Here is a 71,323-nt window from a genome sequence, read left to right on the forward strand (position 1 = left end):
TGCCACAGCGATAGGCAGTGGACACACACGCATGTACGCGCACACACACACACAGACACACACTTCTGGATATTACCGCAGCAATTCATAGTCACTAATTACATACTGATACAGCAAACAGTAAAGACCGAATGTCTGAACGCTGATGAAAAGCCAATGTGGTGATGATTTTGTTGTATGTCTGTGTGTGTGTGTGTGTGTGTGTGTGTGTGTGTGTGTGTGTATGTGTGTGTGTGTGTGTATGTGAGCCCAGAGAAGCAATGGGTGTGTTCACTTCACAGCCACTGCAGCCAGCCAGAAGAGCACAACGGTGATGCGCAAAATGAACGATCTGTAACGATAACAATACGTTTACACCTGTAGACAGACCCCGCGTGCTTCCTGAGAGAAATCGATAAGGAAGACCATATTATTGTAGTTGTATAATTTACTGCGTACAAAATGCACCGCCACAGCCAATCAAATGAGCTTTATTTCGCACCACCAACAAACACCAACAAACTGCAACTCAGCACTCCATACATTAGTGCATCTTGGTAGAATTCAGCCAGTTGGTTTGTGCATGTGGATGGAAATAAACATCTCAGGTGTGAATACAGATCCTGATAGCTGGAGAGTCCCACGGTGTGTGTGTCTGTGTTGTAATGCAGTGTGTGTGTCTGTGTTGTAATGCAGTGTGCATTTTCCTTATTAGGCCATTTAACCCATGTGACCCTGTAATGCTGCAGGACGCAGTCTGTGGGGAGTGGAGACTGAATCTCATCACTCCCAATAGAAGCCATTTAGACGAAGTAGAATGAGTCGTTCTGTACCACCCAGAGACAGACGCTGTTTCTCCATCCATTTTTGAATGAAATCCATCTTTATCTGCCCGGCTATTCACAGCCACCCCAATCTCTGACTGCAGTCTCAGCTATTCAGAGAGTACATATCTCTCCATTTCAAACCGATGGAGAGAAACAGAGAGAGAGAGAGAGAGAGAGAGAGCTAGAGAGAGAAAGCTAGAGAGAGAGCTAGAGAGAGAGAGCTAGAGAGCTAGAGAGAGAGAGAGCTAGAGAGAGAGCTAGAGAGGGAGAGCTAGAGAGAGAGAGAGAGAGAGCTAGAGAGAGAGAGCTAGAGAGCTAGAGAGAGAGAGCGAGAGCTAGAGAGCTAGAGAGAGAGGGCTAGAGAGAGAGAGAGCTAGAGAGAGAGAGCTAGAGAGAGAGAGAGCTAGAGAGAGAGAGAGCTAGAGAGAGAGAGCGAGAGAGCTAGAGAGAGAGAGAGCTAGAGAGAGAGCTAGAGAGGGAGAGAGAGAGCTAGAGAGGGAGAGAGAGAGCTAGAGGGAGAGCTAGAGAGAGAGAGAGCTAGAGAGAGAGAGCGAGAGCTAGAGAGATAGAGAGAGAGAGCTAGAGAGAGAGAGCTAGAGAGAGAGCAAGAGAGAGAGAGAGCTAGAGAGAGAGAGCTAGAGGGAGAGCTAGAGAGAGAGCTAGAGAGAGAGAGCTAGAGAGCTAGAGAGAGAGAGCTAGAGAGAGAGAGCTAGAGAGAGTGCTAGAGAGGGAGAGAGAGAGAGCTAGAGGGAGAGCTAGAGAGGGAGAGAGAGAGCTAGAGGGAGAGAGCTAGAGGGAGAGAGCTAGAGAGAGAGAGCTAGAGAGAGAGAGCGAGAGAGAGAGAGAGAGAGCTAGAGAGAGAGAGAGAGAGTGCTAGAGAGAAAAAGAGCTAGAGAGAGAGAGAGAGAGGACTACACTGCAAAGTAAGTGATCAAGGAAGCAGGTGTGTGTTGGATTCCTACAGACAGTCAGTATCACAATGCAGTTTATTTACTGCCTATATAAGGAGGACAGATGCTTGCTTTAAAAGCTGATATGGAGCCAGATATGAGTTGTGCTTTCTTCTCCCCGCCAATGGCTGATGCCTGTGCAGTTCAGAGTAAGGTTTTTAACCAGCATTGATCTGATTAGGCTGCAGTCTTCCTTTGTTATCATCAGGGTCATAAATGTTTAAGGAGCATTAGGAAGCAGAAACAAGGCGGACGGAGGAGGGCTTAATGCTTAAATGACCATTACTGGATACCTCTCTCTCCATTTACAGATTAAAAGCTTTACTGGGTCTCCTGCTCTTCCATCTCTCTCCGTCTGAACACTCATCTGTCTGAGCAGACTCAGGAGGAAAAGTTTGTTGGGTTCCACAGGGAGGATGGAGGATAAGGTAGAGAGAGAGAGAGAGAGAGAGAGGAAGCGAGTGAGAGAGAGACCCTAGAAAAATAGGGAACAAGATTATTTTCAGGGTGGAAGATATTTTCCAGTTGAAGCCTATTTTTTGTCTGGGTCATTGGGTGAGATGAACTGTGTAATGCCAATGTGCACCACACACACACGCACACACGCACGCACACACGCACGCACGCACACATGCACACACGCTCGCACAAATGCAGGCACGCACTCATGCACACACGCACGGGCCATGTAATGCCAATGTGCACCACTCTAATCACAGGTCCTGTTTCTCACAGGTTAGAACCCCCCCCCACCCCCCCCACCCACCCCCCCCCCCACACACACACACACACACACACACACAACCAGCCCAGGGGAAGAGTGATCACGAAGGAGCAGAGAGCAGGAGACCCATTTGCTCTGATTGGACACAATGGGAGAGAAACCTGTCTGATTATTTAATGGGTCTGTGATTGGTGCTCCTCTGATTCACAGACATTGTGCGTTTGCGTGCGTGTCGTGTGTTGGTGTGTGTGTGTGTGCGTCAGTGTGCGTGTGTGTGCGACCACAGTGTTTGGTAGTCGCTAGTCGCTCTTTAATGATCTAATAGAGCACTGAAGCATGTAGAATTAAGGAGAATTCAGACGAAGCAGAAATACATCCCAATGATTTCATTAACCACACACTGACAACGGCCATTAAACCTGATGTAGTGTTTCAATTATCATCATCGTTGTCACTGCTTTGACACAACATCACCATGTCACACCTGGGACAGAGAACTGGTGCATGTGAAGGTAATCTATAGGCCGTCTTAATGTGTTCATGAAATGTAGTCGACTATTGATAAAAGTACATTGGCTAAGTGCATCCTCTCTGCAATTCAAATATATTTACCAGTTCAAGTGCTTTTTCTTCTCTTGCTCATGTACATGGTCTAGTCAGCACATTCCCAACAGTTCCAAGGCATTTCATTTACGGTCAACTGTACACACAAACAAGAAGCGAAAGCAAGGAAATCAGATCATATATTTATTATGTTCACCGATGTACACAGGGGTGGTGGCTGTCTCTCTGAACAGCAGATGGAGGAAAGCACAGAACACTACCAGATCAAGAGAACACTGGGCGGGGTGTGTACTGGAGGGGTCGGAACAGAACCGGTTCTGGGGGGTAGTGGGCCGAAGCTGGCCCTCTCCTGGCATGCTTAAAGGGAAGTGGGATGAGGGGAAGCTTAAAGGGAAGCTTAAAGGGAAGCGGGATGAACAGAATGTTCATGGCATCAGTGTTTTGACATCATGTTTTGTTTTGCATTCTTGAACTCCAGCAGAGCAGTTCTGTGATCCCGAACAGTCCTTCCTGTGACTGCCCATTGTCCGGAGCAACACACGGAAGATAGTGAGGGGGGGCAGTCTCAAGCCTGACGAGAGAGGAGATCGGTCCACTCGGCGTTGCAGCGTTCGGGAGAGTGAGCAAGAAGGAAGAAAGGGTTTCATCATCATATTGTTGCTGTGCAGAGTAGTCAGGCAGTACAGTTCTGCTTGCTCAAGAATGTGCGTCTCATTTGCAGTCCCAGCGTGCATCCTCTCCCTTTCTGAATACCCATCAGCCTATTCAGCCGACTACCTGCAGGAGGCACTGGGGGGGGGGCTCAAAATTACTGCTTCAACTCCGAAGGTGCTGGGATAGAAAAGGCTGAACATCTGAGCATTATTCAACACCATTTAGCAGGATTTGGTGCGACAGCGAACAGAGACAGAGATGCAGCATCACCATGGTTACGCAGAGTGACAAACAGACAGAGCTAAGTACAGGTGCAGCAGGAAAACATTGTAACCCTTGAGCATCCTCTGAGTCTTCCATATACTCCACAGCCATGTCCAACACACACACACACACACACACACACACACACACTAAGTCATCCTGATGGCCGATATACAGTCAATACAACATGACACTGTTTGCGGTAATTACTGCGCGTATGCATAAACAACAACGTACACATCTGGCATAGACATATTAATGAGTACGTAGTACAGCAGTTCTATAAATGAAAGATAGGTGATTATGAATGTGATAGCAGGGCAGGCAGGTAGACAGCACTGCACAGCTGGTTGTTCACACACAAAAACACAGCACACAGAAACATCCATTGAGCGTATGAAGTAATACAACCAATGAATGCGTGTCCCAGGTGTGGCGGCTATAGGAGCTGTTTAGGAAGGTTTGGGCTCAAAAGGTGCCTTTTCCTGCTTTCGTTTTCTTGTGTATTTGTTTAAATGAATCTAATGGAAAGCGTCCTCCACTGTGTGTCCGGCTGTAGCAGCAGAGCTGAGGCTGTGCTACAGTAGAGTGCTGATGCTTTAGGACCTACAGAGTGTGAAATAGATCAGTAAGGCCAAGCCAAGCTACAGCACTTATTCTGCTATAAGCCTGCAGGTCATATCAGTTCTCGCTCTCTCTCTTCCTCTCTTTTTCTCCCGCTTTGCTTTCCTCCCGTCTTCTCTCCCTGAACATGTTTCTCACAGAGTTGTGATCAGCGTGTGTCATTCTAGTTCCCTGTGTGCCGTTCTGTTGGTGCTGTTTTGTATCTCTCCCTGGCTGAGTCTCTCCACAGTGGGCGGTATAACTAAGCCAACAGTGGTGCCAACATCCAGGATTAAAATACTCAAGTCCAGGGGAATCAGACACCATTGAACTAATGTTTCACAGTGTGTGTGTGTGTTTATGATAGAGCTGTAATATGAGCGAACAAGAACAGTAAAATAATCCCTCCCCGTTCCACTACCCTTCTCGATGCCAGTTGATTTAACGCATGGCTTCTCGGCTTGTTTATTTCAGAGATATTGACGTAAATGATTGGTATCCTCTCCTCCTCCCCTTTCTCTCTCTCAGTCTGTCTGTTGGCAGTGGAGAGGTGTCAGCAGACGACAAACGGCCGCGACAACAATTAAAAAATAACAACAGGCCTCGTAAAGGCCCCACACTGGCCTGACAGGCGCATCAATCTCCCGCCTACTTTCCTCACTGCTATCAATTAACCCCAGCACGAGATCTGCGAGCGACTAGCTGACCTTGGCATTAATGATGCTCGTGTTCTATAGAATGGAAGGAAAAATCTTCAGGTGAGCGTGTTCCTCTTTTCTTTCGGGAAAGAATGACTGATTGACAGACACTTTGTGTAACTGTCTGTTGTTCACGTGCCGTTGGACAGTTGGTGTGTGTAAGCTTATAATTCAATTTTAGTGCCCGGGAGAGAGTGATGCAAGACACATACTGCAGACATACCACCAATCCAGCCCCTCCCATCCCTTCTCCCACCTCCTGCCCTTCCCTTCTCCCCCCTCCCATCCCTTCTCCCACCTCCTTCCCTTCTCCCCCCTTCTCTGTCCACCACCATCTCCAACCCCTCCGGATGGAAGTTAATTTTACGTCCCCCAGAAATAGGAAAGAACATGAGACAAAAAACATTAGTGTCAGCAAAAGATTTATAAGACAGAGGAAATGGAGGGCAAGCCATTCTCTATGGTATGTTTCCTCTCACGATAAACTCTCTCTCTATCCCCTCGTCTTCTTTGCTAGTGTCAACCCCAGACGGGCGCCTGCACCTGTTGAAAAGTTATTACATTTGGTTTGTACTTGCTTTATTACTCACATTTATGGAACGCCTTTTTTCCTCTCATTATGAATGCTTTATTTGTGTTAATGCCGCTGGTCATTCTCCCAGGCCTGTGCTAGGTCATAGGGACACAGATAGACTAATACATCATAAGCATCTGCTGGATCTAATGTTCTGCAGCCAGGTGTGTGTGTGTGTGTGTGTGTGTGTGTGTGTGTCTGACTGTGTGTGTGTGTGTCTGTGTGACTGTGTGTGTGTGTGTGTGTGTGTGACTGCTGACGGGGGTGAGTATGAGGCGGGAGACAAGATGATTCTGAAAAACCCTCTACTCTTTGCATAACGCTCACACACTGGCACAGACAGAACACACACACTCTGTCAAGCTACATGTTTAGAGATGCTACATATGCACATTACTTCCTTCATACCACTGACTAGTTTTTCATGACTTACTGAAAGCACTTCTCCATCACTGGAGATAGAGGTATGAATGGACAGAGTTAAGCTTGAATATACTGAAGCGCCATCGGACCCATAGTAACCTGTCACAAGTTTTCATCAAAAGAGGAAATTACATATAATATATCAAGTCACTCAGTTTAACCCCCCTCCGTCACTTTGGAGTTGGTTCATCCCAGTCTGTCATACAAGACAAGTCTCTGACAGTGGGAGGTGAAGCAAGACAAAGAAAACTGTACAAATTTCTCTCTCTCTCTCTCTCTCTCTGTCTCTGTGGGGGGCTCTTGTCTATGTGAAGGGGGTGCCCCCCCCCCCTCTTACCCCCAGCTCAGAGAGGCAGACAGTAGCAGAAGGAGCAGCAGCAGGGAGGGAGGGGGGCCGATGGAAAGACGGGGGGACACCTCCCCACCCCCAGAACCCAGGTTGGACACCGTGGCCTTCTCAGCATAGAGAGGGATCACGTCAAACTGACCCCCCTCCTCCTCCTCCTCCATATCCTCCTCTTCCTCACTCTGCTCCACCTGAGACAGAGAGAGAGATATTGTTAGAAGAGAGGAAGAGAGAAAGAAACAAGGAATGAGAAGAGAGGATGACATGAGGGATAAATGAGGAGAAGAGAGGATGACATGAGGGATGAGTGAGGAGAAGAGAGGATGGAAGGAGAGAGTGGGATAAAGTTAAGTAAAACAATGTATTGGTGGTTGAAAAAGAGAGAGAGAGAGACAGAGAGAGAGAGAGACAGAGAGAGAAAGAGAGAGCGCGAGAGAGCGAGAGAGAGAGGGAGAGAGGGAGAGAGGGAGAGCGAGAGGGAGAGAGGAAGAGAGAGAGAGAGAATGGAGAGAGAGATTACAATGTGGAACACGGAGAGGAGGAAAAGAGAGACAAGAGGGGAGAGAGAGTGAAGGAGGGAGGGAGGAATGAGGAATGAATGAGGAGAAGAGAGGATGACATGAGGGATGAGTGAGGAGAAGAGAGGATGACATGAGGGATGAGTGAGGAGAAGAGAGGATGACATGAGGGATGAATGAGGAGAAGGGATAAAGGTAAGCGGAACAATGTATTGGTGGTTGAAAAATAGAGAGAGACAGAGACACAGAGAGAGAGAGAGAGACAGAGAAAGAGAGAGACAGAGAAAGAGAGACAGAGACACACAGAGAGAGACAGAGACACAGAGAGAGACAGAGAGAGAGAGAGAGAGAGAGAGAGAGAGAGAGAGAGAGAGAGAGAGAGAGAGAGAGAGAGAGAGAGAGAGAGAGAGAGAGAGAGAGACAGAGAATGGAGAGAGGGGTTACAATGTGGAACACGGAGAGGAGGGAAAGAGAGAAAAGAGGGGAGAGAGTGAAGGAGGGAGGGAGGGAGGGAGTAGGAGGAAGGATTAGGGGGGAGAGTGAAGGAGGGGGGGATGGATAGACAGATGGGCATGCATAAATTAATACTGATGAAGTTTGATTGATGCACTTTCTCTTGCAAACACCTTCATCTAATCCTCTCAGAGAGAGCGAGAGTGAGCGACAGAAAAAGAGAGAAAAATATGTAGAGAGAGTGAGGAAGACAGAGGGGAGAAAGAGGAAAAGAGAGATGTAGAGAGGGAGGGAGAGAGAGCGAGCAAGTGGAACAGAGTTGTAGTGGGAGAGACAGAATTAAAGACGGAGATAGTGAGAAAGGGAGACAGCCAATGAGAGAGAGAGCGAGAAAGAGAGGGTACTGGAATCCCCCTGGTCTAGCTGGCGACGGAGATAATCTCTGGCTGTGTTGAGCATGTGGGAAGCAGTGGAGACACAAAGCGCTTCACTGTCATTCTGATCAATTGACCGAACCGGATTTAGCAGTCAGCCAACAGCAGTCACTCCTGTTGTCACTGGTCATTCCAGAAGCCTCTGGTCAGGACTCTAAATAAATACAAATCATTTGTAGCACTGGTGCTCCTAATTTTAAAAAGTTAGGAGCACCACATGAAATTCAGGAGCAACAGAAAAATAGATACCTCCATTGGGCCTATATGCACACTACTTACTTTTGAAACATCTCCCGAAGAATCTTTGCATATACTAGTAAAGTTACCAGGTTGATAGTATGGCTGCACGATAAGGGCAAAAAAATCAAATGACGATTTTTCAATTGGACTTGGCATGTACACTGAGTGTACAAACATCAGGAACACCTGCTCTTTTCATGACAGACTGACCAGGTGAATCCAGGTGAAAGCTATGATCCCTCATTGATGTCACTTGTTAAATCCACTTCAATCAGTGTAGATGAAGGGGGGGGAGACAGGTGAAAGAAGGATGTTTAAGCCTTGAGATAATTGAGACATGGACTGTGTGTGTGTGTGTCATTCAAAGGATGAACGGGCAAGACAAAATATTAAAGTGCCTTTGAATGGGGTATGGTAGTAGGTGCCAAGCGCATCGGTTTGAGTGTGTCAAGAACTGCAACGCTGCTGGGTTTTTCACACTCAACAGTTTCCCGTGTGTGTCAAGAATGGTCCACCACCCAAAGGACATCCAGCCAACTTGACACAACTGGCACTGCTTAGTTGCACTGTTGCTCCCAAAATAAAAACCCAGGTCAAACAGGAAAATATTTGGTCACACTTCAGAGCCCAGCCTGTGGTCACTTCACCTTTGGTCAATGGTCAGAGTGCTAGAGGTCTGTACTAGAGGTCTGTACTAGATGTCTGTGCTAGAGGTCTGTACTAGATCGACATATTCAGTACTTGATGGTTAGTGTTCAGGGAAAGGGAAATACCTAGTCAGTTGTACAACTGAACGTATTCAACTGAAATGTGTCTGCTGCATTTAGTAATGAGTAATGATAAGTAGTATTGAGTAATGTTAGGTAGTATTGGATAATATTGGGTAATGTTAAGTCATTTTTGGTAATGCTGAGTAATGTCAGTTAGTATTGGGTAAAGTTGAGAAACGTCAGTTAGTATTGGGGAATGTTGAGTAATGATAGGTAGTATTGGGGAATGTTGAGTAATGGTAGGTAGTATTGGGGAATGTTGAGTAATGATAGGTAGTATTGGGGAATGTTGAGTAATGATAGGTAGTATTGGGGAATGTTGAGTAATGATAGGTAGTATTGGGGAATGTTGAGTAATGATAGGTAGTATTGGGGAATGTTGAGTAATGATAGGTACTATTGGGTAATGTTGAGTAATGATAGGTACTATTGGGTAATGTTGAGTAATGTCAGTTAGTACTGGACAATGTTGAGTAATGATAGGTAGTATTGGGTAATGCTGAGTAATGATTGGTTGTATTGGGAAATGCTGAGTAATGTTAGGTAGTATTGGGTAATGTTGAGTAGTAGTCCTCACAGCGTTGTTGCTGAGCTCATCCTGGGCGTTGTTGCTGAGCTCATTCTGCTGGTCCAAGGGGGAGGGGCGAGAGGGCGGGGGAAAAGTGCTCTCCACTGGCCGAGGGGAGGAGCTACCCATGGTACCGATGGAGTTCTCTGTGAGACAGACAGATAGACACATTACATTACATAATGTGTGTGTGTATTCACATCCGTGCATGAGAGCGAGTGTGTGTCTGAGTGTTTAACTATTTGACAGATTGATGGATTGCAGTGTCATGCAGTAAATTGATTGTTTGCCTCATGCAAAGTGCATTGATTGATTGGTCTGACAATTGCTTGATTGACATACAGTCGAAGTCGGAAGTTTACATACACCTTAGCCAAATACATTTAAACTCAGTTTTTCACAATTGCTGACATTTAATCCTAGAAAAAATTCCCTGTTTTAGGTCAGTTAGGATCACCACTTTATTTTAAGAATGTGAAATGTCAGAATAATAGTAGAGAGAATGATTTATTTCAGCTTTTATTTTATTTCATCACATTTCCAGTGGGTCAGAAGTTGACATACACTCAATTAGTATTTGGTAGCATTGCCTTTAAATTGTTTAACTTGGGTCAAACGTTCCACAAGCTTCCCACAATACGTTGGGTGAATTTTGGCCCATTCCTCCTGACACAGCTGGTGTAACGGAGTCAGGTTTGTAGGCCTCCTTGCTCGCACGCTTTTTCAGTTCTGCCCACATATTTTTGATAGGATTGAGGTCAGGGCTTTGTGATGGCCACTCCAATACCTTGACTTTGTTGTCCTTAAGCCATTTTGCCACAACTCTGGAAGTATGCTTGGGGTCATTGTCCATTTGGAAGACCCATTTGCAACCAAGCTTTAACTTCCTGACTGATGTCTTGAGATGTTGCTTCAATATATCCACATAATTGTCTTTCCTCATGATGCCATCTATTTTGTGAAGTGCACCAGTCCCTCCTGCAGCAAAGCACCACCACAACATGATGCTGCCACCCCAGTGCTTCAAGGTTGGGAAGGTGTTCTTCGGCTTGCAAGTCTCCCCCTTTTTCCTCCAAACATAATCATGGTCATTATGGCCAAACAGTTCTATTTTTGTTTCATCAGCCTAGAGTACATTTCTCTAAAAAGTACGATCTTTTTCTCCATGTGCAGTTGCAAACCGTAGTCTGGCTTTTTTTATGATGGTTTTGGAGCGGTGATTTCATGTCTATATAAGACTCGTTTTACTGTGGATATAGATACTTTTGTACCTGTTTCCTCCAGCATCTTCACAAGGTCCTTTGCTGTTGTTCTGGGATTGATTTTAACTTTTCACACCAAAGTACGTTCATCTCTGAGCAGTATGACGGCTGCGTGGACCCATGGTGTTTATACTTGCGTACTATTGTTTGTACAGATGAACAAGGATGAACCAGACTTGTGGAGGTCTACAATTTTCTTTTCTGAGGTCTTGGCTGATTTCTATTGATTTTCCCATGATGTCAAGCAAAGAGACACAGTTTGACGGTTGGCCTTGAAATACATCCACAGGTACACCTCCAATTGACTCAAATTATGTCAATTTGCCTATCAGAAGCTCATAAAGCCATTAAATAATTTTCTGCAGTTTTCCAAGCTGTTTAAAGGCACAGTCAACTTATTGTATGTACAACTTCTGACCCACTGGAATTGTGATACAGTGAATTATAAGTGAAATAATCTGTCTGTAAACAATTGTTGGAAAAATGATTTGTGTCATGCACGAAGAAGATACCAAAACTATAGTGGTTGAAAAACTAGTTTTAATGACTCCAACCTAAGTGTATGTAAACTTCCGACCTCAACTGTACATACTCATATGGGTGACGAACAGACTAACCCAGACAGGCGTTGTTGGTGAACATGTGCTGAATCCTCAGGCAGTCCTGCCATTGGTTGCCACTGCCCTCGCAGTTGCACCACAAGTCCACATCCACAGTGCTGTTGCTGACGTAGTTGGGGGTCATGATGGTGCCTGGAGGAGGGGGTCAAAGGTTACCGAAGTCAACTCCTACTGCAAAAGTTCCTAAGGCTGGCCCACTGACACAGCCCTGACACGATCCGCTAACACACTCTGTCATCTTTATCACTCTCTATTTTCTTTTAGTCTCTCTCCTCCCTCATCTCACCCCTCTCCATACTTCATATTTAGCTGCATCCCCCTTTCTCCTCAAGCCTCGTGTAACCAGACTGACTTCTTTCACCGCTCCCTCTCTCACTCGCTCTCTTACCGATCAGTCCGGCGTAGGATTTGAGGCACACAGCTCCACTCTCTCTGATACAGCCAGAAGGGAAATTCCCAGAGGGCTGGCAGTTATGCTGGAAATCAGCCAGTCTGGACCTGAATCACACACACAGACACACAGACACAGATACACAAATGAGAGTGCTTCTAGGAGCAAAAAGGTTTGTGTTTTGTGTGTGTACATATAGTGTTTGCCTGACCTGCAGAGATGGTCCCTCCTGCAGAAGCTCTGCAGAAGCAGACAGTTGGGCTGTATCCAGTCTCTCTCCTGGTAGGAACAGGAAGGGACAATGGTCTTCCTGCGTCTCTCCCCACACAGTTTGTCAGTACAGGGGCAGAACAGCAACCCCAGGCTGTACTCCTCCGGAACGCGCTCCAGGAAGCGCCGCAGCGCCCGGTGGCACTTCTGCCTGTTGCAGTGGTCCGAGCCTGGGGCATGCTTGGTGCAGGCCAGGACGTACTCAGACCTCAGAGAACCACATTTCTCATACAGACCACAGTCCTGGGCTGCCTTCAGACATACGTTCTGTCCATCTAGAAGAAGAGAGGAGGCTAAAAGAGAGAGGGGGATGGGGAAAGATAGAGGTGGATAGATATAGAGACCGGTATGGGGAAGGAGAGAGAGAGAGAAGGGGAGAGAGAGAGAGAGAGAGAGAGAGAGAGAGAGAGAGGAAGAAGGGAGCGACAGAGAGAGAAAGAAAGGGGAGAGAAAGTGAAAATCTGGTCACTTGAGTGCTGTAGAGATGAGTGGATTGATTGGTTATAGGGTTTAGGAGTGTATTGATCAGGAGTGTCTGAGGGTAATAAATGATTGTGCTGCAGGCTACCTGCTGCCACTAAGGAGGCCATTCGAGAAGACTCCACTGGCGAGTCCTCATAGGGAGACCCCTCAAAGTCATCATAACCTTCATGGTCACAGAGGAGAACATCACATTACAACCTAATAATAATAACATGGGAGGCAGCGTCATATTACAACCTAACATCATGATATCACATCGCAACCTAAACATAACAAATGCAGGAGAGATCACCACATAATCTGAAAAGAACATGACAGTAGACCGAATCGCATCATAATCTCCCAACACCACAGGAGACAGAATCACAACATAATCAAACACAAAACGGAAGCATCACATCATAACAGGGACTCAAAGCACTCAGCCAACATCTCATTAAAACAACACACACCTGCTACCAACATCATAATAACACCTAGTCTAAATTCCATCATGTACCATTCATGAGGGTCAGATGAGCCATCAGGGGACCGGTCACCTGACCCTATAAAGATGGCCGTGTTCCCCATACTGTACTGTCTTTAGTCATCCTATTTAGCTAGCCTGCCTAAGTATGCTGCAGAGCTGTCTGACGATCATTTTACTACTTCTTCAAAGTAGGTGAGGTATACTTTCACAAAAGGTCTCTGTCCCTCTCATTGTTGTGTATATCCCTCTCTCATGTGGTCTGTGTATCTAACCTAACGTGGCAGGCATAAAAGTATATCCTTCCAGAGATCTGTATATAATGACGAGATGCTCATTTCTCTCCCTTAACAATGGGAGTCATTGTCCCAAAGGCAGGAAAGCAGGCGTAACGTTTAGGTCCAAAATAAGCCCATAGAAACGCATTGGGCTTATTTTTGGACTGATTTTGGCGAGTGAAACCTCTCACTTCAACTTTTCTTCTCTGAGCCGGAAAAAACTGCCACACGAAGATTTGGATTTTGGTAATTGCTGTTAACCATTAAAGTCCTGTCTAAGCAATATGGAATTGTTTTAAGAAGGCCATACCAAGGATCATTTAGTTCTTTGATTTTGAATTTTAAGACCCTTTGAAGTATAATATTTATTTATTTTTACAATTATATAGAACCTAGGCAGCACAGAGGGGACACAACTAGTCACTAGTGCAGGCAGGCGAACCTCTGTGCCCAGTCCACCCACCCCCCTCTCAGTCTGAATGTACTTATATTGCTACCCAGGGAGAAAGGGACGGACAAGAACTGCCACAGGCTTTCCAAGAGAAAGTACATTACAAACTCAGAAACCAAGGTGACCCCTCAAGCCTCAGTGCAATGTCTGAAACCACCAAGAGACTCCGAGCTTAGCACGGAAGCTGAGCCCCTCAACACAAGCGACGAAGGCAAGCTTCAATCTCAACAATTGAGAACCTCTGCCCCAGGTTCCCTTAAGGCAGCAGCAGACCAACTAAAGTCTAGGGCAGCTCTCTCTGCAAGTCAAGTACAAGCCTATTCAAGCAGCTCCAACCAGTCATCCCCAGAAGGAGATGTAACTGCAGACCAGCTTTGAATGCTACCACAACCCTTGAGTTCAGTATACAGGCTAGCAGCTCAGCTAGTTTGCCCTCATCTCTTTCCAGGTCTAGATCAACTGGCCCAATCCCAGTTCCTAGGAGCTCCCAGTATCTTTCAGACCTTAACTGCTCTGGACTCGGCTCAGGCAATCTACCCTCTGCTAATACCTGACCTGTATCCAGCTCTACCTACCCAAACATGGCCCCAAGAAAAGGAGCGAATAGGCATTTACTCCAGCCATCAAAGATCTTCTCATGGGGCGGCCGGAGCCGTTCATGCCCCAAGGAGCACGAGTTCGGGAGTTGACTGGGCAGCCAAGATGGTCACTTTCTCTGCCAACCAGTAACCGTGGTCAACTACTGCCTACCCGAGCTGCAACAGTCAACCACAACAGCTCAGCCAGAACATGGCCTTGCAGCAAGTAATCTGTCCATACAGCCCCAGGAAGTGCTACAGATGACTCGAGTCTGATGGGAATAATTAATTAGCTGCGCTACTGCGGGGGCGGCTGTTCATGAATTCTTCAACGTGAATACACTAGATGGCCAAGATTGCCTCCTGGTCAGTTGACCTGTCATCCGACCCTATAAAGATGGCTACACTGAACAAAAATATAAACACAACATGTAAAGTGTTGGTCCCATGTGGGACCAACACTGGGACCAACACTTTACATGTTGTGTTTATATTTTTGTTCAGTGTAGTTAGATTGTACTCACACCATGTAATTAGTTCAGATCTGGAACATGCCTATAATTAGCTAAATTAAAGAAATACACTGCTGAAGTTGCTTTTAAGACCACACTAGAGTAGAGTTGAAGTGTACTGAGACTAAAGACTAAGTTGTGTGTGGATGCTAATGAGCTGAAATAAAAGATCCCAGAAAAGTTCCATAAGCACAAAAAGCTTATTTCTTTCAAATTCTGTGCACAAATTTGTTTACATCCCTGTTAGTGAGCATTTCTCCTCTGCCAAGATAATCCATTCACCTGACAGGTGTGGCATATCAAGAAACAGATTAAACAGCATGATCATTACACAGGTGCACCTTGTGCTGGGGACTATGAAAGCCACTCTAAAATGTGCAGTTGTGTCACACAACACAATGCCACAGATGTCTCAAGCTTTAAGTGAGTGTGCAATTGGCAAGCTGACTGCAGGAATGTCCACCAGAGCTGTTGCCAGAGAATTTAATGTAGATTTTTCTACCATAAGCCGCCTCCAATGTCATTTTAGAATATTTGGCAGAACTTCCAACCGGCCTCACAACCTCAGACCACATCTAACCACGCCAGCCCAGGACCTCCACATCTGGCTTCTTCAACTGCGGGATCGTCTGAGACCAGCCGCCCGGACAGCTGATGAAACTGAGGAGTATTTCTGTCTGTAATAAAGCCCTTAAGTGGGGAAAAACGAATTCTGATTGGCTGGGCCTGGCTCCACAGTGGGTTGGCCTACGCCCTCCCAGGCCCACCCAAGGATGCGCCCCTGCACAGTCATGTGACAACTGTAGATTAGGGCATAATTTATTTATTTCAATTGACTGATTTCTTTACATGAACTGTAACTCAGTAAAATCATTGAATCATTGTTGCATGTTGCGTTTATATTTTTGTTCAGTATATAAATCTACTAATCTCTTCGTGTAAATCCCTGTGTACTGTTTTCCTTAATGACACGGTAGGGGAGAGAACTCTGTTCTGTGTTAGAGAAGAGTGCTGTGTAATTACCGTATGCATGGTGACTGACGGAGCATGGGGGATAGCTCCATTAGCTGTCATTAACTCTCACTGATGGTGAGTCCCAAATGGTACCCAATTCCATATATATATATATATATATATATATATATATTAGTGCACTACTTTTGACCAGGACCTATGGGGAATAGTGTGCCCATTATATAGGGAATAGGGTGCCATTTGGGACACACACCTGATAGTCAGATGCGTGGCCATGCAGTGACTGTAGCATCAGTGGCAAAACACGGTGGCTATAGGGATGTGTCACAGAGGATGGCCAGGGGTCTAACGTAGTATTGGCCAAATGGTGGGTCAAGAACCAATGGTACTAAAACATGTAAACTGCCCCCTTCCCTCTGCAAGCTAGTAATCAAACATACACACTTTGTGACACACACGCGCGTCTACACCTACCACGTTTTTTATAAACTCATACACACACACACGCGTGGACACACACTCACCCTGCAGGATCCTGATGCTCCAGTAGACTTTGAGGCAGTGCTCCTCTCTGCGTGCGCCGCGCTGACACTTGCAGGCCAACAGAGGGAGGTAGTGCAGGCCGCTCAGGGCCTCCAGGCACTCTATGCTGGCCTTGTTCCCCAGCGGAGCCAACGCCTCCTCGGATGCACAGTACTCCAGGGTCATGTACAGCTCCTTACACCGGGGGTCTTCCTTACACCCCCTCTCTGCCTCCACACAGTCTACAAAGCCAAGGGGGAGGGGCGACAAGGAGGGGACCACACCTACAGAAAAGAGGGCGGAGGAGACAGAGGGGAGGAGGAGAATGGTCAGCCATCGTATTGGGATGAGTAGCTGTTCCAAACATTTCTAAATGGTCCACTCAATATGGTGGACAGGGAGAACCCACTGTGAACCCATTGATTTGTATTTGGGCTGAATGCACTGACGTTAAATATGAAAATCCAATACTGGATGTATGAGTGTTTCTCTACAGTATCTCATTTGCATGGACGAGAAGGCATTGTCTTCGAGTGAATCAAAAGCCAAAGTTTACAGTGTGAGGTTTCATATTTGGGAAATACCTCCTATTTTACCCCAGAAATGTTCTGCGTGATATTTTTGGCTGCTTTTGACTGTTATTTGTAAACCAATACAAAATTCTCCCTTGGTAAAATTCAATGGTTTACGCACAAACCTACAGACACACTAACGTTTTCCGATTACAGTCATTTAAAAACTCACAGGAGAGAGAGAGAGAAAGCAGACAGAGACAAACACCGTTTGGCGACACACACCAATCAGAACCTTGCTGGCTAGGACACACTCACAGTGTGAGCCGCAATCAGCATGTGCTGAAAAACACGCGCACACAACCAGAGAGGAACCCTTTTATGTCTGACTCCTGCTGTGAGGGGGACTGTGGGCACGGAGTCGATCATTATTACAAAAACACAATACCACACATCCACAGGAGGGGGGTACAGCAATCTGTCTGTGACACACACACACCTTGCCACACACTAGATCAGGGTATCCCAAACTCGGTCCTGGGGCCCCACCTGGGTACGAGTTCTGTTTTTTCGCCCGAGCACTACACAGCGGATTGAAATAGTCAGTTAGGAAACCCTGCACCCGATGGCTGAAGTGGTTGAGCAAAAGGAGCTTCATATTCAACAGAGCAACATATTTAAATCGAATGTGTTGAGTTTCAGGAAACAGACTACCCGAGACTCTGGGTACAATGTAGATCAATGGGAGAACGTAAATGGAATAAATAAAGTATGGCGGGGTCGTAAGAACGCTTAAAGGGGCAATCAGCAGTTGCTACATCCATTTCTCGACTCATAAATGAATGATATGTACCCATCGATTCTTCAAGAATATAACTTTTATAAAGGCTTCATAAGCTTAGTTCAACTGTCGTATCCCCCGTCAAAACCCCAAAATATAAGCTTGTTTTACTCCAATGTCTGTAAACAAAGAAAATGTAAACAAACACTATATAGCCTTAAAACATGGTTAAAACTATCATTTGGATATCATGGATGGTCAATCCTTGCATCCATAGCTCTGTCTATGTATTTGAGAGTGATTACATTTATCCATCCCTCAGCATTTCACCAAACCAGCGGTGGGGAAGCCGCTTTGTTACTGTTTCTACTGCAGATTGTCGCTTTAAACACTAGAGCACCAACTACAGGTAGAGGAAGAAGACAAATTACCCATGTCACATAAAAAGCAGGAAACTCAGACTTTCCCCCTGAACTAGTCACACGTTGCCATACACATACCAGGGGAATCACTCACAATCACATGACGTCACATTGACCTTATCACCTTTTGAAAGAAGTTGAGGGGACCCGTATGTATGTGGTTCGTAAGACATTATAAATGGTAAAACCCATTTTAACAGCAAGCTATAAAGCATTACACCTGTAGGGTTTAAGTGTTACCATTTTACATGTAACTGATCCTGGGCCAGTTCTGATGTGTCGTTCATTAATGGTTAGGGATAGGTCATGGATTGGGAGAGCTGTCTCAAGATCAGTGGTTATGGATGCAGTGCAATGGAGTGCGACCCCAAAGTTCATATGAGGGAGCAGTGAGGTATGATGTCATGGAGTCCCTGTGTGTACAGCAGAATGGGCAAATTAAAGAGTTTCAGTGAAGACACACACACAGCCACACACAAACAGGGTGAATCTCCCAGCCAAGGAGGCAAAAGCCCAACACACCATCTGTTACTCCTGTGTTAGAGTTCCAAATCATAGTTATCAACAAAAACACACATACAACCCCAAGCTACCCCATGGAGGCATGGAGACACACACACACACACACACACACACACCCACACCCACACCCACACCCACACCCACCCACACCCACACACCTACCTTCCTGGCTTGCCCTGTCCCCATATGCACACACAATCCGTATTCCAAACAAATCCTATGTGCTATCAATCCTATCATCAAATCAAAGTTAATTGGTCACGTACACAGTTTAGCAGATGTTAAAGCGGGTGCAGCGAAATGCTTGTGCTGCCAGCTCCTAAAACAAGTACACAACAAAATAAATAATCAAAAACTAGAAACAAGAAATCAGGAATGTCAGAATGAATCCAGTTAACAACACAAATGACACTATCAGTAATCCAAAAGCAGTCTACAGCACCAGTCAAATGTTTGGACACACCTACTCTTACAAGGGTTTTTCTTGATTTTTTTACTATTTTCTACATTGTAGAATAATAGTGAAGACATCAACACTATGAAATAACACATATGGAATCATGTAGTAAACAAAAAGTATTAAACAAATATTTAAGTAGCCATCCTTTACCTTGATGACAGCTTTGCACACCAGCTTCAACTGGAATGCTTTTCCAACAGTCTTGAAGGAGTTCCCACATGTGCTGAGCACTTGTTGGCTGCTTTTCCTTCACTCTGCGGTCCAACTCATCCCAAACCATCTCAATTCTGTTGAGGTTGGGTAATTGTGGATGCCAGGTCATCTGATGCAGCACTCCATCACTCTCCTTCTTGGTCAAATAGCCCTTACACTCGTGTTTCCTGGCCCAAACAAGTCTCTACTTATTATTGGTGCCCTTTAGTAGTGGTTTGTATGCAGCAATTCTACAATGAAAGCGTGATTCACACAGTCTCCTCTGAACAGTTGATGTTCAGATGTGACTGTTACTTGAACACTGTGAAGCATTTATTTGGGCTGAAATTTCTTAGGCTGGTAACTCTAAATTATTCTCTGCAGCAGAGATAACCCTGGGTCTTCCTTTCCTGTGGCAGTCATCATGAGAGCCAGTTTCATCATAGCGCTTGATGGTTTTTAGACTGCACACAAAGTTCTTGAAATGTTCTGGATTTACTGACCATGTCTTAAATAAATGATGGACTGTAATTTCTCTTTGCTGTTCTTGCCATAATATGTCCTTGGTCTTTTACAAAATAGGGCTATCGCAGTCGACGTTCCAATTCATCCCAAAGGTGTTCGATGGGGTTGAGGTCAAACCACTGTGCAGGCCAGTCAAGTTCTTCCACACCAATCTCGACAAATAATGTATGTATGAACCTCGCTTTGTGCACAGAAAACGGCCTTCCCCAAACTGTTACCACAAAGTTGGAAGCACAAAATCGTCTAGAATGTCATTGTATACTGGAGCCTTATGATTTCCCTTCACTGGAACTAAGAGGCCTAGCCCAAACCATGAAAAACATCTCCAGACCATTATTTCTCCTCCACCAAACTTTACAGTTGGCACTATGCACTGGGGCAGGTAGCATTCTCCTGGCATCCGCCAAACCCAGATTCGTCCATTGGACTACCAGATGGTGAAGCGGGATTCATCGCTCCAGAGAATGCGTTTCCACTGCTCCAGAGTCCAATTACGACACGCTTGGCATTGTGCATAGTGATCTTAGGCTTGTGTGCGGCTGCTCGGCCATGGAAACCCATTTTATGAAGCTCCCGACTAACCGTTCTTGTTCTGACATTGCTTCCTGTGGCAGTTTGGAATTTGGCAGTAAGTGCTGCAACAGAGGACAGACAAATTGTACTTACAGTTGACCAGGGAAGCTCAAGTACAGTTGAAATTTGACAAACTGACTTGTTAGTAAGTTGGCATCCTATGACAGTGCCACGTTGAAAGTCACTGAGCTTTTCGGTAAGGCCATTCTACTGCCAATGTTTGTCTATGGAGATTGCATGGCTGTGTGCTCGATTTTATACACCTGTCAGCAACGGTGTGGCTAAAATACCCAAATCCACTCATTTGAAGGGGTGTCCAAATACTTTTGTGTACATAGTGTGTGTTCATGTTAGTGTCACTGAAAAATTATTTTGAAAATAGCCTCCTGTTGCTAGTAGAATAACATTACAATTAAAATGTTGTGTGTAAAATAGTTTGTCATTTTGGCTAAACCGCCCTTGCACTGCCCTGCCTTGCATAGTTGTTTCGGTGCACTCTAAAAATGAGGGTTTCAATAAGGGTTCTTCTAAGATCCTCAAAGTTCTTTGAAGAACCTTAGGGTCTTGGCACTGAAAAATGCCCCCAAAAGACTCTTCCAAAATCCCCAAATGAGGTGGGGTTCATCAAGGAACCTCCTAACTGCCCAACTGAAACATTTGGATTTGAAAGTACAGGCACTTAACCCAAAAATGTAAAGATATGCTAAATTTAAGGTACATTTGTATGATAATTGTATGATATAAATTAATATTGTTTTATGATGATACCATCTATCTTTTCATAATTGTTCAAATCTTCCTAAAATGGAAAATGGACACCATTCAATCAAAAAGAGGTAAGAATATATAGCTGGATTGGGTGCAGATGACTGAACTGCTCACTTTGTGTCTGCAGGTACACAGAGGAGGAGGCATACAAAGACATGTCAATTGGTATTGGTAGGTCATGCAGATCCTCCTCCCATAGGCCTCTACATTATGGACAAGGCATGTGTATGAAAAGCATTGTGTTTTTCATTCACATTTACCACAAATATTGTGTTATTGTTATGCATATTATTAATAATAATAATAATAAAAGGGGAGGGGAGTAGTTCAAAAATAAACGGCAAAGGTTTTTGAGGATTCATTAAAATGGGTTGTTTGAATAACCCTTTAAAAAGGGTTCTACGAAGAATTTATAAGGGTTCCCCCAGTTTCAATTTGCAGAACCCCTAAAGGACACTCCAGGAACCTTTTCTTTTTAGAGTGTATGCTTTGTAAGGAAATTATTCCCATCATCTGCTCTGTTGGCAAAGTATTCCCATAGTTCGCTTCTGGAGCCAGTTTTGTCAATAAACTGCGGGCGTGGAAGTATGTTTTCGTTAGAAGAAGCCATGCAGTCGGCATTTTCTCTCTCTTGCTTGCTTCTCAAAAGTGTTTTGCGCTGCGTCAGCCTGGCTAATTTACTACTGCCCCCTTGAGAAGAGTCTGACAAATTACTAGACAGGCTCGTCATCTCAATCCGTAGGCTATGACATGAGACACATTTGACGGAAGTAGGTTAACCTAAAGAAACAGATATTCTAGTAACGAACCGTTTTTCATGTTATAGTATCGAAAGAGTCAACGGCAGTTTCTGTATAGGCCTACGGTGCAACTTGAAGCGGGCAGAGAATATTGAAATGAAACAACAGGGAGCAGGTCCCACCTTTCAAAGAGCGCGTCCTCGCGCTAGCTTGTGGCTCTACGTCTTACAGGAACGCGCTCACCGGCCAAGCACACGCACTGTCGTGGATGCAAGGTCCGATCACTTCCGACACCAATGTAATGAAACAGCAGGGAGCAGGTCTCGAACCCTCGACCCCGAGGTCCGGCGCGCTATTGACTGTGCCGCAAAAGCAGAGTCGATTTCCGCGCTTAGAAACCCAGGGTCGTTACAATACCTTTTCATTTCCCATGCATGCCATTTTCTTTCCCTTAACTGAATCTTTTTCTATGAGGAAATTATAAAGGAGTTTACAGCTAGCTGTTTATCTGCCGTTGACCTTTGCCAAAGCACTCTTGTTCAACCCCAGCCTCCCGCTGTGCAGTAAAATCACCTCTGATGGAGACACCTGTCACCTGTGTGTGTGTGTGTGACCCGCTGGGCTGTCAAAACTTAATGCGCACCCCGCCGTGCGGCGCCCGGTCCCAGTGTCTGCCTCTGCGGCTACTCAAACACACCTGGACGCATATCTGGCGGCCATACGCACCTGTGCGCCGTTAAGACGTCAACCACGATTCCGCTGTTTGCACACAGGCATCGGTTGAGTGCGCTTCCTCATTGAACAACAACTTTATCATTTATTCTGATGTGCGGTTGGAGGTGAGCTGAATTTATATTAAGATTTTTTTTTTAAAGAAAGAGACCTGCAAGCCAGAAAGGTGTTTGCGTAAATCAAACCACGCTCACTCGGGCGAGGGAGAAACAGACAACCCACAGATGATATACAATGCGACCCCTGGGACTGTCGCTTACACCAGCACACCAAAAATACAATCATTAACACGGCAAATAAATAAAACGGTCGATCCGCGGGGGAATTATTTGTGTAGCCTATGCATCGGGCGGCACCAACTCACAGAATATCAATTTCAGAATATCAAAAACGAGTGGTTTTAGCGATCATCAGCCTTTGTCCCAAGACTAGAAATAATTTATAAAATATTTTAATTAATCCAAAGTTTAAATTCAAGAGGTTTCCAAGTGGTTCCTACAGTCTCTTTTCACTAAATATTAATGTTGTCATAAAATGATTATTAAGAGCAGTTCATGTAGCCTAGAAGATCAATGAATAGGTGTAATACATGTATTCATTGCAGAGCATATTAGAAGCCATGCCTGCATCCAAAGCTCACTGAAAACGCGCATTTTAACCATAATGTAAAATGTTGTTATGGTGTTATGGGGGTAATTAGCCTTATTACGAATTGAAATCATCAAATACTTAAATTAGATGAGTAAATGTGTCATGATTGCCTATAAAACCCAGATGCTAAAAAACTAATTGTAAGGTCAGAGTAGACCAGCGTGTAGCTTGAATGACTGACGGCAAAAATGTATGTAACAGCATGGATATCTTCCTTCATTTTACCTCGTATGAAGATGTTGAGCAGTATTCCGAGGAGCAACATCTCCGTTATGAGTCGGGCGGAGCACAGGGACACGGGAAGGGAGAATATTTGGACGTTGTGCGTTTGGTCCGCCACCGCTCGATTTGCCCGCAAACCGACCCGCGTCACTCCGCTCAACGTTACATCCAACGGGAGTCAGTCACCACCGTTCTGGGAACAAATTGCAGGTGTATAGTCCTGTATAACGATTAATTCCTTAGATTGCACTGGCCGAGAACCCAGCTCAAATAGATTAACTGTCACCACCGCCAAAGTGTAGCGCGTGCCCTGTAGACTGAATACAAAGAACCAAGACTCCAAAACTATTTACAGCTGTGAAACATCAGCTTACTCTGCATCCAAAGATAGATGTTCTCGAATTTTGACACTGGCTTTCGCCATTTCTCTCTCGACAGTGGCACGATAGGAGCCCGTCCACATGCTGCCTGAGACCGTGAAGATGACAGATCCCTCCTCTTCGCGCTCGTCAGTTCACTGTGCGACAGTGTGTTAAATGACTTTCACAGACGCGTCCTGAAGAAGAAGTGCTCAGGCAGGGCGACGGGGGCATATAGTTAGTGGTGTAGGGCTACTGTAGTAGGCTGGACATATTCGAGTTTGGCCATAATTTCAAACTAAATAGGATTTCATGGTCGTTTGTATTTCATGTGTCAAGCCAATCAATTTCAGCCAATCTATTTACATCCACGTAAATATTGCCCTTTCGACTAATGGACTTACTGTCAAGCCAAACCATCCCTTTTTATTGCCTAACAAACTATTCTATTGATGCCATGCAGTGTCATTCTATTATACAATCTATTCTATTTTTTATGTTCTATTTTTATTTTGTTCTATTCAGGGGGTGGGCTGTGTAATGTGTAAGTAGAGAAGAGGCTCGGGGAGGTTTATGGCTGGGCAGCCATAAATAATCATGACAGAAGCGATGAGTGGAGGATCATGAGTCTTTCAATTATTCACACCATTTCATAATTGGCAAAATCACTGCCTGAACACCTGTGTGAGTTTACGATCTAAAAATCTGCATATTCTAATGAGGCCAACCTGTCAGGGTCTCACTGATTAGTAAAGACAATGGAACAAGAAAACAATGGGGATACTTAGGAAAAACATTATCACTGGTTTCTTGTACAACAATGATCAGAATATTCAACTTCAATCTTTAAAACCAAGAGAGAGAGAGAGAGAGAGAGAAACAAAACGTGGATGACTTCTACAGTTGGTGGTATTTGTAACCAGTATTCCCAGTATGTTATTTTAACCTCAATTTCAAATGACAAAAAACAATCATCAGTGGGCAATTTGAATGATGACACCCACACGTAATGGCCTTGTCCCATCACACAAATGATATGCCTCTGTGTTGCCACTCCAGAGGTCATATAACCCAACAGCCTGCTGGGGGACCAATCCACCTGGACCAATCCAATCAGCTAATTGGAGAAGAGCTCCTGGACAACATGTGACAACACAGTCACCCTTAACAGTGTTGGCAGAAAGCAGATGTTTCTGGTTTTCAGGGATACAATATTTTCAACCTAACTTCCGTTTCCCCTGAAAACAGGAGTGGGGACTACGCTCAGGCGTCTTTCTGCTCTACGTTATGTTATGTAGGGGGTGGGTCCCAAAGACCCTCCCCATTATTGATTAAGGGGACCTTAAGATTCATGTGTTTTGCTGCAGGCCTTATAATAAGATACTGTTGCTATGTGTCTAAAATCTCTGCCACTATATGTTGCACAAGCTATCTATATTAGTCTTTGTGGTTAAGCCCTGGCTGTTGCAAGAGTGTGATTGCAGGCTAAGTCTGAGTCAGACCGAAACTAGACACAGAGAAGTAACCACTGTCTGGTTTTGATACGAATTCAATGATGGAAGAGAAGAGCCAATGCTTACACTCAACGTTAATGGACATGACTCCCCATTTCTAATAGACACTGGAGCTCACTGTTCCTGTTTAGGGAAATCTGGACAAGTTGTTCAGGCTTCCCTGTGCAAATCATCCGTCACAGTAATTGGGGCACCGGGACAGCCCAGCAATGTGTACTGGACAAAAGATCTGACACTGGACTTTGGCGATGGGGGTAGAATCACAGCCCCCATGTTAAACTCACCTGAAACACCTGTAAACCTACTAGGTAGAGACTTGTTAACAACCATGAACGCCACCCCGACGTTCAGAGGAGAAAGGCTAACTGCAGATATACCATGGATTCCTGGAAGAAATACCATCCCGGTTAGGATGAACCAAGTCTACACGGAAGACTTTACTACTATCGTGGGAAGGTCTCATAGAGACACGTGTTATCAGTTGGAACTTTTGAATCTCCACACCATATCAGAATGGTTAATGCCCTATGACGACATACTGAACCAGAGAACCTTCAATCAAGTCCTACATTGTACTATGCTCTATGTCAGGGGGTAACAGGATGAAGACTACAGGGTTGACTGGATGGATTACATGAAAGGTCCTCACCTGTATGTCATCATGCAGAACTGTTACGCGGGCCCTGAAGGGGTGGCAGCTGGGGTGGAAGTCTCCAGACATGCATGGCCATGGTTCAGGGGATGTGATAAGTTCGACCCTCATGTTATACTTTGTGTAAACCCTGGATACCAAGCAAAATACCTGGGTCCTATGGTGAGGATGATGAACCAAGACAGAACGTGGGTGAAGAGGGAGGATTTCAAAAGAACTTGCTGCAACGTCTACAGCAACATGGATGGAGACCTGAAGATTGATATCGAAAATGTGCCCTGTGACCCCGAAGACAATCTTCTATGAGGAAACCGCACCCTAAGGTGTATTCCCACCTCGAAGCATGGTTCTTACTGCAGAGGGAGAAAGAGATCTGGAGGAGGTCAACTCTGCCCTAAGGTGTATTCCTACCTCGAAGCATGGTTCTTACTGCAGAGGGAGAAAGAGATCTGGAGGAGGTCAACTCTGCCCTAAGGTGTATTCCCACCTCGAAGCATGGTTCTTACTGCAGAGGGAGAAAGAGATCTGGAGGAGGTCAACTCTGCCCTAAGGTCAAGCGGGGGGAATGAATTAGACAGAATAAGGTCAGCAGAACCAGTGATAATCATACTTAAAGAGGGATGTGCCAGACCGAGACAGAAACAATACCCCATGTGACCTGAAGGAATGGAGGGAATTGGAGAAACAATAACCAACCTATTGGGAGGTGTCACGTTCTGACCTTAGTTCTTTTGTTGTCTTTGTTTTAGTATGGTCAGGGCGTCAGTTGGGTGGATTGTCTATGTTATTTTTTCTATAATTTGGGATTTCTGTGTTTGGCCTGGTATGGTTCTCAATCAGAGGCAGCTGTCAAACGTTGTCCCTGATTGAGAACCATACTTAGGTAGCCTGGTTTCACCTTTGAGTTGTGGGTGATTATTTTCCGTGTCAGTGTTTGTTCCACACGGAACTGTTTCAGTTTTGTTATTTCATGTTGTCGTTTATCGTTTTGTTCAGTGTTCATTATTCTTATTAAACAATATGGACACTTACCATGCTGCGCATTGGTCCTCCGATCCTTCCTACTACTCCTCCTCGTCCACCGTGACAGGAGGAGACGTGATTTGCCCTTGTTACAGTGATTGTAACACACTCATCATCCCTGTTAAGAAACTGTCAGGAAAATACAGGATGGTTCAAGATTTCAGACCACTAAATGCAGCAGTGGAACAAGAAATGGCAGTTGTTCCAGACCCTTTGACCATACTCACCAACATTCCAGCTATGTCAACCCATTTCTCCATTGTTGACCTGAGTGGTGCTTTTTTCTCTGTGCCTCTAGCTGAGGAGAGCAGTCATCATTTACCCACAGGGGAACTCAGTATTCTTACAATCGTCTCCCACAAGGTTATGCTTGCAGCCCTTCAATCTTCAACAGGATGCTCCAAGCTGACCTAAGAGACCTTGAGTTCCCTCATAGGAGCACTGGGCGCGAACCCAGAGTCTCTGGTGGCACACATACGTGCACTCTTGTACAGTATGTGGATGACCTACTGATGTGCTCCACCTCCCAAGACGAGTGCAGGAAAGACACCCTGTATCTACTAACTGAACTATGTAACAAGGGACACAAGGTGTCAAAGGACAAACTACAGCTCTGGAAAGAGAAGGTGTTGTTCATTGGACTGAACTTTTCATATTAGGAGAAGCATCTATCACCTGAGAGGATTAAGGCTATCCTGAATAACCCCAAACCAAAATCAGTGAAAGAGATGGTTTCTTTCCTGGGATGTGCAGGATAATGCAGAAATTGGATCTGTGATTTCTCCCTCATCGCCAGACCACTCAGAGAGATATGTGCAGGTGGTAACAGCAGAGTTCTAAACTGGGGAAAAAACAGAAGAGAAAGCATTCAAGGATTTGAAACAGGCCTTGGGAATGTCTCCTGCCCTTGGCTTACCAGACTACTCTAAACCATTTTTCCTATACGGAGGGGAAAAGAACGGGTTCGCAACGACTGTGGTAACTCAGAAAAACCAGGGTAGGATGAGGCCTTGTGGTTACTATTCTACCAGACTTGATGCTGTTGAAAGGGGTTCCCATCCACGTGAAAGAGCAATGGCAGCGACTGCATTTGGCCTTGATAGAGCACAGAACCTGTTACAGTATTTGTGTCACATTCAGTAATGACGATACTGAATCATAAAAACTCCTGTATGTCAGGTACAAGGCTAGCAGGCTATGAATGCTTGCTTACTCAACCCAATGTTGAAATCCAAAGATGTTCTGTTGTAAACCCTGCACAACTGTTGGCGTCCCTTGAAGATGGGGAGGAGCACAATTGTGTTGGATTAATAGAACAACACTCAAAGGCAAGACCAGACTTGTTTGATGAACCTCTGGAGGACTCTGACATGGTGCTGTTCGTTGATGGTTCTGCATACATAATGTAGATCGGAGTACAGGTAAAAAAAAAACACATAGGATTTTGTGGAAGGTGATACAGTCCCTACCAGAACATTTATCAGTGCAACAGGCGGAATTGTTAGCTCTGAAAACAGCTTGTGAATTAGGGGCAGGAAAGGCACTTACTGTTTATTCAGACTCAGCTTATGCTATTGGGGTTTGTTTGTCATGGTGTGTGGTTTGGAGGCGAGAGGGTTTACTAACAGCACAGAAACACCTATTAAGAATAGGACATATGTTGAACAGTTGATTAAAGCAATGCGAAAACCTAACAAATTGGCTATTGTTAAGGTTGAGGCACACACAGGTAGGAGTGATTATGCTTGCATTGGTAACAGCCTAGCTGATGAGGTGGCCAAATTGGCAGCATCCCGTTGTCACACACATGCACTCTACTTTCAGTCGGTTGTTTCATCTGAAACTACTGACCTTGAAAAACAGCAACAGGCTGATGTTCTTAATCATCAGGTTTGGAGGGACAAAGGGTGCGCCCTTTGCCCTAAGTCTGGATTATGGTTTGATGGGTCAACCATGCATACCCTCCACCATGATCTCTGCTGTTTGCCAATTGGCTCATGGTGTGAGTCATTCGTCAAGCGGGGATATGGTGGAGAAGATTCCGGTCCAATGGTCTTGTCCGAATTTGACGCAGCATGTAAAACAGTTCATCTACCGTTGTGCGACATGTTTATTATATGACATAGCCAAGGGAACTCCACTGAAACCAGAGAAGTTCCCCACTCCAAAATGACCTTTTGTCCACCTTGCTATGGATTTTATAGACATGGTAGAGCGAAAAGAAAGAAAGAGATACTGCCTGGTGATTGACCGGTTCACCAGGTGGGTGGAAGCATTTCCCACCACCAACTGCGATTCGCGAACAGTTGCAAAATTGCTAGTCAGGGAAATCATACCCAGGTTCGGTGTGCCTGAGGTTTTGTCTGCCGACAATGGCACCCATTTCACAGGAGACGTGATTGCCCAAGTGGCCAAAATGATGGGTGTTGACCAGAAGTTTGTGTCCATCAATCACCCGCAGAGTAACAGGATTACAGAGAGGTCTAATCAAACGATCAAAGGGGGGCTTGCAAAAGCCTGCCATTTCACAAAAATTAGCTGGGTGGAATGGTTGCCCCTTGTCCTCATGAAAATGTGCAGCAGCCTTAACAAAGGTATTGGGTGTACACCTTACGAGATGTTAACAGGACGACCCATGAACACACTAGGTTTTCGAGCTATGACTGACCGACAGATAAGGAGGCACAGTGTGACCACATTTAGTACATGAAAGAACTAACCTCTATTGTCAGGTCTCTCCACTCTGCCTACAGGAAAGCAAACAAGGTTCCCCCAGGTGAAGACCCTGACAAGCTCCCCATAAATGTTGGAGACTGGGGGAAACTCAGAGTCCACAAAAGTAAATGGAACCAACCACGATGGATGGGTCCGTTCCAGGTAACTATGATGACACCGACAGCACTGCGAGTGGCGGAGAGGTCCGGCTGGCATCATCTCTCCCACTACAAGCATCTCCCAGGGTGGAAGCCATGGATGAGTGACTGGCGGGAGGGAAGGCAGGGCCCCGAGAACATCTGAAGGACGTAGGTACAAGCCAAAGGACAGAAGCAGAGGGCCCAGACGAAAAGGCTGGAAAGAAAGATGAAGAAGAAGGCTCTAGCCAACGAGCAGAAGAAGGAGGCATCATTTTACACTCTCACTCAGGTTCTGTAACTAGGAAACAAAGACTACACCGGGTCTGGTGGTTTGTTTTCCCCATCATCCTTTCCATGGGTCTCCTTGTTAGCGAAGCCACGGGACCCACTGGGGGATCTGAGGAAAACAACACATGAATACAAATGGTGAGAAACATTGGAAATCAGACGAAGAGGCCAGGAACCCAGGTTTTAGTGTTTAGAAAGCCTACATCAACCACTGAGCTGTTTGGGAGTCAGGTTGAGCATATGAGAAGGATGGAGTTGGAATGTGTTTTTTTAATACTTTATGCAGAGAGGTAATGAGAAACAACCTACTAGGCGAAGGGAGACCACAGGACTGTTCTTTGGGAGAAGAAGTGAGAGGTTAGCCGGGGAACCTGGTACACGTATGTTTGGGTGGTCACAAGAAGGGAGCAAACTTACCTAATGTGGTAGAAGGAAGCAGGCAGATCCCTCTATGGCCTTGATCTCGCCTCGGGAGAGGTGAGTCAGTCTTCACGGTAAGAACTACCCATTTTGTAAGGTGTAATTATCCCAGCAGGCACCCGTGGATAGAATTGTTAGGAAATGGGAGCTTGAGCATCAATCCCATACTGACCTCCCTAAGTCCGAAGTCAACCCCTTCCCTGTGTCTTTGTAATAATGGGAAGGAAGACATGGGAGATACTAGTGCTTGTCGTGTATATATGGGTCAACTGAGAGAAGAGTGTAGTGATAGGAGAAACTATACTAAAGGGGATTTGAGTGTGTTAGGCTTACAGCAACAGGTGACAGGTGTAAACCTTTCCAAGATAGAGGAAGGCATGAGAGCACCTTTTGGATGTATGTGGGTATGCAGTGACAAAGGGTACCTCACTTTACCTCCTGGATGGGGGGGGTTGTTGTTATTTGGGGAGAACAGAAATGTACATGTTAAGAATTCCGGTCACCAATCTTTTCAATGAGACCAGTAAAACCAACTCTGGGGAACTGAAGCGTGCCAAACGACTCATCCCAGACAATCAGGAAGCCTATGGTCATGTCCTACACCCGGGTGAGATTTTTGGTATGTCAGTCATACCCTCCTGGGGTGTGACTGTCCTGGTAAAGTGGGTAAATAATTGTACCTATTCTTTACAGGCCCATATGATTTTAACGATCTGAGGATTTAGCCAACTCTCATTAGATGTCCAAAATCTGAAAGCAGTCGCTGGCCACCATGAGTTGGCTTTAGATGATCTTTTGTCCTTGAGTGGCCCAGCCAGAGCCAGGACTTGAATCCAATTGAACATCTCTGGAGAGACCTGAAAATAGCTATGCAGCGACACTCCCCATCCAACCTGACAGAGCTTGAGAGGATCTGCAGAAAAAAATGGGAGAAACTCCTCAAATACAGGTGTGCCAAGCTTGTGGCATCATACCCAAAAATAATCGAGGCTGTAATTGCTGCCAAAGGTACTTCAACAAAGTAAAAGGTCTGAATTCTTATGTCAATTTATTGTGTGTAGATTGGTAAGGGGGATAAACAAGTTCATCCATTTTAGAACAAGGCTAACATAACAACATGTGGAAAAAGTGAAGGGGTCTGAATACTTTCTGAGTACTTTCTGAGTACTATGCTTGTGCATCAACATTTATTTGGAGGTAGGGTGAGTATCCACACAGACAATACCCAGATTTTATTCAAAAATCTCAAACAATTTCAAATGCAAATTCTCTCTCTCCAGTTTTCTGCTTTTTAGTTCCACTTGAAATGGCAAATGACAAGCAATCCAAATCAATGAGGCGGTAGTTTACCAGCTCACAGAACCAGGAAGACAAAACAAACAAGACATTCAGTGAAAACTACACAACGCAGGCTCCCAGTGATCATGCTAAACACCATATGCACTTCTTGTTCAAACCGTGCCAATATATCCTCCAAACACTGCCTTTGAGGGCATTATCACTTTTATACAACGGGTTACCAACATATTCAAGTAATGATTCACATATTTTCATAAAAAAACGTATTTTGATTCATTTGCATAAGCTGTTTTGTAGTGACATTTATTTGGATGCATCCATAACAATGAGCTAATGAGGCGTGATTACGCCGGGCATAGAAAATGTGCTCTTTCATCAGGACCAGTGAACTGAAAACTGCTGTTCACAAATGTTCTCCATCCAACCTCACTGAGCTCGAGCTGTTTTGCAAGGAGGAATGGGAAAAAAATTCAGTCTCTCGATGTGCAAAACTGATAGAGACATACCCCAAGCGACTTACAGCTGTAATCGAAGCAAAAGGTGGCGCTACAAAGTATTAACTTAAGGGGGCTGAATAATTTTGCACACAAGTTTTTGATTTGTTAAAAAAGTTTGAAATATCCAATAAATGTCGTTCCACTTCATGATTGTGTTCCACTTGTTGTTGATTCTTCACAAAAAAATACAGTTTTATATATTTATGTTTGAAGCCTGAAATGTGGCAAAAGGTCGCAAAGTTCAAGGGAGCCGAATACTTTCGCAAGGCACTGTAACTAGGCAAGTCATTTAAGAACAATTTATTATTTACAATGACAGCCTACCCCAGTTAAACCTGGACAACACTGGGCCAATTGTGCACCACACTTTGGGACTCCCAATCACGGCTGGATGTGATACAGTCTGGAATCGAACCAGGGACTGTAGTGACAGCTCTTGCACTGAGATGCAGTGCCTTATACCACTGTGCCACTCGGGGGCCCATGAAAAACAAACACATTTTTTGTCATAAAATAATATGAATACTTACAAACACACTCCCCACGTAATATCCTAACCCCACATAGGTTACAATTCAAAAATGAAACAAAATAAAACACCCTGAAGCTTTACACGAAATAGAATGTCATTCTGATAATTACTCACGCTTCAAATAATGTTATCATCAACTCCACATCGTGGTTCTGAGAGCACTGGTATTCAACTAGCAAGAAGCGAACATCCTCATGTCAATCTGAAAGTATCAAAAGGCTAACATGGCCATCTAGCATAAATATTACAAACAAAGTCTTATACACTGCAGATGATGCAAAATATGATATATTCCGGTACTAGAGTAAGAAATATTTATTTATTTTTATCCATCTAAAGTGACGTTGGACCAACAATGGATTTCATCTGCTCTCCAGTGTAATTTCTTGCTCTCACTCTTACACACTGGGCAATCCCATAACCGCCTGCACACATTATTTATGGCTATCTTAAGGGGACAGTGCCATCTAGTGGATATAAATGAATACAGCTATGTGCTTTTACCACCTGGCTACATTCTCCCCTGCTACAAAGTCAGAGTCCTTGGTGACTTAGCACAAGATTTTAACTTCTCTTACAGCTTCGCCTGAAGAATACAGTTCCCAGAATGGTTATAATCTGGGACAACACTTCAGGACTGAATGAATGCATTATTATAAGCTGATTTAGGAATGTTTTTTGGGTTTGAGTGTACCCCAGCGTTTGCTCTGGTACTTCTGCGCGGAGTAGGAACAGACACTTCAATCTCAGGTTCATTCACAAAATCATCTGCATGAACTGGTTCAGAAACATCTTGTTCCTCAGCAACATCTTCATGTTCCTCTATTGGAAGAATAACTGTCACTATCAGCATTGCCCACAGGTTCTGTGTTTTCCTCTCAAGTTACCTTTGGACGGGAGACTTCCTCAAACACTACAATCTCAGGAGTAGAAGGCTCTGGCAAAGACTTAACAGGAGAGGTGATGGGGGTTACTGGCGCACTGTTCTTCACTAGCCTATGAGCAGGGACAGGACAGTCTCTCACACATGGCCTTAGATTAACCCTATGAACCGTTTTTACAGGCCCACCTTCTAATGGCTCGAATGCATGTGTACCTCGATCACTTTGTACACAGTAGGACCCCAAGCATCCTGAATCTTGTTTCTACCCTTAGGGCTGTGGCGTTAGTAAACCAGCTGGCCGACATCAACGGGGGGACTTTGTGAAGTTCAACTCTCTCTGCTGCTTTTTGTTCTGTGTACTCTCTTGCTCGTTCACTTGCCTCGTTCAAACGCTCCTGGTGAACAACCAACCAGTCATGTTTCTTGTCAAGCACCTGCTCTTGACTTAACAAAGCATCAACAGGAAGGTGTGGATGGACCTGAAACGCAGGTAGTACAGCAAGTACCCAGTGGTGAATTGGGAATCACATTGCAGGCATACACCAACTCTGGTAACTGCTCGGGGCAACAGCGCTTCTTTTATGGAGGCAGTGTGAGCAGGAGCGTTCTATTAAACATTTCGCACTGAGCGGTCCCCTCAGGGTGATGGTGGGTCATGCAGGTTTTCTTGACTCGATAAAGCTTACACAACTCGGCGAAGACTTCACACTCAAAATGTATCCCTCGGTCAGAGTGCAATCACTCAGGCACCCAATACTTCATGAACCACTCCTTGAGAAGGACCTAAGCTGTAGTCTCCGCTTTCTGATCACGAACAGGGAACCCCTGAATGAACTCAGTGAAAACATCTGTTACCAATAACACATTTTCACAACCATCAGACGCAGGTTCAAGGATGGTGAAATAAATCCACCACAACAACTTCAAGGGTCCGTGAAGCTAGGAAGGTTTTCATTGATGCCTGTATTTTGGGCTGTGGCATTTTTGTCAGAATACATCTCTGGCATTTCTTCACCCACTGCTCAACATCTTCATACATCCCAACCCAGAAACATCTCTGTCTAAGTAGATTCTGTGTGCGTTCTATCCCCTGGTGGCCCATGCAATCATGTACACTTTCAAGTACTGGTCCTTTCAAGCAAGCTGGGAATAGGAGCTGGTGACATTCACCTACATGGGTGTCCTCAATCACACAGTACAACAACCCATTTTGCTCTTTTACTCGATGCCACTGCTTCAGCGTGGACATATCTGGCTTAGTTAATCATGACCTCTCCTTGTGAGTAGATTTGTTCTGTTTGTCCCAAACCTTCCTCAGCCCGCTGAGTGTAGGGTCATGAAACTTCTGTAACTCATCTTTAGAGTAACCAGGAAGTGTTGGTGAGTTACCCTGAGACTCACTACTATCAGTAGCCACCCTGGCTTCTGAGGCACAAATCTGTTTGATCTTACAGCACTTGGCTCCTGCTGTCATTAAGTCTGGTTCTAGAGCTGTCCCCTTTCGAATGACATTGCAAATTGCCACACAATCGTCATACTTGGCATGATCATTACCAGGCTCAGGCTCCCCTGCAAACAGCTGCCTAGAGAGGGCATCTGCAGCTGCACTGCAGCGTCCCGGGCGATACTTGACCTCGAAGTCAAACACTTCTAACTGAGCCACCCATCTTTGCTCGATGGCACCTAACTTGGCTGTGGCGAGGTGACACAGGGGGTTGTTGTCTGTTATCACAGTGAACTTAGAGCCCAAAAGATAACCTCAATGTTTCTGAAACAGCCCACTTGAGGGCGAGGAGCTCAAGTTTCATACTACTGTAGTATGCATTACGGAGCCTCCTGCTGGCTTACGCTATTACTCTCTTCTTATCTCCTTGCTGCTGGTAAACAACAGCACCTAATCCTAAGCCACTTGCACACAGGAGCAGTGGTAAGTTTCTCTTTCCACAGCTCAAAAGCAGCCTGGTACTCAGATGTCCATGAACCATCAAACAAGCGTTTAGCTTTTGCAGGGCTACCTTCTCTGAGGCACGCATTGACTAGGTCATGGAAAGGGCCAGCCAGTTTGGAAAACCCCTCAATGAACCTTCTGTATTAGCTACAGAAACCAAGAAACGACCTCAGATCTTTGAGTGTACTGGGGACTAGCCACTGTTTTACGGAGGTGATCTTCTCTGGGTATGCCCCAGTACCCTCTGCTGAGGAAACATACTTCTTGCTGAAGGAAGGAAATGGCACTTCTCAAGCTTCACTTTCAACCCTGTCTCTTTCAGTCTCTTCAGAACTGTCTCAAGTCTCTCCGAGTGGTCCTGGAAGGTCTGAGAGAACACGAGTATGTCATCCAAGTATACTAACAGTATCTAAAAGACTAGGCCACTCATAGTAACTTGCATGAGTCGTTAAAACGTTGCAGGCCCATTACAAACCCCAAACGGCATCCTAAGATACTCCCATAGGCCAAAAGGAGTTGTAAATGCAGTCTTGTGTCGGTCACGTTCTTGCAATGCAACCTGATGGTAACCACTAGCAAGATCAATAGTCGAAAAGAACTTTGCAACGTGAAGGGCATCAAAACTTTTGTCGATGGGAGGCAAAGGAAAAGCATCACGTCTAGTGTTTGCATTCAGTCGCCTACAGACAACACATAGACCAAGACTCCCATCAGTCTTACGCACTAGGACCATAGGGGAAGCGTATGAGGTCGCCTGGATGACACCCTTCTCATCTCCGCTGTTGTTAGCTAAATGTTAGTCTAAAAGAAATGTGAGATAATGTCTAGATGCTTTTTATAGTAGAGATCAAGTTCATAACTTACCTGGCTGGGCTGATGAGACAGTGGATTGCGGAGTCAGATGGAACAGAGTAAATATGCATTTTAACATCATAGATTTAGTCGGTAGTAACTGGTGGAATAGACACTGGCTGAATGCTCTTTTAACCAATCAGCATTCAGGATTAGACCCACCCCTTGTATAAAATGATAGACATGTGCGTGAATGAACACACACACACACCAAATTATATACAAATAGTATTAGTCACATGCGCCGAATCAACACAGCTTACAACAAAATGCTTACTTACAAGCCCCTAACCAACAATGCAGTTAAAAAAAAAAAACTAAATAAATAAAACATTTAAGAATAAGAAATAAAAGTAACAAGTAATTAAAGAGCAGCAAATAAATGCTAAAAAATGTGTTTAGTTGAAAATGTAATTTATATTACAGGCACACTGAGATTGTCAAGTTTAAGTTCAGTTCTAATGCCTCACCACACACATGGGCGCACGTACACACACACACATTGCTCAACACACTTCCTTATTAAACATCGGCTGGCGGCAGTGTGTTATTGTTGTCACAGTACATAGATATGTCTCTCCTGGTGAGTGACCGCTTGGTTCCACGCATATCACTATCAGGAACATCGGAGGGCGGGAGGGGGTTGTGGGTTATGAGAGGGAAGGAGAGCAAATGCATCACTTTGAAAATGTGCCTCCAGAGCTAAACTTGACCAACACGCTAGACTACACACAGCAGTAGACATTAGCTGCAGTACCAACAGCCACACAAAGGAACAATGACACATGTTATCACCTGGCTGAATTAGGCCCGTCTGCCACTGATCAGCAGTGCCCAGACACAAATCCATAAAAATCTTTCACATATGAGAGAGACACACACACACACACAAAAACATGACAGCACGCTGTATATATGTAACTATCATTGAATCTAGTACTCTGGCTCTATACATAGGTGGGCATAAAAACAAACAAAAACATTCTTACAGACTAAAGTTATTTTAGAGACCAATTCCCAAACCCATAAATAAAATGCTGATAAATGCTTCCGACACAATAGTCTTAAAAATACATGATCAAAGTCCTGAGTAAGAAAGGCCCTGAACGCCTTCAGCACCAGCTTCAAACAGCTGAAAATACAGCATTTTTGGTTAATGAAAAGATATTTCACAGCGGTTTAGATGGTACAGTGATTATCTAGACATTGCTTGTTTTGTCACAAACTGAAATAAGGCAAACTATATTAGAATTTTAGCAACCAGGAAATGGCGGAGTGATTTCTGCATATTGCACCTTTAAAAGTTTGTTTCAAAGTCTTGAAGACTTGTTGGGAGTTGTGTAACGGCTGAGCAAAGCTGAGGAGATGCAGGGTGACAGGGAACAGATTGACTCTGCCCAGGGGCACACCCTCAGGTTAGACTGGGAAAAGAGATCACTCCCTCCCCCTGATGTTTAGGTGAAAGAGGCGGGGACACAGCTGTGTGTGTGTGTGTGTGTGCACACGCATGCGTGTGTGTGACGCCAAGGCCCTACGGCTCAGAATCTGCTGTCGCTATGCAGCTGACATGTCTTAGCAAAAGAGTGACAGTCTCCGTGACTAATTTGACTCTGAATACTTTAGGAGAAGATATTCTGGAAAGTTTGCCTCTACTTCAAAATGTACCTGCCAGCTTTTAAAACTAAGAAAGATATACAGCTGGAAATGACCCAAAGGCAGCAGCATAAAATAGCAGAAGCCAACTCAGTTTTAAATGCTTTTTCTATTGAGAAGACATTAGATTTCTTCACCAACACAGTTGCCATGAATTTTACAGTAATAAAACATACTTTCAATGGGCAGTCCCCTGTGGCTCCCTGCTACTGCCATGTACGTGTCTCCTAACCAAGGCCAATGTGACAGGAAGCAGTTGTGCTTGCAGTGATGTAACAATTATGCAGAACTAAATCCTATAGTTTGTTTTGCATAGACAAACACAATGTGTGATACAGTGTCCTGTAACCAGTAAATGGCCCTGTGCTGTTGTGAGTACGGTGGGTGTTCCTTTGTCGCACAAGTCAACACTTTATATTGCAGTCAATTACCACAGCCTTTCATGGTAAGACACACAAACACACAGGATGGTGCAGAGAGAAGGGAGAGAACCCTCAAACCAGCACAAAGTGGAAAACACATTAATCTACTGTATATCCACCTCAGCATTAAGTCCAGAAACCATGGTCAATAAGAATTGACCTTGATGTAAATCTCATTAGCCTGAAGCAGAGCTCTTATCTGGAAGTCTAGCTACAGTAATTCACTTTGTTTCATAGAGATACTTCAGATAAAGCAGTCTACAGGGAACAGTCAAAGAGGAGGAAACAGGAAACTCTCCCTCTTCTCCAAATTTCCATCTCACCTTTCTTTGGCAGAGGGAAATGAACAAGCTACTCTTAAAGGCATGATCAAAAATCCATAAAAGTCATCTGAGGGTGCAATGCATTGCACCACCTCAAAGACATGGCCAAAATACTCCAAGGTAGCAATTCACGGTTCACCCACCACCCCCACTGTGTTGTTTTGTACACAGACAGTCAGCCCCTGCTATCACACCGTGACTCACAGAGCAAGCAGGTTGAGGATGTTTACAGCCCGCTTTTTTCAGCCTCAAACGAACGGCTCTAATTACCAACGGTCTGTGGCGTGGCGTTGCACATACACAGACCCCGGACCCAATAATTAAAAATGGATGTTACAGAGAGAGAAGACCTTGATGTGCAGGTGTGGTGGGGAGTTGCTAGCAGCAATAAGGAAACACTCCTTTAATGGCAGACAGACACAGCAGCCCCAGTGACACCTGGCTACATCACACTACAAAGCAGCACCACACCAAACCCAGTCAAGCAAGCCTAACCCCATGGTCCAATCCAGCCTCATACTCTACAAAATACTACAAAACCCCATACTCCCTCCCCTCATGTATCTCCATTATATGCCATAGGCCTACAGATGAGTTACCAATAACACCACTTCAGGGATACAAAAAAAAAACTTTGTTGCACAATCCAGAACGACTGGCCATGTGCAAACTGCGTTTGAGGATGTGCTCAATTCGTGTGTACTGAGAAGTTCACAAGGTCGTATTCATTATGATGACACATACGTAGGCTGACATCTTGTGAGAGAAAGGTGTAGTCGCACCCCTCTCCGCAGGGGACCAAAGTCATCATTTGAAACGTGTAGTTGTTTCGTTTAAATGTTTCATTCAGCTCAGGATTAGAGAAGGATGCACCTGTTGAAAATGCACCTAGAACTACCTGTCGAAACCCAGTGCAGTTCAAATACTTTGAGGCTTCTGCTCTAAATTACTTTCAACATGCACTGCTTCAAGTGACCTTTCCATCACCATCGTCTTCAAACGTGACTAATTTAACAACCTTTGCACACGCCCCCAACCTCCTCCGTGATCCAATCGATTTTTTACCTAAGGTCACGGGATTTCACCGTGGTACCACTAATGACTAGAAAGCAGATTAGGTAATTGTTGCTACTTTTTCGAGACCTAGGATAATGGAGGAGCGTTCAAGTCAGGTAAACTAAAATAGAATAACACCGTTTTTGTTTTAACGCGTTGTTTATTAACATGACACCGATAACTTGCCATGGACGTGTATCTAAAGCAGTTCACTAAGTTGCTGGCCTTCATGTAATATGATTCACACACTGGACAATGGTGTGCAATTAATGCCTTTTGCAAGTGAAGTTCGAATGTTGCTTCGAATGTTGCTTGTTTCACAAAACATTTGCTCATACAATTCAACACCCTTAGCCTACTTATGTCAGTATCACCCGAAGTGTTCCTAGTTGTAAATAAGAGAGCCGTTCTCGGGTATTATAAAGGTCGCAAAATGTTAACTGATTCTGTAGGTTTGTTTGCAAAAGCCGTTAATTGTTTAGTATTGATCTACAAAACCCACATGTCAAGTACAGAGGCCTCTGATCAACTACCCACTCCGTTGGATAACAAAAAAGCACATTTTCAAAATTGGACTATATATTGACAGATTAATAATACTCTCACGACGTGTCTTCATAAAGTAGATTGAAAAGATAAACCTCTCAATCTTTGTTCTAGCAGGTGTTGAACCCGGAGCGACTGAAGGCGCTGGAGATGTGGCTGCAGGAGACTGACGTCAAACTGACCCAAGTCAATGGCCAGAGAAAATATGGAGGTCCACCTGATGGTATGTATGATTGGAACCAAATGGCCTATGGTGCTGTAAATGCTCATGTTTTCAGTGGTAGGCATCAGACAGTTTGAGGTATCCAGTGGTGTAAAGTATTACATAAGTTGTCTTTGGATGTATCTGTACTTTACTATATATATTTGACAACTTTTACTTCAATACATTCCTAAAGAAGTGTACTTTTTACTCCATACATTTTCCCTGACACCCAAAAGTACTCCTTACATTTAATGCTTAGCAGGAAATGAACATGGTCCAATTCATGCCCTTATTAATTGAACTTCCCTGGTAATCTCTGTTTCTGATCTGGTGGACTCACTAAACACATGCTTTGTATGCAAATCATTTGAGTGTGCCCCTGGCTATCCCAAAAATATAAATTGTGCCTCTGGTTTGCGTAATAAGGAATTTTAACATTTACACATACTTTTGATTTAAGTATTTTAGCAATTACATTTACTTTTGATACTTAAGTATATTTAAAACCAAATACTTTTAGACTTTCTCAGGTAGTATTTTACTGGGTTACCTTAGTTTTGTGTGGGTCATTTTCTACTATCTTTACTTTTAATCAAGTATGACAATTGGATACTTTTTCCACCACTGGAAGTATATTCAATGTATGAAGAACTGTGGAGTTGTGGATCATTTTGGCAAAATCTATATGCCTACTCCATCTCCTGCATGGCAATAGCCATTTTACCTAATCACTCTAACGGCACACACCTGTTGGTGAAGTGATCAGCTCACACATGGAGAACTTACTCATCTACAGTGAAAAGACTGGCAAGCCAATTGGAATTAAGGCAAATTCACCAGGGGTGTATTCATTACGTAACCATTTCAGAAGCAAACCGTTTCTATTGAACATTCCGGTAGGTCCCTCACTGTTCCATTTGCCTCCGCTTAAGAAACGTTTTGCAACAGAATCCGCGTAATGAATACGTCCCTGGGCACCTCTGTTTGCTGATCTGTAAAGTGGAAAAAGTTCCTCCATTACACTGCTTATACCTATCCATACCCTTCAGATCTGTAAACATCAAAAAGTTAGGAGAAAGGCTAGGGAGAGAAAATAACTTGCAAGTTAAATCCACTCCTGACTCCACTGCTCCCTCTGGTGGTTAGATTGGCTTGGCGCCCCCCCTGGGCCGGGCTGTGAGGTGTTCATCAGCCAGATCCCGCGGGATGTCTTTGAGGACCAGCTGATTCCGCTGTTCCGTGCGGTGGGCCCTCTCTGGGAGTTCCGCCTCATGATGAACTTCAGCGGACAGAACCGTGGCTTTGCCTACGCCAAGTACGACAGCCCTGCCTCGGCCGCTGCCGCCATCCGCTCGTTGCATGGCCGTGCCCTGGAGTCAGGGGCACGCCTCAGTGTACGGCGCAGCACAGAGAAACGTCAGCTCTGTCTTGGGGAGCTGCCCACCAGCACAAGGAGGGAGCAACTGCTGCAGGTCAGGAGGGAGGGGTGGGTGGTTCAGGTGGAGGGACTTGTGGGGTGGGAATGATGCATGTAGAAACAGAACATTACAAAAATAGCTGAATTTGCAGTTTAGATGTTTGGTCTGTGTGTAATTCTTGTGTCCCACCTGCAGGTGCTGCTGGACTTCTCTGAGGGGGTAGAGGGCGTGTCCCTGAGAGCAGGGCCTCGGGAACAGGGGCTGTCTGCAGTGGTGGTCTATGCCTCCCACCATGCAGCTTCCATGGCCAAGAAGGTGCTGATTGAAGGTAGGCCAGGGTTCTCATGGAGATTCAGTGTACTGATCAGCATACACAGCTTTCTGTTAGCAGCTCTTACATTTGAAATGCTCCCATCTGACCTTTAATGTGTTCCGTTTGCCTTTTCTCCTCTCTCTGCAGCCTTTAAGAAACGCTTTGGGCTGGCCATCACTTTGAAGTGGCAGTCCTCTTCTAGGCCCAAGCACGAAGAGCCTCCCAGACCCTCCAAAACGCCTCCTTCTCCCAAACCTCCCCACTGCTCCCTCCTCGACAGCCCCCGGCCTCCCCTGCGCCTCGCCCAGCGTCAGCTCCCTGCCTTCTCCCGGGCTGTGAGGGCACCCCCTCCCATGGTGCACGCTGCTCCTGAATCTCCCAGGGAGGTGACCGTGGTGCCTCCTGTGGATGCAGCAGCCCTGCTCCAAGGTGTGTGTGAGGTGTACGGGCAGGGGAAGCCCCTCTATGACCTGCAGTACCGCCACATGGGGCCTGACGGGTTCCTGTGCTTCAGCTACTGGGTGTATGTGCCGGGGCTGGCCACACCCTTCACTGGGATGGTGCAGACACTGCCCGGCCCCACCCCTGGAGCCATACAGGAAGAGGCTCGCAGAGCTACAGCCCAGCAGGTCCTCAGCGCTCTGTACAGGGCCTGATAGTGTTGAAGCACAGATCCATACTTTGTTTTAATTATGAAAATACTTCATGTTTTGCACTCTTTTATACTTAGTAAGTAGATGCATGATTTTACTTTTATTTTGAACCACTTTTGCATGTTTCTGCACCATTGAATTGTTTCTCATAATAAAATGAGATTTGTCAAATGTCCAGCAGTTGTTTGGTATACATCTGAAATATGCTCATGTATTGAACTGAACTAATCAAGCAAATATCAGATTAATCCGTTTATTGGTGGGTTAAAAGAACAGGCATATTTTACCTTGGTGCTCAGACTGAAGCTGTAATGCAGTGACTTGCAACAGTGCCTCAATAGTATGTCTCATGTTCATTGTCCTTGAGGCTACGCAGGTGTCTGGGTAGTTGGCATGAAACCACTGCCTTTAATGGTCTTAATGAGAGCAGCCTGGACGAGTGGAACAAATTCCACAGTTGAAGGCAGCGGTGAGACCTGTTTACCTGTGGTGAACTTTTTGGGCCACAACCCAGGGTGCTGTTGTCAGGCAAAAACCATGACTTAGACATCTGAGGTCCTTTTCTTGATTTGCTCTCGATACGTCAACCTGAGAGAAACATGTTTATGGGGTGGTGTTTTATTCAACCAGGAAAAGCACATTGGAGACCTACCTGGCCAAGGCAGCAACAATAAATACATTACATGATCTAGCCTAAAAAAAGCATTTACACATTCAGTGGCACTAACATATGGATTGTAGACTACCCCATGCATCTGGTGCACAAGAAGAGAAGGCAGTCTTGCCTAATACTGTGAATGTCCTGGGGACTAGCAACCACCTAGCGTACCAGGTAAGGTAACTAATGGTGAAGGAGACCAGACAGAGGTAAAGAGGGAGTTTGGTGTGTGACTCACCTCCTCTCGGCTGTGGACTGTTCGGAGTTTCACCACCCCGTCCTTGAGCTCCTGCTCCCCCAGGATCGCCACCAGGGGGATCCCAGAGTCCTCACAGTGCTGCAGCTGGCTCAGCAGCTTGGGGTTCTTATACATCACCTCTGCCTGACAACACACACAGTCATATCAGTGCTATTAAAAAGGTTCCTCTTATGAATAGTCACAAAGCCTTTTCAGAAGTGAAATTAACTCTACATGCACATCACTCGCTGTAATCAAAATTAGATTGAACACACCTTGATCTCAGCGGTCAGTCTGAGTCTCTCGTTTAGGAGGTTCTTCTGTGCCGAGGCCACCATGACCTGGGTCTCTTCTGCGCCGATGCTTGGGGGGCCAGATCCCAACACACCAGTCAGACACACAGGCTCTCTCATGCACTTATGAATAAACAAGCCTGTGTGTAGAGCTGGCAGCTGATAGACAGTTTGATAATGCCCCTTCCTTACCTCAGCCTTCTGCTCCATGATGGAGAAGACCCTTTCGATGCCGATGCTGACCCCCACACACGGCACCTTCCTGCCCTTGGGGTCAAACATGCCCACCAGGCCGTCGTAGCGCCCGCCACCCACGCCCTCCTCTGCCTTCTCGTCCGCCCCATTCTGGGTTGCCGCCACATTGACCGGGCCGTTCTGAGTCAGAATGGTCTCATAGATCACTCCTGTGTAGTAGTCCAACCCACGGGCCAGACTTAGGAGGAGGGAGAGGGGGAGGAGAGAGAGGACAGATTGGGAGGAAGGAACACGAGATTAATGATATGGCAAAAGGACTGCAACCTATCCGGCTAATTTCAGATGATCATATCTGTATAATCGCTGACCCCCAAAACTATTTCTGTTAAACTAAATGCCTCTACAGAGTAAGCTGTTGATGTACAGATTACCTCAGTCATATCACCTTGGTCACCAGACAACCTCTCACCTTGTCTGTGACCTGGAAGAGTTGTAGGTAGCTGAAGAGCTGCTTCATGTCTGTGAGGCCGGCACACGCCTGCTTGCTCTGCGACATCTTAGCGTCCGGCAGTAGGCGCTCAGCTAGGTCCATTCCCCCTGGAACACACACACCAACCAGACAAGTTCAGACAGGGGAAAGGTCAAAGGTCAGTCTGCGTGTGTGATCTGTCCTCACCCTGCATACTGACATATTGTCCGATCTGATCAGCTGCCTCCTCAGAGAGACCCTTCTCATTCACCATCTCACTCTTTACATCCTCCCACGACATCTATAGAGAGAGAATAAAGAAACATTTGATCCCTATCAACTTGTTTTGCATATTAAGATATTGCTCAGGTTTATTGCTATGCATTCCATTTCCTTAACCACATAAGAGTTGGGTTGAGTGCAGTGGATTTACCTTGTCCAGTTTGTCCACTGTGGAGCAGATGGTACAGAACTTGTCATCTGGAACACCACACACTGCAAACATCCCATCTAGAATACGTCTGTCGTTCACCTGCACAGAGAGGATATTATGGTGGGGATGAGAGTTAGGAGGAGTACGTCCACAAATTCCTTGCTTCAGATTGTATCTCAAGATGTTTGACCGTGGGTGCTGTATGTGTGGATGTGTCTCTGACCTTCCTTGATGCGGAAGTCTCCCAGCTCCAGCTCACTCAGGATCTCGTGGACAATCTTCAGGTACTCAGCGTCTGGGATCATGGGGTCGTACTGGCCTGCAATGTCAAAATCCTGGGAGGGGGAGAGACGCACATAGAGAGCTAGAAAATGGGTCATGTGTATCCACAAACACCTGGATGTAGCAGAAACCAAGAACTATTCCAATGTTAAAGTTGATGTTGAAAGTCTAACACCAGGGTTTACGTTTCACCCAATAACCCGATCGCTCGGATGCTTACACACTGATAGAACTCCCTGTAGCGGCCGCGGGTCATGGCAGGGTTGTCACGGCGATAGACCTTGGCGATGTGGTAGCGCTTGATGTTGGTGATCTTGTTTATGGCCAGGTAACGGGCGAAGGGCACCTGAGAGGGGGTGGGGTCAAGGACTTGTAGACACCTGATTGGCTCACAACGTGGATAAAACCCACAAAGGGATATACAGCTGGTTTGCTTTAGGGGAATTTTGGGAATTAACTTACCAATCTGCAAGCTATCCCACTTAACAATGTATGCATCAGGACTAATACAAGGATACAGTGAGATCATATCTAAGGGACAACAGCTCTCCTCCTTGGTCCTTCAGGTCGTAGATGAGCTTAGAGTCCTCCCCATACTTTCCCGTCAACGTTTCCTACAAAATCATAGATGGGAGAAAATGGTCAACCTAAGTACATTATGTATTACAAATCGAGGGGCTAGTTCATCTCTTTCTATTCTTCGTCAACGGTGTGTTTTGTGTGTGTATTTGCCACGCACACACACCTTCAGCTCAAAGACGGGCGTGTCGATGGTCTCGGCTCCGTGGCGTTTGAAACAGCGAATGATGGTGTTGAAGACTCTCTCTCGGATGGCCATCTGCTTAGGGTTATAGTCCCTGGTGCCCTGAGAGAGAGAAGGAGAGGGAGATGAAGAGATGGGAGGGCAAGAGAGAGAAAAGGAGTGCATAAGCAATACAACACCTAGTGATTTGGACTTTCAATAAAGACAAGTAGTAAACATATTACACAACAAGTTATCTCACTGCCTGTGAGATGCACTCTCCATGGTGGCAGTCTATACCTTAACAGTCTTGAGCGTGAATTGGTGTTGGCCTTCATCTCCTCCAATTTGAGCCTTCAGCTTTAACAATTTGGCCACTTCCTCATCGATCTAGGAAAGAAACAAACAAAGGTTAAAAATCAGTGTTCACCAGGACCTTGAACCGATCCTCCCCCATTCCCATTCCACCCTCCAGAATATGGGTCTTACCTGAGACACAGTCATCCCAGAAAGGGTGCGTAGAGAGCAGACACACAATTGAGACCGATGGCCCGCCAACCCCAGGGTATTTATTGCAGCAGGAAAAGCAACCAAAAAACAACCAAAAATGGCCGTTCAGGAGTGCGGCATCACATCAGCAGTACAGTCCAATAGAAAAAACATCCACCAAGACAGGTGAGGGGTTATCCAATTCAAAAGCAGGGTTATCCAGGAATATCCAGTGGAAGTGTTTGGATCCCAAGTAGTGACATGTGGAGGAGGTAGATGATGATGGACGTAGATTTGGCCCCAGCAGGGTGGTTGGCATCGAGCAGGAAGAACAGGAGAAAATGGTGAGCAACCCTATCACTAGGGAGGAGGGCAGACATGACGCATCATCACAACATGGAGGACAAAACATGAGAGGCAGGGGTCAATCAAACCATCAATCCTAATCACAGCCCAGAATTAAACCAACTAACTGGCCTATCACAGCCCAGAGACATGGGTGGGCGCAGGACTTAACTTACCCCTGGAATCAGAACTAGGCCTATCTCTGGACCAGACAAGCACTGGGCCGTGTTCACGAGGAACAAATCTGGATATAAAAACAAAATAATTAAACTGTGTGTCCTACTGAACACGACCTGATCCGGTGATGCAGGAAGGTCTGAGCTCCAGCCCCTTGGCATTCAAATCAAATAGATAGAAACACAGAGAGAAACGGGTAGGGAAAGGTAGAGAGAACAATACAGTTGAGGTGGAGACAGACAAATTCTGCCATTGAAAGGAACTATGTATTCACACAGGCTGGAAAACAAATGTACAACGATTGACCAGCCCACTAACAATTGCGCATGTTATGACAGCTATCTTGCTAATTATGCCAAATTGCAGGGAGATTGCATCATCAGCCGTGATGCCTGACAGCTATTTTTTGCTGAATAATTTGGGTCACTATGATTAGCTACCTTAGCCACGTGCATCAGAATTTAATTCATTATTTACTTCGCAATGGCCATGACATGAATGCCACTTCTAATTGAACTAACGCTAGCTAGCTATTTTGCGATTCATTCATCTGATAGAGAACCGTCGAGGCCAGTGTCTTGGCACTGCTACCGCTAGCTTATCGCATATGGCACGAGAGTCTACGTTTCCACCAAATGTCAATACAACTGAACGTCGTGAATACTGACCTGCTCTTTGCTTGCTTTCTCTGTCTTTAGCTTCCGCACGACTTCTCCTTGTGTTTTAATTGCATCTTGTATCTGCGCTTTATCGGCCATGGTGTTGTGTCTAATGTCAACGAAACTAGAAGGCTGCTAACTCGTCCTCGAAGACCGGAAGCTGGGATCCGATGATATACCTACACGCACCACACAGTCGCAGTATATTCAAGACGGCGTTTGTCAGAGCGTGATGAAACAATGTAGCAATTTAGCGCTAGTAAGTAGTACATACCAGATACACTATAACAATCATGTTTTAGCTAAAAGACATGGAATGAAACGAAGGCACTTGCAATAAAAAAGGTGCAAGGAGTTTCACACTTCCTACACTGACTATTAACTTGATTTTGTACTTATTATACAGTATAACTAGTGTGCTTTTTACTTACTGAATATGTGGGGGATGTAGCTCAGTGGTAGAGCGCATGCTTTGCATGTATGAGGCCCCGGGTTCAATCCCCGGCATCTCCACACCTTTTGATAAAGATCTGTTTTCTGGCGTTAAAATTGTATGAAGCGGATGAAGTTGACTATATATAATGCACCATTCAGATTGTGTCAGTTGATGATCTGGTGATTTCAACAACCTACCCAGATAAATGAAGAAATTCACCAATCAACTGAAATAGGTTACATATTAGATTTAAATGTATGCATTTTTTATTTTCCTTCCAGTAGGCTATTATTTGTTATCTACGTTCTCAGTAACCCAAGTTAATTCAAGAACTCAGATATACATGGCATTGGTTGAGCCTAATAGCCTAACTTAGCATATAGTATATTATATATTCATAGTATTCTGTAGCCCTATTCTTCTCTCATATATCACGGTCTGCTACTTTTTACTACTTGTATTTATATAGTATTTGTATTCACTTGTAGTTTGCTTACTGTTGTTTTTTTACATTAGGCTGTTGTATTTAATTGCACCGTTTACACTGTATCCTGTGCATATGACCAATCAACTTTATTTGGATTGGTTTTTATAACATTTTCAAGTCCATTTTATTATGTGATAGTCAAGGATTTGTGCTGCACTTATTCTTATGAACAAATGTCAACAGACAGTCTGATGTTGAGTTGTCTAGTCTCAGCTTTCTGCATGTGCTCACTGTGCCCAAGAACACTAAGGTAACCTGCCTAAATGACTACCAACCCGTAGCACTCACGTCTGTAGCCATGAAGTGCTTTGAAAGGCTGGTCATGGCTCACATCAACACCATTATCCCAGAAACCCTAGACTCACTCCAATATGTATACAGCCCCAACAGATCCACAGATGATGCCATCTCTATTGCACTCAACACTGCCCTTTCCCACCTGGACAAAAGGAACACCTATATGAGAATGATATTCATTGACTACAGCTCAGGGTTCAACACCATAGTGCCCTCAAAGCTAATCACTAAGCTAAGGACCCTGAGACTAAACACCTCCCTCTGCAAGTGGACCCTGGACTTCCTGACAGGCCACCCCCAGGTGGTAAGGGTAAGGAACAACACATCCGCCATGCTGATCCTCAACACGGGGGCCCCTCAGGGGTGCGTGCTCAGTCCCCCCTGTACTAACTGTTCACTAATGACTGCATGGCTAGGCACAACTCCAACACCATCATCAAGTTTGCCGATGACACAACAGTGGTAGGCCTGATCACCGACAACGATGAGACAGCCTATAGGGAGGAGGTCAGAAACCTGGTCATGTGGTGCCAGGACAACAATCTCTCCCTCAACGTGGTCAAGACAAAGGAGATAATTGTGGACTATAGGAAAAGAAGGACCGAGCACACCCCCATTCTCATCGACGAGGCTGTAGTGGAACAGGTTGAGAGCTTCAAGTTCCTTGGTGTCTACATCACCAACAAGATATCATGGTCCAATCACACTAAGACAGTTGTGAAGAGGGCACGACAGAGCCTATTCCCCCTCAGGAGACTGAAAAGATTTAGCATGGGTCCTCAGATCCTCAAAAGGTTCTACAGCTGCACTGGTTACATCATACTATGGCAACTGCTCATCCTGCTCAAGGCACTACAGAGGGTAGTGCGTATGGCCCAGTACATCACTGGGGTCAAGCTCTCTGCCATCCAGGACCTCTATATCAGGCGGTGTCAGAGGAAGGCCCTTAAAATTGTCAAAGACTCCAGCCACCCTAGTCATAGACTGATCTCTCTGCTACCGCACGGCAAGCGGTACCGGAGCGCTAAGTCGCGGTCCAAGAGGCTTCTTAACAGCTTCTACTCCCAAGCCATAAGACTCCTAAACAACTAATCAAAGGGCTACCCAGACCCCTCTTTTATGGTGCTGCTGCTACTCTCTGTTTATAATCTATACATAGTCACTTTAACTCTACCTACATGTACATATTACCTCAATTACCTCGACTAACCGGTGCCCCCGCACATTGACTTTGTACCGGTACCCCCTGTATATAGCTTCGCTTGTTATTTTTCTGCTGCTGTTTAATTATTTGTTACTTTTATTTTCTATTTTCTACTCATCTATTTTTTACTTAACTTTTTTTTTTTTAATTCTCAACTTCTTAAAGCATTGTTGATTAAGGGCTTGTAAATAAGCATTTCACTGTAAGGTCTGCAACTGTTGTATTCGGCACATGTGACAAATACAATTTGATCTGAACTCATATATCATAACAACATACAGGAACTCAAGTACTTTTGTTCACCTGACCTAGAATTCCTTGCAATCAAATGCCGACCGCATTATCTACCAAGAGAATTCTCTTCGATCCTAACCACAGTCGTGTATATCCCCCCCCAAGCAGACACATCGACGGCCCTGAAAGAACTTAATTTGACTCTATGTAAACTGGAAACCAGATATCCTGATCCCGCATTTACTGTAGCAGGGGATTTTAACAAGGCTATTCTGAAAACAAGGCTCCCTATATTTTATCAGCATATCGAATGCGCGACCCGGGCTGGCAAAACCCTGGAACATTGTTATTCTAACTTCCGCGACGCATACAAAGCCCTCCCCGCCCTCCTTTCAGAAAATCTGAGGTATGTGGCAGGGTCTACAGTCAATCACGGACTACCAAAGGAAAACCAGCCCTGTCGCGGACCACGATGTCTTGCTTCCAGACAAACAAAACAACTTCTTTGCTCGCATTGAGGACAATACAGTGCCACTGATACGGCCCGCTACCAAAACCTGTGGGCTTTCCTTCACTGTAGCCAACGTGAGTAAAACATTTAAACGTGTTAACCCTCGCAAGGCTGCTGGTCCAGACGGCATCCCCAGCCGTGTCCTCTGAGCATGCACAGACCAGCTGGCTGGTATGTTTACGGACGTACTCAATCAATCCCTATCCCAGTCTGCTGTTTCCACATGCTTCAAGAGGGCCACCATTGTTCCTGTTCCCAAGAAAGCTAAGGTAACTGCGCTAAATGACTATTGCCCCATAGCACTCACTTCCGTCATCATGAAGTGCTTTGAGAGACTAGTCAAGGACCATATCACTTTCACCCTACCTGACACCCTAGACCAGGGGTGTCAAAGTCAAATGGACGGAGGGCCAAATAAAAAAATCAGCTACAAGACGAGGGCCGGACTGTTCGAATGTTCATTGAAAAAATTTTAAATGACGCATATAGTCTAGTGAACCTAATTGAACCTACTGAAAACCTAACAAATATATTACAATATGATCAGATAAATAAAGCAATATTTTCTTATGGCTCTGTCAGTAATCTTTAATTTTCAACAGACACAAAAGACAAATTTCCTTTATATAAATATCCCCATAACATGAACATTAAATGAAAGAAACCGGTATTCAAGGCACCATCAGTAGACTATATTTTCTATTTTAGCAAAAGTGGGCTAAATTTACTTCAAAGAAAAAACAATAATAGCAATTTTCTATCATCCACTCAACTGAAATATTTTTAAAATATAATTGGATTGAAATACAAAAAAATAAAGTGCAAAAATCTATTAATCAAAAACAACACTTTGTTTAAGGAGAAGTAACATGCAGTGAAAACAAATATTAAATTTTAACTTTTAAACTTGAACTGAGTAAAAACTCTAAATATGTGATTGCACAGTAATGTTCACTTGTTTGAGGTTGAGGGTGATACTTGGTGGTGTCCCATCTTTTCCACAAGTTCATCAATGTTCGGGGTAAGGCTCTGAGCTGAAGAAATCCTCAGAATTGAGTGGAGGTGTTCAGCAGTAAGTCGACTTCTGTGTGATGTTTTGTTCAGGTTCATCAAAGAAAACAGTTGTTCACACAGGTATGTGCTGCCAAACATAGACAACGTTTGAGCAGCCTGGATGCGCAGCTGGGGCATTGTGCCGGGGAGGAAACGGGCGAACTCCGCAGCACCCACTGCCGCATATTTTGCCCTCAGTGCATCATTGCATTGGAGGTCAATCAACTCCATTTGGAGGTTTGGTGGTGAGCTTTCCACGTCAACAGCAAATGGGTTACCGAGCAGTTCCAACCTGCTTTTTTGTGCTTCAAAGTCAGCAAATCGGCGTCGAAAGTCAGCGGCAAGCATACCTATTTTATCAGCCAACTGTGTGCTCGGGAACGCACTGGTAGAGAGCTTCTCTTTCATGGTCTGGCAGCTGGGAAAGTGGCTCAAATTTTCTTTCCGCATCTGCGTCTCCCACAGAGTCAGTTTGGTTTTAAATGCCTTCACTGTACTGTACATATCAGAGATGACACGATCCCGACCCTGCAGCTGCAAGTTTATTGCATTCAGATGACTCGTAATGTCACACAGAAAAGCCATTTCACACAGAAACATTTCGTCTCGGAGTTGTGTTGTGTCTTTCCCTTTGCTGTCCAAGAACAGACAAATCTCCTCACGAAGCTCGAAACATCTTTGAAGCACCTTTCCCTGGCTTAGCCATCGCACCTCTGTGTGATAAGGCAAATCACCATGCTCCGTTTCTAACTCCGTCAGAAATGCCTTGAACTGGCGGTGATTCAAACCTTTGGCTCTGATAAAGTTAACTGTGCGCGTGATGATGCTCATTACATGCTCCATTTTCAAGGCTTTACCGCACAACGCTTCCTGGTGTATGATACAATGATAAGCTGTCAGCTCACCTGTCGCGTTTTCCTCTTGCATCTTTTCCCGTATCTTCGCCACCAGTCCGCTCCTGTGTCCACACATCGCAGGTGCTCCGTCGGTTGTCAAACCCACGAGTTTTTCCCAAGGCAGCTCCATCTCATTTACACATCTTGACACCTCTTCATACAAATCATGCCCCGTAGTTGTGCCATGCATAGGACGTAAAGCCAAAAACTCCTCTGTCACGCTTAGGTTGGAGTCCACTCCGCGGATGAAAATTGACAACTGGGCAATGTCAGAAATGTCGGTGCTCTCATCCACAGCCAAGGAATATGCAATAAAATCTTTTCCCTTTTTCACAAGCTGCTCTTTTAGATTGATGGACAACTGGTCTACTCTCTCGGCAATGGTGTTTCTGCTCAGACTCACATTTAAAAAGAGTTGCCTTTTTTCTGGGCAAACTTCGTCACAAACTTTAATCATGCAGTTTTTGATGAAATCCCCCTCCGTAAATGGCCGGGCTGATTTAGCGATCTCTTCTGCCAAAATAAAACTGGCCTTGACAGTTGCGTCCGCGTGTGTGTCCGCGTGTTTCGTTTCATAATGTCGTCTCAGATTATACTCTTTCAGTACCGCCACACTTTCTCCACACAGAAGACACACAGGTTTTCCAGCTACCTTCGTGAACATATACTCCGACTCCCACCTTGTTTGAAACCCCCGGTTCTCAGTATCCACCTTCCGTTTTGCCATTTTTGATGGGTATCTGAAAGTTAATTTTACTGTGATGCTGACGACTGCTGTGCCAATAAATATTGAAATGAAGCAGCCTACTGCTCGGTGCGTCACCTTTGCATTGTGGGAAATGTAGTATTGGTGCGTGTAAAAGATCTGCGGGCTGCCGGCTTGCTGCGGGCCGGTTCTAATAATAAATCAAGATCATCCCAGGGGCCGTAAAAAACCTTCTTGCGGGCCGGATGTGGCCCGCGGGCCTTGACTCTGACATATGTGCCCTAGACCCACTCCAATTTGCTTACCGCCCCAATAGGTCCACAGACGACGCAATCACAATCACACTGCACACTGCCCTAACCCATCTGGACAAGAGGAATACGTATGTAAGAATGCTGTTTATCGACTACAGCTCAGAATTTAACACCATAGTACTCTCCAAACTCGTCATTAAGCTCGAGACCCTGGGTCTCGACCCCGCCCTGTGCAACTGGGTCCTGGACTTCCTGACAAGCCTCCCCCAGGTGGTGAGGGTAGGTAACAACATCTCCACCCCACTGATCCTCAACACTGGGGCCCATCAAGGGTGTGTTCTCAGCCCTCTCCTGTACTCACTGTTCACCCATGACTGTGTGGCCATGCACGCCTCCAACTCAATCATAAAGTTTGCAGACGACACTACAGTGGTAAGCTTGATTACCAACAACGACGAGACGGCCTACAGGGAGGAGACGAGGGCCCTCGGAGTGTGGTGTCAGGAAAATAATCTCACACTCAATGTCAACAAAACAAAGGAGATGATCGTGGACTTCAGGAAACAGCAGATGGAGCAGCACCCTATCCACATTGACGGGACAGTAGTGGAGAAGGTGGAAAGTTTTTAGTTCCTCGGCGTACACATCACTGACAAACTGAATTGGTCCACCCACACAGACAGCGTGGTGAAGAAGGCGCAGCAGCGCCTCTTCAACCTCAGGAGGCTGAAGAAATTCGGCTTGTCACCAAAAACACTCACAAACTTTTAGAGATGCACAATCGAGAGCATCCTGTCGCGCTGTATCACCGCCTGGTACAGCAACTGCTTCCCCCACAACCGTAAGGCTCTCCAGAGGGTAGTGAGGTCTGCACAACGCATCACCGGTGGCAAACTACCTGCCCTCCAGGACACCTACACCACCCGATGTCACAGGAAGGCCAAAAATATCATCAAGGACAACAACCACCCGAGCAACTGCCTGTTCACCCCGCTATCATCCAGAGGGCGAGGTCAGTTCAGGTGCATCAAAGCAGGGACCGAGAGACTGAAAAACAGCTTCTATCTCAAGGCCATCAGACTGTTAAACAGCCATCACTAACATGGGTCAGTCTGAAAAATGTATGTAATAAATGTATCACTAGCCACTTTAAACAATGCCTCTTTATATAATGTTTACATACCCTACATTACTCATCTCATATGTATATACTGTCCTCTATACCATCTACTCCATCTTGCCTCTGCCGTTCGGCCATCGCTCATTCATATATTTTTATGTGCATATTCTTATTCATTCCTTTACACTTGTGTATAAGGTAGTTGTTGTGAAATTGTTAGGTTAGATTACTGTTAGATATTACTGCATGGTTGGAACTAGAAGCACAAGCATTTTGCTACACTCGCATTAACATCTTCTAACCATGTGTATGTGACAAATACAATTACAATTACAATATCCTCCATGTTCAATAGTGTAAAAAAACAGCACATCTGAAAAGATGTCAGTTGTGAGGTATGCTACATGTTGAGTGAAAAAACAAAGACTACATGCAATGCTGAGTGCCCAAAAATGATCTCAGTTGCCTGAGGAACCATAAGTTCAGCCCCACGATTTGGGCATTCACAGATTCCCAGACACGCTACCCCATTCACACATTCAATCTTATACCCCCTTGCCTGTTTCAGGGGTCCAAAAATACAGCCTCCATGAATTAACCATCTCCCCCTCCACACATCACCTTTGACCCCGCCCAACCACCACATACACTTATGGTCGGCCCCGTTGTCAAGACAGCAGGGTTAACTATTTTACTATATTTTTTTAGTTTGGCAGCAAACTCTATAGATTAAAGGAATTTGAATATTGTCAGTGGAGTTAAACCACAGACTAATGGGGTGACGTTGGTGTTGTTGTGTTGAGTGGCTGAGGTTCAGAATGAGGGATTTAAACAAAGAGTGGTGGTGATAATTTTGCTGCGTTTTATCCATTTTTGTCTCTGCTTTGACAGGTTATGGTGAAAGATCAGGGGGATCAAGTTTCCTTGTAGATAAAAAAGGGAGTCCTATCTATGCATGTTTTTTCAATCATACATTTTCCCCTGAGACAGAGAGAATGAAGGAGAAAGAGAGACGGTGCATCTCTACTGGTGCATCTGGAAAAGTACTCTGTTCTCTAGCCCTCCTCTCCTGCATTGTTACTCAGATCTACTTACTTTTGTCTCTGTATCACTTTGTAGCTCAGTTGGTAGAGCATGGTGCTTGTAATGCCATGGTAGTGGGTTTGATTCCTGGGACACCCATATGTATGCATCTGTAGCGTGGTTCGTTCTGCGTTGTGTACTTTTAATTAGGACGCTGCCACAACTGAAGGTCTGCTAGTGGAATTATTTTTATTTGCTCTGCACACGAAGAGACGACACACATTATGTTAACCCTTGGCACAGTCCTAGCTCTCAGGCACCTTGCTAGCCGAAGGTCAGGCAAAAGAGAACAATAAGGGGGTACGGAAATACAGATAACCCGCGATGGACCAAACCAAAATATACAAAACTTTTACAATCACATGTATGCACAATATTGATATGAAAAAGTGTTTGTACACCAAAGAAAAACATTAGCTATGCAGCTGCAATTAAATTTAAAAAATACACTGAATTATTATTATTATTATCAAATTATTAACATCCCCTCTTGACCTGGCATATTTGAATTGGTCCTTGTGTGCAACTTGGTGCATAATCTAGGGGAACAACATCACACTGCTACATTCATCCCCACTGTTTTACACTAGATTATAGGCACAAAACACATTACCTCGAAGGTAACAAAGCAAAGAAAGAAAAAATACATTTCACAGAGTAACCCAGTGTAGTCCCTTAATTCTAGACCCACATGGGGGGTATTGGGGAGTATTACAGATCTGCATATCTGGAGCCAGCACACTTTCAGTTACCGACTCAACACTAGTAGTGCCAGACGACTGATCAGAATCCTGGTAGATTGTCACAGACCACACTGACGAAGCATCTTCAACCAAGGTAACATCATCTGTCACAGCATCATCCACACTGAATGGAGTTTCGCAATCATAACTCTTGTAGGCTTCGGGGATATCTCTCTGGTCCACTTCCGCTGAGCACACCTCACTTAAGGGGACTTCATACGGTTGTTCCACCTCACTTCCATCAGCTGGGACTTCACCATCCTCTTGGAGTATCCTCCCAGAAGACTCAGGAAGGCCTGCTACCCAGTGGACAGTCCTGGCGTCACTCCCATCCATTTGGCTGGACTCTGCAGACATCTCAGAGGTTCACGTCACCACTCGATAGAGATCCGTGACCCTCAGGTTCCTCCCACGAAGGCAAAGGCAGAAAGTTGACTGGCATAATCAGGTTCCTATGCACAGTTTTGATGCGTCCAGTGGTAGGGTGTTGGATATGATATGTGTTCAGTGAGCTGTTCTTCTTAACCACTATGTACACCACACTCTCCCAGCGATCAGCCAGTTTCTTCTTGCCCCTCTCCCCCTTGTTAGCAAGTAGAACTCTGTCTCCCTTCTGCACCGAGTGACCCTTAGACCGTCTGTTGTAGACCTCGGCTTGTCTCTTTTGTTGCTTACTGGCATGCTGCTGGGCCAATGTCATGGTCTCTCTCAGATCTTCACCCAGAGACTGGACATACTTATCCACATCTACTGTGTCCCCATCCAACAGCACACTTTCAAACATAACATCTACCGGCAACCTATGGGTGCGTCCGAACATCATGAAGAAGGGTGGAAACCCAGTAGTCTCGTGAACAGTGCAGTTATAGGAGAATGTCAATGTGTTCAACATCTGAGGCCATTTAGCCTTGGATCTAGCTGGCAGAGCTCTAATCATCCCACCCAGTGTGCGATTCAGACGTTCTGCTTGACCGTTACGCATGGGATGATAAGGTGTGATGTGGGACTTTTCAACATTAGATAACTGAAGCAATTCTGCAATAAGTGAACTCTCAAAGTTAGCACCCCTGTCAGAATGGATACAATCAGCGAACCCATAAATGCACGATACAGAATCCCTAACTTCGTGGTGAGTTTTCTCCACTGTCTTAGAGTATAAACTGTTTCTTTAGCTTCAAAGACACGCTCTACGAAGAGCATAACTCTGCTGATGATAGGATCCAGTGACTGGTTATCATACAACTCCTTGTGTGTAAGGACAGGTAAAGGGCTCTGACCCATGGACATCAACTTCTCAAGGTGCTGCACATGTGAAACTGCCCTCACTGTGACACCATCATCCCATCGGCAATGGGCATGGAGGACAGCAGACACCTCTTCACAGGAAACCAACCCGCTGACATCATCACCAGCTCTACTCAACTCACTCCCAGGAGCCATAGACGTTCTACAGCCAGCCTCTGGCTGCTCACAGGAGAGACGGAACATGTCTTGGACATCATCCACTCGAAGACCTCTGGCTTCCTCCAGCAGGACATCATATGGAATTCTTGTCAGTCGGTTTTTGGTAATGAGCTGGAGAAAGCCTACGATAGGGTAATCTAAATGGGCGATCATCAGTCAGCGTATGCGATGGCAGAACTCTTTTGCCTCTCCACAATCCAGGCTATGTCTAGAGAACACTGTGTCATACTTTTCAATTAAACCGACAAGTTTGTCTTTCCAGAACAGTGAAACTGGACACTCCTCAACAGACAGGCCTTGAAGTCCAAGATTGCTCAGTGTACTGTTGCCATTAACTACACTGCCCCCAACTGAACTCTTAGCTGTAAGACTGCCATGTGAGCAGTCACATTGCACTTTTGCCAAGTTCTGGTGAGCTGCTTGCTGCTTGACATCATCAAAATCCTCCAATGCAATGCAAGGGTACACATCTGCCACTTTAGCATTTCGTCTCAGGGTAACTGGCGAAGTTGTTGGATTCATAATCTTCACAGGGAGCCATCCATCCCCCCACAGAGGTGTAACTACTCTCCCTACTAATATGTGTCGATTCACACAACGAGACGGTCTGGGCTCAACAACAGTACTGCCCACAGAGAGTTTTGTCTTTGGGGGTAGGCGGCCCCACACCAGATGCTCACTCATGGGTTGGAGCTTTACTGCTCTCTTCAACTTAATGGTGCCCGCTTTATCTTGGATGGAGTCTCCTCTCCATCTCTCCAGATTTGATAGGAGACACAGGAAGTGGCTGTCATCACACTGGCCAGAAGGACCTGGCGTACCCACCACCCGCCCGTAGCTGTCATCACACTGGCCAGAAGGACCTGGCGTACCCACCACCCGCCAGTAGCTGTCATCACACTGGCCAGAAGGACCTGGCATACCCACCACCCGCCCGTAGCTGTCATCACACTGGCCAGAAGGACCTGGCGTACCCACCACCCGCCAGTAGCTGTCATCACACTGGCCAGAGGGACCTGGCGTACCCACCACCTGCCAGTAGCATTCGATTTGAACTGTCTAATCAGAGACTTCAACACGTTAGTGCCCACAATGAGTTCATCAACCTGCCCATCTACAATAAGCACTGGGACGACATAACTGAAGCCATAAAGCTGTATTTTTAAGTCACACATGCCCACTGGGCTAGTTTGTGTCCCACCACAACCCACCAGGATGATGTCTGAAGGAGCTAGAAAGTTCCCCTCTATCACTCCCGCCTCCCTCAACCAAGGTACAATATCTGCGCGCCGAGTAGTAGCCATGGACCCACTATCTAACATCCCCTTCAGCTCAACTTTATCCTGTACCAAAACTAAATGAGTCATTCTCATTGATATCATCATCAGTGGAGGAAAAATTAGACTGCCTCACATTGCCCTCCTCAGAATGGAGGCGTTCTAGTTTTCCTGAGACCTGCCCGTCTGTCCACATCCAGGGCTCTTTCGCTTCCCAGTCTCACTACAGTCAAAGCTCATGTGGCCTGGAGAGAAGCACTTGAAACACAGCTGGTGCATCTGACAGTGAGCTTTGGTCCAGTGATTAGTGCTTCCACAGACAGCGCACTCACGCTGACGTTTGGGGAACTGTTTACGGGGCCCTCTGTTCACAGACTGAGTATTGCTGACAAGAGCCTTCTCTAACATACACAAAACTTTCTCTAATGTCCCACCCTCAGATACAGATGGGGCCTGTTCTGGTTCACGGCCACATCGAGAAAAAGATTACACATTAGGTCTGCAGGATCCACTTCCTCCTGGGGGGAGTCAAAGACGGCAGCCACCTGCTGTGAAAGTTGTGTTCTACATACTTTACGCTCCCTTAACAGTTCATCCAAACGATCCTATACCTCATTGGCTGTCCAGTCACGAAGGGGTTTGCATTTGGGGTTTGAAGGGGTTTGCATTGCAACTCTTTATCAGGACAGTTGCGTGGCTGCCAACTCTGAGCACTGATTGGGCAAGGACCTACCCTCACTTACAAGGTACTGTTCAGCTGCCTCTGCAGCTTTGTTAAGCCTAATCCAGAAATCTAGTGGGCCCTCATTAGCATATGGTTTGATTGAGTAGAAATCAGCTAATGGCATACCTGAGCAGACAGTATCCCCAAAGTGTTGCTTGAGAACACTGAACACTGCCTTAACATCTGTGACAACAGGGTTGTTACGCATCCAGACTTTGGTCACATCCCGTGCCCAAAGTCTGGATGCGTAACAACATTCTCAGACCCAGTGCAACCCCTCTTCTCTAGGTAGACTCCCATCAGCTCCTCCCACTCCAGGACAGAGTACTTACCTGAGCCATCACCCCTAAAGAAAGGTGTAGCACTGACATCTGACTTCACAACCAGATTCAGCTTGGATGCATCAATAAAAGTTGACCCACATTGCTCAGACAGGGGAAACTGCTGGGGTTGTTGAGGGGAACGGGCAGGACAAAGACTCGAAGTCCCAGGCTGCAGTAAACTCTGATAGGTTCTCCTATCTCTGAACCAATCTGCTTAATAAGGTCACTAAACTGACTTGGAAGTATCACATTTTTACTGAGGACTGGGGATGATGGTACATCAAGAGACAGAGGAGGGATACCCTGGTCAGGTGGAGTAAACAGCCTACCCCTCCCAGTGCTTGTAAACTCAGGACTAGCAAACACTCTACTCCCAGGAGCTGACTGTACAAATGGTGTAAATTCAAGGACATCCCTCCCTCTACCCACACTAAAATCCCCAGCATAACTCATTTTATGGACTTGAGAATCTTCCATGGCTCAATAGAGCACTAAAATACAATGTCATTTACTGCAGACAAATACCCCCAAAAAATGCAATAAACAAATTCCTTCAAAACAAGCAAATAAACACAAATTCCCTTATCTAGTGAATATGCTACATTCACCTTCACTATTTACAGTATCAATTCACTTATAGCAATGCACAGCTCCGGTGGTCGGCTTGAGCTGACCAGTCGGCAGGTCGCGGCACCAGTTTGTAGCGTGGTTCGTTCTTTTAATTAGGACGCTGCCACAACGGAAGGTCTGCTAGTTGAATTATTTTTATTTGCTCTGCACACGAAGAGACGACACACATTATGTTAACCCTTGGCACAGTCCTAGCTCTCAGGCACCTTGCTAGCCGAAGGTCAGGCAAAAGAGAACAATAAGGGGGTACGGAAATACAGATAACCCGCGATGGACCAAACCAAAATATACAAAACTTTTACAATCACATGTATGCACAATATTGATATAAAAAAGTGTTTGTACACCAAAGAAAAACATTAGCTATGCAGCTGTAATTACATTTAAAAAATACACTGAATTATTATTATTATTATCAAACTATTAGCATCCCCTCTTGACCTGGCATATTTGAATTGGTCCTTGTGTGCAACTTGGTGCATAATCTAGGGGAACAACATCACACTGCTACACATGCATGACTGTAAATCGCTTTGGATAAAAGCGTCTGGTATATATTATTTCTCTCTTACTGTTTGGTGATTGTCTTTGGAATTGTCTGTCTTAATCAGTATTATTTCCAGAAGGAGGTCAGTTGGCTTCAATAATACCCCTGTAGAGGGCAAGAGAGAGGGAGTGAGTGAGAGAGAAATAGAGAGACAGAGACAGAGGGCCAACGAGTGAAATAGAGAGCGAGATCTGTTCAAATTTTTGTCTTTAATTTTTTTAATCCTGTCGTTAAGAGGATTTCATCAAAATGTTACTAACCCCCCCCCCCCCCCTCACTACACACAGTCAAACATGTGGACACACACACACAGACACACACACACTCACACACAATCTACGCTGTCTCGTTCTCACTAATCCAACAGGGAGAGGCTTTAGTTACACATACAATACATTTGTATACGCAGTGCCAAACATGTTTCTGAGCCTAATTGTTTTACTTTAAAAACATGGATTCATTCAGAATGTGGTTTTCATATTGAATTTGCTCTAGGCTACATAGGAACTTCTCACCATTGATTAGGAGCTGTACAGTTGGAAAGCACTGGCAGCCATATGGTGTGAGTGAGTGATAGAGAGAGCAAGGGAAACTGTCAATCTTCTTACGGGATGGAAAAAGGCTTTATCTCCATTGATACACACCACACGTACAAACACACGCACACAGATTTTGATGTAGGGGTGGTGGGGGCTGTATGGAGGAAACTATTGTGAGAGCTCAGAAAATTGAGGGGTGGGGGGGGGGGGTTGGGTTAGCATGAGGGATGAGAGAGGGAGAGAGGGACACATCTGTTCAGATTGAGTGCGAGTGAGAGAAGAGAGAGTGCAAGAGAAAGAAGGACATAAAAGTCCGGGAAGAAGAGCTGGTAAGCATAGGATAAACTGCATTTTATCTTGTTCTGCCTAATGCTGCTCTGTCAATCATTAACTGTCGTATGTGTGTACACACTGTGTTTCTGTGTATGCACTAGTTTGTTATGTTTCCAGTATCGGTGTATTTAGCATTAACTGGTATTATATGTTTCTCACCCTCTCTTCATTAGTAGACTAGCAGTATGTATATTAGCATGTACAGAATATTATTTTTAGCTCATGTGTTTCTTTGCCATATTGTCTGACAGAGGGTGTTAGAACCAATTGTGTGTGATGCACATGCACTGGACCAGATGCTGGGTCCAAGTCCAGAGTGCGTGTTTAGAACCCAACATAATTAAAGAATCCATTCATTAACACCCAATGACCCTCACTGCCCTTTCATGACTCAACCACAACATGCCTCCCTACTTATTTTCTTTCTTTCTTTCTGTATATCCTACCTTCCCTCTGTCTCTCTCTCTCTCATCCCTTTATTATCTCCCTTCAACCTTGAAACAAAGGCCGAGACACCGCAGCTTTTATTTCCTCCCTTTCTCCTTCTATCTGTCCCTTGAGAAAAGGACTGAACCCCCATTCCACTTTATCTCATTACTTTACAACTGTCCTCCAGCATCGCTATATCCCTCCATCCATCCCGCCCTCTTTGCCCCCATCCTTTAACTAAATGACACCAGCTAATTCAATTAAAGCACCACATTCTTCTCAGCCCCCTTACACCCATCCCATCCACTTTCCTTCTGCATTTAAGTCGAGTGTCTTCTTGTGCACACTAACACAACCCTCCCCTACTTATTTTATGTTAAATGATCTTCCATCTCCTGATTAGATATTTATTGATTCATCTGCCTATTGAACATGCACAGTTGAGGTCGGAAGTTTACATACACTTAGGTTGGAGTCATTAAAACTCATTTTTCAACCACTCCACAAATGTCTTGTTAACAAACTATTGTTTTGGCAAGTCGGTTAGGACATCTACTTTGTGCATGACACAAGTCATTTTTCCAACAATTGTTTACAGACAGATTATTTCACTTATAATTCACTGTATCACAATTCCAGTGGGTCAGAAGTTTACATACACTAAATTGACTGTGCCTTTTAAACAGCTTGGACAATTCCAGAAAATGATGTCATGGCTTTAGAAGCTTCTGATAGGCAAATTGATATAATTTGAGTCAATTGGAGGTGTACCTGTGGATGTACTTCAAGGCCTACCTTCAAACTCAGTGCCTCTTTGCTTGACATCATGGGGAAATCAAAAGAAATCAGCCAAGACCTCAGAAAAAAAATTGTAGACCTCCACTAGTCGGGTTCATCCTTGGGAGCAATTTCCAAACTCCTGAAAGTACCATGTTCCTCTGTACAAACAATAGTATGCAAGCGTAAACACAATTTCCTCTATTTACCAAATCATGAGAGCAAACCACACACAAGTCAGAGTTAGTTATCACAAAGTCCATCTTTAATTATATGAGCTCTATCACAACCCTGTGACTCTCAGATCAATTCAGTGTCTATCAATGAATTCTCTGAGAGTCCCTCACACATTTCAACTGAGATCCTTTATAGCAAAGACACATAGTGAGACAGCATAGGCATAATTTATCGTTCAGCTTTGTCTCCTAAACTATGTTATTTTCTCAAACTCAGAACCATAAACCAATCCTCCATATCAACAGGCATATATCAAATCCATCCTATCTTGACAAGATCACAGAGACACACTGACTGGCACACAGACATTGTGGAGCCAAGAGATACACGCTTGACCTCTCCCCTCTCTCCGGCCCAAGCAACTTAGTCTTGACATAGAACAGATACTGCAACCCCGCCACAGTATTATATAAAAATAACATTCTGATGAGAAGTAACTTTATGATGAATATAAAACATCTTACCTATGTTACCAACCAATTCTGATTATTCCCCAACACCAGGCAGCCGTCATACTGCTCAGGATGGGGAAGCGTTCTGTCTCCTAGAGATAAACGTACTTTGGTGCGAAAAGTGCAAATCAATCCCAGAACAACAGCAAAGGACCTTGTGAAGATGCTGGAGGAAACAGGTACAAAGTATCTATATCCACAGTAAAACGAGTCCTATATCGACATAACCTCAGTAGGGCCGCTGCTCCAAAACCACCATAAAAAAAGCCAGACTATAGTTTGCAACTGCACATGGGGAGAAAGATCATACTTTTTGGAGAAATGTACTCTGATCTGATGAAACAGCAATAGACCTGTTCGGTCATAATGACCATCGTTATGTTTTGAGGAAAAAGGGGGAGGCTTGCAAGCCGAAGAACACCATCCCAACCGTGAAGCACGGGGGTGTTGTGGGGGTGCTTTGCTGCAGGAGGGACTGGTGCACTTCACAAAATGGATGGCATCATGAGGAAAGAAAATGATGTGGATATATTGAAGCAACATCTCAAGACATCAGTTAAAGCTTGTTCTCAAATGGACAATGACCCCAAGCATACTTCCAGAGTTGTGGAAAAATGGCTTAAGGACAACAAAGTCAAGATATTGGAGTGGCCATCACAAAGCCCTGACCTCAATCCTATTGAAAATTTGTGGGCAGAACTGAAAAAGCATGTGCGAGCAAGGAGGCCGACAAACCTGACTTAGTTACACCAGCTCTGTCAGGAAGAATGGGCCAAAATTCACCCAACTTATTGTGGGAAGCTTGTGGAAGGCTACCTGAAACGTTTGACCCAAGTTAAACAATCTAAAGGCAATGCTACCAAATACTAATTGAGTGTATGTAAACTTCTGACCCACTGGAAATGTGATGAAATAAATACAAGCTGAAATAAATCATTCTCTCTACTATTATTCTGACATTTCACATTCTTAAAGTAAAGTGTTGGTCCTAACTGACCTAAAACAGGGACTTTTTTCTAGGATTAAATGTCAGGAATTGTGAAAAACTGAGTTTAAATGTATTTGGCTAAGGTGTATGTAAACTTCAGACTTCAACTATATAGCCTACATCTACTGACTATCTTCATTGACGTTTTCATTCACCATTATTTTCAGAATAATATTGTATCTTTGCATTATTTAGGCTACATATTTCAATTTTCTCAATGATAACAGAGATTTACTCATTTTTATGCTGAGTAAAAAACTAGGCTATACAGCTTCGTTGTGATACACTGCTGGGCTATTATGATAATGTATATACCTCTGCATGTTTAAAGGATTTGCGACATATAGTGCAAAGGCCAAGCGTTTTAAGGCCATTGAAAGCCTTTAACATAAAGTGTGTAATGTAATGATAGCATGAAAGTTTTCTTTGGCAACAACAGCAGAAAACTAACATGTAAATCGGTGCTTTCCCATCTCCAGAGCGTTTTACCAGTAGTGCCAAAACGTCTCGAGAAGCACTGGTCCTGTCACAGCTTATCTACACTCCTCACGTCAACCCGACCATGAAGGACGGATGACGCTTCGGAGACCCGGACCCCTCGCCTGGATGAACTGACCTAAAGCGATAAATGTTCCCTCCCATTTTGTTTTGCGAGTTTCATTGGAATATGCGAGCGCCAGCGGGATGAAGGCAGCAGTGTGGAGTTTTCTCCTGCTGTGCGCGTGCACGCAAACCGTGTCCGTGGCCGGGATCCAGGGCTCGACAGTTGCCCCAACGGACACAACAGCATCCACCTCCTCTGCTCCTGTTACCCCAACTGACGAACAAAGCACTGGACTGGTGGTGAGGAAAAATGCAGAGGAGTACAATACCCTAGGGCTATTTTATTATTCATCCAGCATGGATTATTTATTTCAGCAAATTGCTAAGATTTATGATGGCCTTTGAAGTGAAAATAGTAAAAAAAAAAGAAAAAAAAGAAAGTGAAATAGTGAATACAAAAAAATGTGAAAACAAATTCACTACCAAAGTGATAAATCATTTGCCTTATCTGATTTTGTATCATACATTTTTTTCACTTTGCCTGCAAGGCCAGAGTGTTGAGCCTATATGTTTCATTGTGAAACTGGGCTCACATGGACTTGGAGCTGTACCTTCACAGGATTAGTCTAGATACTGTACATAGACACACTTTGAAGAGCAGTCAAACGCTGATTTTCACTTATCTAATCTTCACTTAGCTTAGTCATCTCTTTCCCTCTCAAAACGTCGACTTCTGCTTCTCAACATATGTCTCTAAGCAGCACAAGTGACGTTTTAGGACTGACCTACTATAATGCCTCTCAATGCAATGCCTCTGTTTCCTGTCCCAGGATTGGCTGACCAGGTATGGCTACCTCCCGCCTTCAGACCGCTCTACTGGACAGCTACAGGCCTGGACAGCTGTCACTCATGCTGTTAGAGCCATGCAGAGGTTCGCAGGCCTCGAGGATACAGGAGTTGCAGGTGAGAAAATAGAAATAGGGTTGAGAAAATTAGGTTGATTATATCCATCCTCTCTGTGTTGCTGTCTCTCTCACTCCTCCGTCTCTGTCTCTTTTTCTCTCCCGATCTGGCTTTCTCTCTCTCTCTCTCTCATTCCTGTGTTGCTGACCTATTGTTGACCTCCTCTCTCTCTGTCCTCTCTCAGATGAGGAGACACTGGCTCTGATGCGAGCCCCACGATGTTCACTGCCAGATGAAGGGGAGGAGCCAAAACCACTGGCCAATCAGCTCCAGGAGGGGCAGAGCCTGAGGAGAAAGAGGGCTGTGACCACATGGACAGGAAGAAACATCAACTGGAGGTTCATTAAACTACTGCTCACAATTCCTCATTCCTCATTCATCTCTGTATCTCACTAATCAACCCATTGTCACTTTCATTCTCAATACATCTCTAATTCTCCCTAGGTTGCGTTCATACCCCACCTCCTCCTCCCTCTCCCGTGAGACGATTCGCTCCCTGGTGTTTTACGCCCTGAGGGTGTGGGCGGACCCAACCCCACTGGAGTTCCACGAGGTCAGTCTCTTTCCCTGGATGTGTTAGTTGAATACAAAGATTACCCCCTCTTTCTCTCTCTCTCTCTCTCTCTCTCTCTCTCTCTCTCTCTCTCTCTCTCTCTCGCTTCTCCTCTCTCTCTCTCTCTCTCTCTCGCTCTCTCTCACTCTCTCTCTCTCTCTCTCTCTCTCTCTCTCTCTCTCTCTCTCTCTCTCTCTCTCTCTCTCTCTCTCTCTCTCTCTCTCTCTCTCTCTGACCTCACTTCATGTTTATCCTGTTACCAGGTGGGAGGCTCAGAAGGGGCAGACATGCAGGTGGACTTCCTCCACGGTTTCCATGGTGACAGATACCCCTTCGATGGGGCAGGGGGAGCTGTTGGCCACGCCTTTTTCCCCTCTGACCCTGCTAGAGCGGGCGGAGTACACCTGGATGCTGAGGAGGAGTGGGCGTTCCGCCAGCCAGGTGAGTGACAACAAAAAGACCCAGAGACATCAGAAAGAGGTACAGGGGGATTCAAGGTCCCTATCCAAATCAACAGTAGATCTGAAAGTTAAGGGAAGGTATTCATATTGCACTGATAGCCCTCTGGTAAGGTAGGTGGAATTTAAGTTTGAGTCTCCCCTGAGGTTCACAATAGAAATGGGTTTGGATGTAAGTTTTCAATTTGGAGAATGTTATGGACGCAGTCAACACACTACTAACAATCGCCCTAACCTGAACCAACCCCCCTCTCCCACCTCACCCCAGCCTCTGAGGGCACTGACCTGTTCACGGTCCTGGTGCATGAGTTTGGCCATGCCCTGGGTTTGTCCCACTCGTCTGCCAGGCGCTCTGTGATGAGACCCTACTACCAGAGCCCCGTAGGAGATCCTCTACACTACCGCCTGGGCCCCCACGACCTGGAGCACATCACCAGGCTCTACGGTCAGTCTCTGTGTGTGTTTATCTGTCTGTGTGTGTATATGTGTGTGTGTGATTGGTTCTGAAACGACGGTGTTGTGTTTGCAGGTAATAGAAATCGTCTCATGGTCACAGACGTTCCCCGGTTGGCGCCTGAACCTCAGCTGCGGCATCGCGACAGGCACGGACACCGACACAGACACAGGTACTGACAAACTTTAGACACAAGGACACAGACAGGGAAACAAAAGAGGATAAGGGTTAGCCACTCAACAAATAATACTCTCTTGGCCTTCCCTCCTTCCCTCCATTTCACTCCTGCCCTCTCTGATGCTCTCTCCTTCTCTTTCAGACATTCTGTAGACCGCTGTAACACTAGCTTTGATGCAGTGGCCAACATTAGGGGAGAGACGTTCTTCTTTAAAGGTGAGTGTGGTGTAGGTAGGCTGCCTATTGGTTGGGTTCTGCTGTGACTATTGTCCCCAGGTTCCCTCATTATTCTACTGGCATCATCGCCCCCCGGTGGATATATCCACGATTACAGGGCTGTGTACTGAACTCTCTGTCTCACCTCTTTTCATTCTTTCTTCACCCCTTTCTTCATCCTAATTTCTCTCGTTGTACCTTTCCTACCGTGCCTTCCTCCTCTCTGTTCCTCACCTCGCTCCCGCCCTCGTTCACACTCTACATTATTTTTTCCCCCTTTCTCATCTGTCACCTCCTTACCAACCTCCCTCTCTGGCAGGGCTGAGTATGTGGCGGGTCAGTACTGGGGGGCTGGTGTCGGGCCGGGGGGCCTCGGTGAGGAGGCTGTGGGGGGGTCTGCCCCCTAACCTGCCCCCTCTGCAGGCTGTGTTGGAGAGACACTTGGACCACGCCATCATCTTCATCACTGGTAGGCAACCTCTGACCCCAGCCACCCCACACAGTAGACCTCCACACAGATAGCTCTGGGTAGAATTTGCCCTAAACCAAAGATCTAGGATCAGCATTCCATTCCTGACTCCTAACCTTAACCATTTAGAAGGGAAATTATAAACTGACCTCAGATTCGTCTGATTATTCTACTCCACATAGCATCTCAATGCATCAGTGACGCATTATCAACAAAGGAGAATTAGTGCTACTCAACTGACTAAACTGTTAAAGTTTCTCGGTTGCTTGAGCACATTTGTCAAAATGACACTCAAATCATTAAATACATTAGATACACAAGATGAACTACCTCCTTCAAAATATACAGCCTGTTATGTCATGAAAAGTTATTAATTGAAAAGTCTACACCTGCGTTGCTTGCTGTTCGGGGTTTTAGGTTGTGTTTCTGTACAGCACTTTGTGACATCAGCTGATGTAAGAAGGGCTTTATAAACACATTTGATTGATTATTTCAATCAATCGTTACACAATGGCCCAATAAATACTGACTACAACACATCCTAACATGTTTTTTTTTACCCTTACTTTACATGGAAAGTGACTGAGAACACATTCTCATTTACAGCAATGACTTGGGGAATAGTTACATGGGAGAGGAGGGGGTGATGAATGAGCCAATTGTAACTGGGGATGATTAGGTGACCATGATTTTATGAGGGCCAGATTGGGAATTTAGCTTGGACACCAGGGTTAACACCCCTATTCTTATGATAAGTGCCATGGGATCTTTAGTGGCCACAGAGAGTCAGGACAGCCGTTTAACGTCCCATCCGAAAGATAGCACCCTATACAGGGCAATGTCCCCAATCAATGCCCTGGGGGATTGGGATATTTTTTTAGTCCAGAGGAAACGGTGCCTGCTACTGGCCCTCCAACACAAGTTCTCAAAATATGAGTAAGAATAAGAAATAAAAGTAACAAAAGAGAGCAGCAGTAAAATAATTATAGCGAGACCAAACACAGGCGGGTATCGGTACAGGGTCAATGTGTGGGGGCACCGGTTAGTTGAGGTAATATGTACATGTAGGTAGAGTTATTAAAGTGACTATGCATAGATGATAACAACAGAGAGTAGCAGCAGTGTAAAATAAGGTGGGGGGGGGGGGGGGGGTCAATGCAAATATTCTGGGTAGCCATTTGATTAGATGTTCAGGAGTCTAATAGCTTGGGGGTAGAAGCTGTTTAGAAGCCTCTTGGATCTAGACTTGGCACTCTGGCACCGCTTGCCGTGCGGTAGCAGAGAGAACAGTCTATGACTAGGGTAGCTGGAGTCTTTGACATTTTTTAGGGCCTTCTTCTGACACAGCCTTGTATAGAGGTCCTGGATGGTCAGGTCTCCGACCTCCTCCCTGTAGGCTGTCTTGTTGTTGCCGGTGATCAGGCCTACCACTGTTGTGTCATCGGCAAACTTAATGATTGTGTTGGAGTCATGGCTGGCTGTGCAGTCATGAGTGAACAGGGAGTACAGGAGGGGACTAAGCACGACACCCCTGAGGGGCCCCTGTGTTGAGGATCAG

General features: G+C 45.1%; 4 protein-coding genes and 1 non-coding gene across 5 annotated transcripts in view; 3 read left to right on the plus strand and 2 right to left on the minus strand.

Moving 5' to 3' along the window:
* Positions 1-5,671: 5,671 nt before the first annotated feature.
* On the minus strand, positions 5,672-24,016 carry LOC139365971 (GDNF family receptor alpha-4-like). Its single transcript, XM_071103041.1, has 8 exons — positions 23,501-24,016; positions 16,400-16,681; positions 12,701-12,778; positions 12,074-12,425; positions 11,860-11,969; positions 11,469-11,603; positions 9,599-9,735; positions 5,672-6,797 (listed from the first exon to the last, which is right to left on the minus strand). Exons 1-8 carry the CDS (start codon positions 23,538-23,540, stop codon positions 6,594-6,596), a joined length of 1,338 nt encoding a protein of 445 aa, XP_070959142.1. The 5' UTR covers positions 23,541-24,016; the 3' UTR covers positions 5,672-6,593.
* Positions 24,017-40,121: 16,105 nt separating this feature from the next.
* On the plus strand, positions 40,122-43,211 carry LOC139366261 (DND microRNA-mediated repression inhibitor 1). Its single transcript, XM_071103541.1, has 5 exons — positions 40,122-40,189; positions 40,737-40,842; positions 41,971-42,296; positions 42,438-42,570; positions 42,703-43,211. The coding sequence occupies exons 1-5, from the start codon at positions 40,169-40,171 to the stop codon at positions 43,209-43,211; spliced, it is 1,095 nt and encodes a 364-aa protein (XP_070959642.1). The 5' UTR covers positions 40,122-40,168.
* Positions 41,270-47,130, minus strand: LOC139366262 (histidine--tRNA ligase, cytoplasmic-like). Its single transcript, XM_071103543.1, has 14 exons — positions 47,008-47,130; positions 46,819-46,908; positions 46,522-46,641; positions 46,295-46,390; positions 45,997-46,122; positions 45,724-45,829; positions 45,495-45,595; positions 45,269-45,362; positions 45,062-45,189; positions 44,590-44,830; positions 44,105-44,467; positions 43,496-43,796; positions 42,432-43,207; positions 41,270-42,290 (listed from the first exon to the last, which is right to left on the minus strand). Exons 1-10 carry the CDS (start codon positions 47,020-47,022, stop codon positions 44,789-44,791), a joined length of 918 nt encoding a protein of 305 aa, XP_070959644.1. The 5' UTR covers positions 47,023-47,130; the 3' UTR covers positions 41,270-42,290; positions 42,432-43,207; positions 43,496-43,796; positions 44,105-44,467; positions 44,590-44,788.
* A 1,499-nt stretch (positions 47,131-48,629) lies between these two features.
* On the plus strand, positions 48,630-48,701 carry trnaa-ugc (transfer RNA alanine (anticodon UGC)). Its single transcript has one exon. It is a non-coding gene; the product is annotated as a tRNA-Ala (tRNA).
* A 14,306-nt stretch (positions 48,702-63,007) lies between these two features.
* Positions 63,008-71,323, plus strand: part of LOC139365972 (matrix metalloproteinase-17-like) — a 10,024-nt gene continuing 1,708 nt past the window's right edge. Inside the window, exons 1-10 of the mRNA XM_071103042.1 lie at positions 63,008-63,045; positions 66,412-66,775; positions 67,306-67,438; positions 67,623-67,776; positions 67,883-67,991; positions 68,255-68,432; positions 68,718-68,894; positions 68,979-69,075; positions 69,223-69,296; positions 69,616-69,765. Of these exons, the coding sequence (XP_070959143.1) occupies positions 66,617-66,775; positions 67,306-67,438; positions 67,623-67,776; positions 67,883-67,991; positions 68,255-68,432; positions 68,718-68,894; positions 68,979-69,075; positions 69,223-69,296; positions 69,616-69,765 (1,231 nt within the window). The 5' untranslated portion in view covers positions 63,008-63,045; positions 66,412-66,616. The remainder of the gene's footprint in view (positions 63,046-66,411; positions 66,776-67,305; positions 67,439-67,622; positions 67,777-67,882; positions 67,992-68,254; positions 68,433-68,717; positions 68,895-68,978; positions 69,076-69,222; positions 69,297-69,615; positions 69,766-71,323) is intronic.

This window comes from Oncorhynchus clarkii, chromosome 14, assembly GCF_045791955.1.
Source record: "Oncorhynchus clarkii lewisi isolate Uvic-CL-2024 chromosome 14, UVic_Ocla_1.0, whole genome shotgun sequence".
Taxonomy (NCBI): Eukaryota; Metazoa; Chordata; class Actinopteri; order Salmoniformes; family Salmonidae; genus Oncorhynchus; species Oncorhynchus clarkii.

What these genes read in the sequence shown, in the direction of transcription:
- LOC139365971 (XM_071103041.1), bottom strand. Translation starts at nt 23,540, where the DNA reads ATGTTGCTCCTCGGAATACTGCTCAACATCTTCATACGAG. An exon ending in GAGCATCAGGATCCTGCAGG is followed by an intron (nt 12,779 to 16,399) that starts GTGAGTGTGTGT and finishes GTGACCATGAAG; the next exon opens with GTTATGATGACTTTGAGGGG. An exon ending in GGCCTCCTTAGTGGCAGCAG is followed by an intron (nt 12,426 to 12,700) that starts GTAGCCTGCAGC and finishes TCTCTCTTTTAG; the next exon opens with CCTCCTCTCTTCTTCTAGAT.
- LOC139366261 (XM_071103541.1), top strand. Translation starts at nt 40,169, where the DNA reads ATGGAGGAGCGTTCAAGTCAG. An exon ending in TGGAGGAGCGTTCAAGTCAG is followed by an intron (nt 40,190 to 40,736) that starts GTAAACTAAAAT and finishes TTGTTCTAGCAG; the next exon opens with GTGTTGAACCCGGAGCGACT. An exon ending in CAAGAAGGTGCTGATTGAAG is followed by an intron (nt 42,571 to 42,702) that starts GTAGGCCAGGGT and finishes CTCTCTCTGCAG; the next exon opens with CCTTTAAGAAACGCTTTGGG.
- LOC139366262 (XM_071103543.1), bottom strand. An exon ending in ACAGGGAGTTCTATCAGTGT is followed by an intron (nt 45,830 to 45,996) that starts GTAAGCATCCGA and finishes TCCCCCTCCCAG; the next exon opens with GATTTTGACATTGCAGGCCA. An exon ending in TCTTCCAGGTCACAGACAAG is followed by an intron (nt 44,831 to 45,061) that starts GTGAGAGGTTGT and finishes CCTCCTCCTAAG; the next exon opens with TCTGGCCCGTGGGTTGGACT.